At 46.8% G+C, this 60,948-nt stretch overlaps 2 protein-coding genes across 3 annotated transcripts in view; both read left to right on the top strand.

Annotated features, from left to right (window-relative positions):
- The window catches only part of MXRA8 (matrix remodeling associated 8), a 16,550-nt gene extending 14,492 nt beyond the window's left edge, over window positions 1-2,058 (top strand). The window contains exon 10 of the mRNA XM_065738008.1: window positions 832-2,058. Within this exon, the coding sequence (XP_065594080.1) occupies window positions 832-857 (26 nt within the window). The 3' untranslated portion in view covers window positions 858-2,058. The remainder of the gene's footprint in view (window positions 1-831) is intronic.
- A 7,331-nt stretch (window positions 2,059-9,389) lies between these two features.
- On the top strand, window positions 9,390-60,664 carry DVL1 (dishevelled segment polarity protein 1). 2 transcript variants are annotated; one of them, XM_065738000.1, is made up of 15 exons: window positions 9,390-9,573; window positions 31,789-31,858; window positions 37,167-37,288; window positions 41,245-41,357; window positions 46,598-46,736; window positions 50,409-50,502; window positions 50,709-50,778; window positions 51,557-51,696; window positions 51,969-52,045; window positions 52,451-52,518; window positions 53,348-53,497; window positions 55,980-56,111; window positions 56,565-56,732; window positions 57,236-57,442; window positions 60,159-60,664. In XM_065738000.1, the coding sequence occupies exons 1-15, from the start codon at window positions 9,404-9,406 to the stop codon at window positions 60,572-60,574; spliced, it is 2,136 nt and encodes a 711-aa protein (XP_065594072.1). In that variant the 5' UTR covers window positions 9,390-9,403; the 3' UTR covers window positions 60,575-60,664. The 2 variants fall into 2 exon arrangements, with proteins under 2 accessions (XP_065594072.1, XP_065594073.1); XM_065738001.1 differs by having other exon boundaries at window positions 53,348-53,425.
- Window positions 60,665-60,948: the final 284 nt, after the last annotated feature.

Raw genomic sequence — 60,948 nt, forward strand, 5'->3', positions numbered from 1 at the left:
AGGAGCCTTCTGATGGGTTGGAGGAGGGAAAAGCACAGTACAGCAGTGAGCTGACCAAGCCACAGTCAAATGAAGAATGGTAAACATCATGACAAATGACAGCAGGAATGAGAAGGCAGTTCCCTTCCTATCCTTTCATCATGGAGCCACAAGATGCAAGTAGTGATTAGGCTTTTAAAAGCTTCTGACGTGACACGAATTTTTCTTCGTTGGAAAAAGAATGCCTAGCAGGGTTGGAATAGTGCATTCTATATTACAGCCTCAGAGAGATGCATCTCAAAAACGTACTGGCATGGTGTTTTAGAAGAAAATGCTGTGCAGAAGGGTGTTTTGAGTTGAATTAATTTACCAGCAGTAGGCAGTCACTGACTATCCAGCAAAACAGCTCCCTCCCTCCAGGGGCTGAATCTCCTTTCATTTGCTCAGACCTAACTCTGGGTACTATCTGTCAGTTTGCAGAGTTGCACTTATGACAAGTTTGTTTAGAATAAGGTTAGGTTCTGTGACTCCTTTCGTATGAATTTAGAACATATTAAATGTGTCTGAAATGGAATCAAGAAGGGAATGATCCAGAGAATCCATGGGTTGCCTTAGATCTGAAGGTCTTGATGCAGTTCTCATGATACTTTACATATGTTCTGCAGAGATGATCTGTGTAATAATTTATGTGCTATCATTCTCACTGTGAGATTTATGAAGAAGATACTAGAAACATGGCTGACTGCAAATGGTCACTTGTAACTGCACAGCTAATTCCATATCATTGTGTGTTTCTTTGGATGGTTTGAAGTTTCGGTCCAGATACTGATCTCCATTTCAATTTGCTTTCAGATTTCAGGAAGGAATATTGTAAATGAAGACATTCCCAAGCTGCTGGCTGGACCAGAAGCTTCAATCAAAGATAGATGGAAAAGAGATGCCTGTCATAATATCCCATCCCTCCAGTTACCACACTTTTTTCATGTAGAGTTTCTCCCCAGTAAGCATGAGGGTGTTTGCAAATGCTTTCTGAAAGAGTTATGCCATCTGTCTTGCGTGCATTTATGATGGGTTTGGGTTTACTTTTCTTCTCTTTTTCTCCCAGTCCTCCCTCCCTTTTTCTTTCTGATATTATTGTTGTTTTTATGCATCAATGATGTTTATGAGCTGAATCAGCAGACTTTTTGCTTTGATGTTACTGCTTTAAATAAACCAACCTGCAACACTAATCTTAGCCATCATTATATCAGGCATTTTTTTTCATGCAATGTATTCATTAGAAAAGTAATAGCAAAGCCTGATTGTGATCTCTCATATGCTGATGTACATTGAGAGGAACAGTACTGTCACTTAGCACTTTATACATTCCAGGTACAAAGAATTGCTTATTCAGCCCCTCACAAATAACAATATAAATACCTCATCTTACAAATGGGGAAATGTCAACATCCTCATTTTATGGGGGAAAGGGAGGCACATAGATCTAGTTGCCACCAAAGCAGTGCTGGGATCCAAAGAGCTCTGGATTCTAACTTTGTATTTCTCACTCTAAGCTTGTTTGTTGATTTGTTTTTGTTTCAGTGCAAACCAAATCAAATTTGTCAGGAGCAGATACTTTCAGCTGCAGTTGGAGGTGCAGTGCTGTAATGCCAGTGTCAGTTAGATCAGATCCAGAAAAATTATGGAGAGAGTTAAGCTCCTGTGTGGAATCTTGAGTATGATTTTCCTGCAGTCCTTGAGTGGATCCTCCCCACGCAGTTCTTATGAGCTCATCACAAAAAAAGGTATGATTACAGCACAGTTAGACTGACTGTTAAAAAGATGACTTCCACGAGCCAACCACGAGGAACAAGGCTAACACCATGTTCCACCAAATAGCCTGTCAGGCACTCTCATGGATCGTGGTCACCAAAGGGGAGCCAGGGAGGGATAGGAGTTTACTCTTGGAGGTTTTGATATTGTTCTCTGAGGAGTATACACCTGAGATAGCAGGGCTGTGGGCTGAAGGGGAGCTCTACATCTAATTCTACTGCTTCAGGTGGGGATGTTCAAAAGTTTGGAAGTCAATAAATGTTACAATACAAGCGAGGTGAAGTGTCGAGAAAGCCAGAGAATTTTAACAGCTCTATTCATGCTCTCTGACTGCTTGGGATATGCTGTGGCACCGTTCCCAAACCAGGACGCTTGTACAGAAGAGTTCAGAGTAGGGAGACTGAAAACTGGTGGTAAAGAGGGTGTGGGATTGAGCCTGGGTCCTTGTTTGCTTTCCCTTCTCCCAGAGTATTCAGCCATTCCTAGGTTGCCTTTGGCTGGATCTGACTGGAACCCAGGCTGCATTCCTGCAGGTGTGTAAGGCTGCTCTGGTTATTCCATCAGGGTGGCACAGTCTCGAATAATTGCCATTAATCTCTTTCTCCCTCCCTTTCATGTCTGTGAATCAAAGGTTGGAGATCTTTACTTGCCAGTTCAGATTGCTTAGCACAGCTCACACAGACATCGGCTCAGAGTGGGGTTACTCATAAACTCCAGAGGCATTTAAATATTTAATTTGACTTCTAGGCTGCAGAATAGCTTAAGGGGAAATAGATGTATTTGTTCTCTGAGATGAGTGCTAGGAAGAGCTTGTTGAGTTCCTCATCCTTGCTTTGATCACAAGTTTGAATTTGGATAATGGTCAGACAAAGCAGGGTAACCCTTGACTGAAATGGGAGACCAGGTTGTGATGATGGCCCTCTCTCATCAGGAGAGGCATGCGTTGTGTGATTGGGCTGAGGATCAGAACAGCGGTTTCTAAAAGCAGCCTGCCCCATCCAGCATGTAATTTACTAAGCCAAAATTCTGGCTGAAAGATCCGGGCAAGATTGCTCGCTATCGACTTGTCTGTTTTCAAACTGTTGAAAAAGCCAGAAAACAGCACAAAGTTGAAGAGGATTTTACTTTTATTTTGTTTCTCAGACCTTTTACTTGTTTCATGGTGAGACTTGATAGGTGAGGTTGATGGTTGGACTAGACGACCCTGAAGGTCTTCTCCAGCCTAAATGTTTCTGTGATCTTGCACACAGAAATTAGGAGTCTGGACTTGTAGGTAACCACTGGCTGAGGGGCAGGACTGTGTTCTGCTCCCACTCTGCTGGAGGCTCGGGGTGGTTCTATTCAGGTTGGCTTTTTCTTTCTCCCACCTCTCATCTCAGCCTTTCTCCCTGAGAAATGATCAACGATTTTGCCTGAGTTACTCCAAGCAGCATTACCACTGTGCTGGTGGGATGCTGCATCTCGATAAGCTCCTTTTCCTGTTGCTTTGCAGGCTCTCAGCAGGCTTTACCTCATTATGGTCTCCTCAGCTTCCCAAGACACATGTTTTGTGCTCAGTTAGTTGAAGTGACCATAACACCCAGTAATTTTTTATACCGTTTACTTCTCAGTGAGTTCTCTGGCTCAGAGAAGGCAGAGAAATTCTCTTTTAGAGTATGTGGATTTAAGGTACTGTAAGCCCTTGTTGTGGACCAAGGCAAGGGTGTACAGCAGTGAGCTTAGAAGGGGTTGTACTAAAGGTCAGCTGTTCTCAGACTGACTCCGTTCTTTGGAAGGAAGAAATTTCAAAAAGCTTTTTTATATACAAAAAGTTCCTTTTCTTTTAGGCTTTACTTCAGTTTCTGGCATTGCTGTTTTTTTGATCCTTGTACTTTTGTCTTTGGAGCAATTAAGATGTTATAGTTTCTCTTACGACTTCAGCTGTCTCCATAGGAAAACTGCAGTGCAGGTGGGTTTTTCTTTTTTCCACCGATCATGCTTGTCTTGGCTTTGTTACTCTGTAAACTCATTCATAAGCAACTAAGTATGTTTTTTAGTCACTAAGAGTGCTGTAACCTGTAATATATGCTTCCCCTCTTTTTATCATTACATGATAACTTGCAGGAGAGAGTACGTGTGCAAATTGTAGGCTTAGATTAGTGAAGATGACATAGTCACGATCTTAATTGGACATAAATAGAAGAGATGCTTATCAAGAGGAAGGAAAATAAGTACAGATGAAAGAATAAAAGCACCTGCATGGAGCCAGTGACTTGTAAAAAGGAGAAGAAAGTGAAAGAGCTCATTTCAGAGAGTCTGGGGGAAAAATTTTTCTTTCCATGAGCTGGTGAGCTCTTAATTGAAGAGTAAAGGAGCTCAATTTGAATGGAAGCTGATGCAGTTGTGTAGGCAAAGAGTATGTGTTTCAGGTGGGAAATGTTGGTTGTGACTTCTGCCAGTCTGATCCTCTGGACTGAAAGCATCAGTAGCTGGAGCGTGCTGTGTAAGTTTAATTATCTTTTGAAATACAGCTAGTGCATCTTAAGGCTGTTTCCTAATGCAAACCAAAGGGTGTTACGTGGGAACACTGAGGTTTGTTCTGAGACAGTTCTGATACAAATTGCTGCAGCAGATGAACCCTTTGAGTTCATTTGGCTGATGGAAATGAAGTTCCAGTGCAGTTTTGTATCTCTGCTACTTGGTGATGTGGAAGCAGAGGAGAGCTGAAGTGAGGAAACGGTCTCACAATGTGATATTTGTTTGCCAGAAGATACAGGAGGCCACTGGCAGAACAGGCTGCAAATAGAGCTCTTTCTTTTCTGCTCTGTGCCTCTCTGCCTCTCAACTCTGAGAGGAAGAGCTGGTCCATACATCTTGTTTCGTTCTTTGTGGTCGCAGAATTAATTTTCATCATCATTGTTACTTAACTTCTACCATTTGTCCTTGTTGTGTAACTCCCCTAGCATGTAAGAAATAAAGGAGAACGTAACAGAGTTTCAAGTTGAGGTTGATTTTATGTCTTTGCTTTTTGGAGATCCTGCCCAAGCTATCACCAGCATTAGCTAAATCTTCCCAGTAGCACGTTCAATCTCAGAGCATCCTAAAGTGCTCGACAGGGTGCAGTTCTGATGCAGTGGGTTATTCCAGTGGTTTCAGTTGTGACATTCAGTGATTTCCACGTGGGACATCATCACTTGTCTCGGACGTGGGGCTCACAGACAAATTCGTTCTCTCCAGAAGTGTGTGATGAACACTTCTGTGGCTGCACATGGAGTTTGAACCATTTATCACAGAGATGAAAGCTGGCAGCTCTTTCGGAGTACATAATTTTGCAGGACCAGAAGGGAAGATAACATATCCTGCTGGAATAGTTAATGGCACAGTTTTATAGTTCTCTTCCAGCCCAAATTCCTTCCTTGCTCAACTAACACCTTGCAAAGTTCCTGCTGTGCATTCTGTTCTTGGAGGGCTGCCACCCACTGAGTAGTATCACAGCTGGTGACAGAGTTCTTTCAGGGACACGGATGGAGGCAGCTTGCATTGCTGCTTGGGTGGAAAGAGCAGGGTGCAGATGCACCTGGCTCACAGCAAATGACGATTGTTCTTGAGCAGGTGAAGCCAGGGACCACATAAAATAAAGGTCTCATCCAAACTACCCTTCCTGGGACTGTCGTGGGACTTTACTGGTCGTGCTTCTAACCTGTAAGTTGGATTTCTCGTTGTTAGGTGAAGACAAATGAGAACTCTTAAAAAAAAGATACTTTGGGCAGAGTGAGATCATCCTGGAGCTGGTGCCAGCCCCACTGGGAACATCTGACTCAACAGCATTTTTCTGAGATTTAAATTTAATTTTTTTTTTTTTTTTATTCTTCTCAAGCACCACAGACAAAGTAGAACAGCATGCCACACAAAAAAGTTCACGTTATTCTTTTGATGCTGGGAGCCAGAGATGCCAGCATTCTGCTGGACTGAGGTGACACGTACTGGGTTGGATTTCAGTATTTGTTCTTTGCTGGGGGAATGTGGAGCTTAAGTGGCGTTCTTTGGAGGGCTTCAAGGATACAGGTACAGTGTTTGCAGACCTGTTTCCCTGTACTTGCCTAGCACTGTGTGTGTACAAACTGCCAGGTTCCTTCCTGAGCCCAGCATGGTTTTTTTTTTTTTTAATTTTAATGTAATCTATATTGACTGAAGAGCCAGCAAAAAAAAAGGTGCCACAGTCATGCAATTGAGATCTTACTGCATAGCCTTGGCTAGTCCTGGGTGTCTGGTGGCACACTGGGTCTCTGCTGGGTTATTTGTTGCTTGGGCATCCTGTTTCTTCTCTGTGTCTCTGTAGGCAATGGGTCTGATTCCAGGAAAGCAGCTGGGCACAAGCAAAAGCTAATTCAGCAACCACTGGGCCTGCTCTGCAGACCACTGAAATGAAATATTTTCATTGTCTTCAAACTGTCCGAAATGAAATCCAGATTGTCCCCATTTCCTTTCTGCTTTCCAGTCTGGGGAGAGCCATGCCAGTGGAGAGGGACATGCTTGTCCTTAGCAGAACAGATTTCCGAGGGGAAGAAGAAATACTGGGGAGCTGAAAGAAGCAGGATAAGGGTCTGAATAGACATTCCTAAGCAAAAAGCTCCATTGTTCCCTAGAGGTCAAGTTTCTAAACATATGTGGCCCTCTGCGCATCAGTTGCTCTGAAGACAATTGCTGCAGGGAAATTTTCCAAGCATGGCTCTTCTCTTTAGGGAAAAAAATAATAATAAAATGCTGCAGCTGCTAAGAGGTAGGAGAACCAGAAAATGGTCGAGGAAAGATTGAGGGCTTTACTTGTGTTTGAATCCAGTGGCGATGAATGCCTGCGGAGCTTGCTGAACTGCAGGTCTCTTGCCTCCCTCTAGCGGTCCACGTCTTTATTTTCTTTCTACTTCTATTTAAGGATCCTTTCCACGTTTAGTCCTCATGCTGCATTGGTGCTAATCTCGCTGATGTGAGTGGGGACAGCGAGATGAAAAGCAGCTGCATGTCTCCAGACCACTGCGATTGCAATCTGGAAGGAGTCTTCCCCAGCTCATCAGTTTAGTTCCAGGCAGCCCACCCTGCTGGCCTCCTCACGTGGCCCAGCAGCCCTACGAGGGGATGGGGAGCACAAAGCGATGCTCTCTGCACTGATTGAGCTGAAACAAACAAAAACAAAAGTCAGAACAGTGACTGACTCTCAAGAAGAAATAATCCTCCCAAGTGAAAGATGGTTTTGTTCTTCTACAGACACTTTCTTGCAGGTCATTAAAAAATACAAAATCTCAGTGCGGGTTCAGCTCACAGAATTGGAGAGTGCCAGAATGCACAGGGCTTTTCTTTTCCTCATATCTGTTTAAACAAATAGGTATTAGCTAAGCACGCAGAGCAAGATGAGCTTCTCAAGTTCACTGAGACAAGCAGCCACCATCGCTCTAATTCAAAGGACCCCTTTTAAAAAGGCTTGGCTCTTCTCTGCGTGGTAATGAAGTGCACTGCTGTATAAATGAAGCAAAGGGTGAGCAGCTTTCATGCCTCAGGACACTATCCTCTCCCTGCAGGGGTCAGTGAGACTATTTGCTCTGTCACGGAGAGCACGGCACTAATAGCGAGAGATTTTATGCCTTATATTTATTTTCCACTGAAGTGTTAAGCACTGAGCTCTGCAAGAAACGAGATATTAGCCCTGGTGGGCCAGTGGTTTGCTAAGGTGGCACGTTCTGCATTCCCATGTACTCTCTTTAATTGGATTAGCTTGTGGTTTGCCTGTAACATGAAAGCGGGTTATCTCTTTGGTGCTTTATGGGGACGCAGAAGGCTTTTTGTGAGTCATAGATCCAGCCTCATCGTATCTGTTCCAAGGTAGTATGCTGACAATTACACGACTCATTATATTTTCAGTTGTCAAAAGTGAAAGCAAAGCCAATAGAACAAAAGCAGAGGGTTTTTGTTGGGGTTTTTTTTTTTCAGGTTTAATCTTTGTGCATGCACCACCTGCTCCTCTGAGGAATTCAGGAGGTCATTAAGTGTGAACAGAAGAGACCAAAGGGCCAGGTGGTAATACTTCGCCTGGGTCCTGTCCTGAGAATACTCTGTAAGGCTCAGGATCTCAGAGCATATAGCTTGTACCAGGGCTGTCGTGTAGTCCCACCAGAGAGCCTTTCCCATTCTTGCCTGGAGTCTCTGACTGGTCAGTATTGAGGGATTTTTGTCTTGACAATCAGCAGTGTCACCACCCTGTTTCTTCCTTTCCCCCTCCTTTATTATCCTCATCATATATTCTTACAGCTTCATTTACAAATGCTTTATGTTAAATGGTTTGGTGCTCTCCAGCTTGTTTCCCTCTCCCCCATTAGTTCAGGTAACAGAGCTGACAGCACACAGAGCAGCAGTGATGAACTGATTATTTGAACCCAAGCACCATGTTCGTTTTTTATTATTATAATGTAATTCTGCTTAAAATAGGGGCACAGGAAATTGAGATATGTCTCTGCTGATCTCCAAACCTTTAAGAGCATTGACACATTCATTCCAGTGCCACAGGTAATCTGGTCACTAAGCCATGATTTACTCCTTCACAGAAAGCAGAGGAATATTCTGAGAAGAGGATCTCCTCTTGATTTGAGAGTGGGAAAGAGGCTGAAATAAGCTTGGGATTTTCCTGAAAGGGCGTTTTTTTTTTGTTGAGCAGGTTGAACCCAACCCTGCTGTTCTGAGATCTTCACTTTCTGGCTGGCAGCGAGGGGGGTTTGTAGAAAGAAACGTGGCCTCGTCCCAGAAGCACATCTACCTCACCTGGCAGCAGTGCCAGGAAATTTCGGAGACGAATGGCCCGAAGCTCACTCGGTGCCAGCAAGCTTCTGCCAGAGCAGCTACTAACGGAGCTAAGACAGATGCGGCAGCACAATAGACACGTGCTAGCGCATGCAGCTTTTCCTGCTGCTATGGCTCTACTGTCACCGACCACCTCGGTACGGCGGCTGTACGCGGAAAGCGTTCAGCAGCTCCTAGAGGCACAAAGCGCTCTGACAGCAGTCTGTGCGCCTTGTCCCACCGAGCACAAGCGGCTCTCTTTATTTCCCCCCCCCCCCCCCCCCTCGCAACGATGGCTCCGCTCCCGGCCCCTCCCCGCTGCAGTGCCGCCGTGCCGGCGGGGGGCGGCGGGCGAGAGCCGGGCTGTCCAAGGGCCGAGCGGCGGCTGCGAGAGGAGGAGGAGGAGGAGAAGAGGAGAGGAGAAGCGCAGAGGAGGAGGGCGGCTCTCCCGCTGCTCCCCCCCCCCCCCCCCGCTGCCCGCCGGCCCCGGGGCTGTGTGCCGCGGCGGCCCCGCTGCCCAGCGCGGCGGCGAGCGGCGGCGGGAGGATGTGCGCGGGGCGGGAGGCGGCGGCGAAGGGCTGCCGTTCCCGGGTCGGGCAGCTAGAGAGCAGTGCAGGGAGCGAAATCCCGGCCGAGGAACCCCCGCGCGGCGGCGGCCGGGCGCTGCGAGCTGCCTTCCTGTGCGGGGCGGCCGCGGGCTGGAGGTGCTGAGCGGAGCCCCGGGCCGCGTCCCCGCAGCGCTCTGCTCGTCCCAACCTCCCCCCCCCCCCCCCCTCCCCTTCTCCCTTCCCCGCCCTGCCCCGGTCCCATGGCGGAGACTAAAATCATCTATCACATCGACGAAGAGGAAACCCCTTATCTGGTGAAGCTGCCCGTCCCTCCGGAAAAAGTCACTTTGGCCGATTTTAAAAATGTCCTCAGCAACCGGCCCGTGCACAGCTACAAATTCTTCTTCAAATCCATGGACCAGGATTTCGGGTGAGCTCACCGCCCCGAGCGGCACCGGCGCCTAACCCCCTAACCCTAACCCCCCTCCCCCCTCCCCCCCCGGTCCCCGCTGACAGCCGCGGGCCGCTCTCTGCTGCCCGGCCCCGGGTGTGGGGGAGCACCTGCTCTGGGGAGCGCGGTCCGGGCACTGCGGCACCCGCCGGGCGTTAGGCCCCGCCGGCACCGGCGGAGCGGCGGCCGCTAACATGGCGGCCCCGGCGCTGACAGCTCCCCGCCCGGCCCCGGCCGATCGGAGCCGGGCTGCGGGTTGGTAATCCTCCTCCCGAGGTGCCGGGGTTGTGCTGCCGTCCCCGTTCACCGGCGGCTGTCAGAGCCCCGGTGCCGCTCGGGCGGTGTTTGTGGCCGCCGGCCTTATGTACGATAAAGGAAACCAATAAAAAGCCGGCTGACAGCTCGCCAGACGGTAACTTTCAAAACGGATGAATCCTTTCGCTGCGTATCTCTTTGTACTCGTGTCCGTCGTCGTCAGCGCGGCCGTTTTTACACACTTAAAACGCCTCGCCAGCAGGAGAGAGCGGGGCTGCGGATTACTAACACAGCCCTGACCCCGAATAACAGTGGGATTGGGGGTGACAGTGTTGTGTGGCGAAGCACGTCACCCTCAGCGCCCCATTACAGGCTTATTCTTATCCCCGAGACCCGAAGATAGCGCTGCTCTGTTTGACAAGCGATGGAGTGTGGATGTTGTTTGTTGACACGTCTTTTCTGATGTGGCAGTTCGTTAAGCTAGCTGACTTGCTGCTGTTCCGGATTGTGAAAACACGTTTTTGGGAAACAACAATACGAGCTGTTTGTTTTCAAAATACGGCCTTTGAAAATGCCTATTCGTAATCTTTTCTCCTTCACCCCCCCCCCCCCAACCCTCAAGTGATGGGGATGTATCCTCTGTAGCGGGCTTAGGAAGCCTGGCTCTGCGTGTTTGTGGTGCAGCCTCTTGTTCTCCTTGCCTTGCCCTAGAAATGGGGTTGGTGGAGGATGAAGAGCTGTGAAGGGGTGGTTAGGCTCAGCACGTGTAAATTCTGCTTCTGTCCTTTGAACGGTGGTCTCAAACGCAACCAGCCCTGTGTAGAGGAAATGCTCAGTCACAGCCTGAAGCAGGGATGGAGCACCTGGTGGGAAGGCAGGGCCAGCCCAGGGGAGCTCAGGAGCATGCAATGTAGCTGAGTGCCCTGAAGGACTGGAGCCGGGATGCAGCCCTTCCCAGCCCTCATTTAAAGGCTGGCAGTGGAGGCAAGGGGATTTCTTGTAGGCATCAGGAACATAGAGGTTTCCTTCTGGAGTTAAGCAGCTCCTTTCCTTCATTTCTGTGGCTGCAGTGTTTGTGCTCATTCTTGTTTGCTGTAGCCAAAGACTTTGCCTCCCCACTGTTATCGTGGTGCTTTCCATCTCATAGCATTACACCGTGCAATACAGGGACTTGTTTGCGAGGAATCGTGTAATTATTAAGGCTGGAAATGAACACTAAAATCATCAAATCCAACTCCAACCCACTGCCCACTGAACTTTGTCCATCAGTGCCATGTCCAGGGACAGTGGGGAGGAGGATGACTGTGGACTGCGATGTGGTCAGGTAGTGTGAAACTGCACGTGAACCAGTTCAGCAGCAAATAGAGATTTGCAACTGTTGGGCTAAGAAGGGTTGGAGGACCCCCATAAGATGCTGGCAGCTGGATGTGTGCCTGAGGGGTACATCCCTGAGGTCTGTGCTGGACCTCGTGGCTCATACAGGAGTATGGGCTTCCAAAGAACCCGTGTGTGACCTTATATTACTAATTCCTAATTGTAGAATGTAGAAGTAAGTTGTACTTTAGTTGTCTACATTAGCATGGATTCTCTGGAGGTAGAGGTGCACACAAGGCCTGGGTTGGGACGGTGTGTGGACCTGACTGATGTACCCACTGACATCTCCAGCTGCCTTTTGGCTTCCAGCAGAATTCTTACAGCTGAGCTATGAACCAAAGGAGAATTGGATTTGTAATAAAAAAAGCTGATGCACTGTTTCACAACCACAGCACAGCTCTGTCTCCTTCTGTGGCTGTTGGATGTATTCAGGGTTTAGGATATCCTAAGAGCGAGCAGCACTTTCTTTTTCTTCTTCCTGCTGCTTGTCACCTTTTCAGTACCTTAGAGCATCATCTTATGATGAGCTCATCTCTAATCCCTGTGAAAACTGGCTGCTCTGCCCTCAGGATGACCAAGGCTGATGTGATCCTGTCTTTGTGAGTATTCCAGTACACGGCAGTGTGGGTTAAGGCTCTGTGGGGCAGGAGGCAGGAACCCATCATCTCCAGCAGCTGGAGGTAACCCGTGCCTCTGAAAGCTGTTGGTCACATTTTGGTCTCAGTTTCACTTGTCAGCCAAACTCCTGTTGCTCTGATAATTGTAATTACCTGTGGAAATTAGAGAATTAGGAGAAATCTAGTATCAGTCTCAGCAAGTGTTAATGGCAAGTTTGGGCTTTCCTCTTGATCTTATCTGCAAGCCGACTTTCTTATTGTTGTGAGTGGGTAATTATAGCTGCAGCCACCACTAACCATAAGAGCACTGTATATCTAATTTCTGCCTTATGTGCTCTCAGACGCCCTCCGAAGAAGCTTTTTTCAGTGTGTTCTGTAAGTGGCACTTAAGCTCCAGTGACATTTTGGTTTTCAGTGCTCTCGTCGCCTGTCCCTCGTGTCACCATGCACTGTTTGCACAGAGATTTGGCACAGGGAGATCCCAATATGGAGCGAAAAGTCATCCCTGTGTTAGGGAAGCAAATGTTTTCCTGGAGAAGCAGAGCCTCCTTGAGAAGCCAGTGATTGGGAAGCAACGCTGCACATGTTGTTGTAATTAAAGCCTGGCCTTTCCTGGATCCTGAAATAATGCAATAAATAACTGTGTTCAGAAACAGTGGATTGTGATGAATTGTTTCCAGTGGTGGGAGGTAGTGTTGCTGGATGTGGAGCCATGTCAGGCTGTGCTGTGACAGCAAAGCAGCGGTGAGTACCCGTGCTGGGCTGCTTCCAGTTCCCCTCCTTGGAAGGTGCAGAGGGGAAAGCTGCAGGAGTGGCAGATTTCCTCCTGACTTCAGTTGCTCTGTGCCTTGCAGCCTTAATGTTGCATGGTAAAGCTGTAGAAAATAGATCTCGTGTGCAACTTTTCTCTTGACTTTCTTGGTGGTGTTTCTTTGGTAGGAAGACATCTTCCCATCCCGTTTCATTTTCTGTTCTGATTCCTGTGCTTCCTCTTGAGGGGATGGACCTGTCTGTGTTCTGCAAGCCCAGGCTTCCCCGTGCACTCTATCCATAATGTCCCACTTGAGATGCAGGGTGGTTAGCTGTGTTCTCACTTGGACTTGACCCCTGGAAGTGCTTTGTAGTTTCTATTTTTGCTCTCATGAGTGGGAAGCTCAGCTGGGATGTCACAGGATTGGACTCGTTGATGTGGCAGTATCTACCAAGAGGGAAATTCAGAGAAGGGGCTATTTGTGATCTGTGTTTATGGGCAGGGAGTGCTGCTGTCGGCTGCTTTTGGTGCTCCCTTTCTTCCAGGGAAGGAGATCAGAGGTCACTTCCTACCACTGAAACTGTTGATTCTGAGGTTACTGCTGTGTGTCCTTGTAATGATGTATAATGCAATTGGGTTGATTCTTTGATGATTGAAAAATGGCAGATAATGGATGCATCTGGAAAGAAGGCTATGGTTTGTGGCACCGGGGCTGCTGTGACTGCAGCTCTGACAGCTGCATAAACTGTGTAGGATCCAAGTGATTCATGATGAATCCGTGTGACAGATCCCATAATAGAAATGCTGATCTGCCTTGCTCGTAAATATTTGGCATTTTCAGAGCTTTTCTTAATAGTGCTGTTATACGCCATCATTAACTTCCAGAAATACGAATCTATAAGTGCATATTATTCAAGCCTTCCCATGAGTTTTAATTCTGCGTGCTCGGAGGCTTCATCCTGCTGTCCCATCCGTAGTCAGTGTGGGATGCTGTGCTGTGAGTGTGACCCTGGTGCTGCTGGGCAGAGCGAGCTGCTCCAGCACTCTGCAATCTCCATCCATCAGATTCCAGGGGAAGTGTGTGCTGCCATCCTCCTGGGTGAGGTTCAAGTCCTCATTCTTTCCATTGTGTGAACTAATATTCTTTTCGTTGTGCTTCTTCAGGGAGCACTTTGAGGAGTGGCTTTTTAGGCACTCCTTTGGCATCAGCAAAAGAACTTCCTTTCGAAGTGTGCTTTTAGGTGCAGCTGTTTCTTGTGCAGAAATTGCTTTTCTTGGTGCTCGGTGCCTTGAAAACTAGCAAGTGGTTGTGATTGAAAGCAGTAGGAATCCAGCCTGGGTTGGGACTGAAATCTGTTTTTACCTTGCCCTTAAGGGAGTCCTGACTGAGAAACAGGAGTCTCAAGTGAGAGCTGTCTGACGGCATAGATCTAGAATAATTTAATCATTGGGAAAGCTTCTTGAGACAAGACACTGGAAAAAAAAATCCTATATATACTCTGCACTCATGAAACATAACCAGGAAAGCAAAGGAGCATTGGGCACAGGTGTGATGTTCTGTGGCCATCAGCTGCTGCAGCCCTGAGCCGCACTCCTGAGGGCTTTGGGGCTGAGCTGTGAGCTTGGACAACTGTTTTCCCCACTGGTTCAGGTTCAGAAGTGCCTCACAGGTCGGGTTTTGCCTTTTAGGTGCACTCTTGCAATGGAGGTTTTAATGAGGAATTTTTGCTAGTGTTTTTAAAGGGATCCTCTGAAGACCAAAGAACAGCATGGAGAGGTGTGTGCCTGTGTTGGAAGAGTGAGCGAGCTGGTGACAGGCTGTATTACAGGTCAGCTGCAGGTAGGAGATTATCTTGTTTGAAACAGGATGAAAAGAAGGCAAGCAGTGCACGTTTGCATTAGAAAATACGGAGCTGATGGACTCGTGCTAAAAATAACAGGCTGGGAAAGTGATCTTTGCAGCTCAGTGACAGAAGGATTTGCTGCCCAGTTGAAGGCCATGGCCAGGTTACCAACCTGAGTGATGTGAGGGTGGATGAGCAGGTGAGAGGTGCTGTGCTGTGCCATGGACGTTTGGTCTTGAGATACAAGTAAGGATGTCTTTACAACACAGCCATGTAGCATCTCCATCTGTGTGCTTGATTTCCCACGTGCACCTCTGTCTTCTGAGCCTCTTTTACCCTCAGTGTTATCGAGGGAAGAGGGGGGGTTAGTAAGGAGGCAGCTCTGTGGAGGTAGAGCTAACAAAACCAGGTTTCGTGATGATATCTGTCCTTTCAGGGTTAACCCTCTGCGTTTTGTCCCCTTATCTCACACTGTTTTATCAGTAGATGCTTGGGGACATCTGAGGTACAGTCAGACTGGAAAAAAAGCACAGCAGTTTACTGGGACACAGTTAAGAAGGGTTGGGGCTTCCACTGGCAGCGCAGTCACATAATTTACCGTATATGACTTTGCACGTGCCTGTGGCATATCTACTGAGAATATCTTTTGGATGGCAAATGTGTTTGAACAGATGGAGCAGCAAATGGCATCCTTTGAGGGATTTTTTTTCTTCCCTGTCCCCTTTTTGGCCACGTTTACTGATCTGTGGGCTAGGAGGGAGGAGAAGGTCTGTAGGAGGAAGGAGGGGTTGCATAATAGTGCAAGTTGTTTAAGGTCACACTCGGGCAGCTGCTGTGTGTGATGTAGTCAGGGCAGCTTTGCTGTTTGCTGGCATCAGAAAGCACTATTGTAGTACAGGTAAGAAAGATGTGTATGAATACCATGCTAACAGACCCCAAAGGCCATGGTTTTTAACCACACTAGGTTAGCTTACGTGTATTTCGCCGAGCTGATGCTGATAGCCGTCTACAGTACAAACCACTGCTTATTTTAAAGTCCCAGCTGTAATGTAATCTAAATTCTTCAAGCAGCCACTCTTTCTGCTGGGACCTGAGGACTGCTCTGCTCTGAGGGTGGAGTGTGTTACATTTATTAAAAGCTAATGCTATGAAAAAGAGAGTTGCATCAGGTTTGGTCTGCTTCCTGTGGCTAGTGATCAGCAGCGGGACAAGTGAGAAAAACAAGTTTACTACTGTTCATTTAATGAACACCTCCCCAAAGAGAGTGCACAGCTCTTTTTTTCCAGAGCTCAGGCTTCAGTGTGTGCACAGAGACTGCACTGCTGCTGGAAGCATCAAGCAGCTCTATAGGACACGGGTTTGGCACCTTATCTATGAGCTTGCTAATGGGAATGTGTCTGTGAAGTGGGTTGAATTAAATGGGATTTATTAAGTAGTGTTTGTTTTAATTGATTATCATTGCTGTAGTCAGCACCGGGAGGAGACCCATGTTCAGAGTGGAGGGATTAACCATAAAGAGCAATAGGTGCAAATGCACAGTCCAGTTTGAACATCTTCAGGGGAAACGTGTAGGAGAAGTGCTTGCAATGGCAGCAGGAGTTGTGCTTACAGCCCGGTCACCTGCCTTGGGAAAGGGGGAAACTGCAGCTTACATTCAGAAGATGGCACCTCCAAAAGGGTGTTTGCAAAAGGGCGAGCTTGTTATGATTTGAAGTGCTTACAAGTTGAGCAGCACAGAGGTGGGTCTTTTCTCTCTGTGTTTAAGGGAAGCTGGAAAGGAGCAGCGTTATCCTTGAAATGTGGAGTGGTGTAGGAGGTGCTGATATCCAGTCCTGCTTGAAGCCAGTGAAGGCCAAGTGTCTTAAAGCCACGAAACCCTGATCCCCTTTCTTAGCAGGTGTTTATGTGGCCTTACTGTGTATTGCTGCAGCTTAGTGTCTGGCTTTTGTTTGCTTAAAATGCTGAGATTTCAGGGTTTCCTTTGGGAAGAAAGGAAGAGCGGGAAGCGAAGGTATGGGTGTTAAACTTCTTGAGTGAAGCCAAGGGTTTTGTTTCTGTCTTCATGGGAGGAGGAGCAGCACGGAGCTGCAAGGACCCAAAGAGAACTCGAATTCGTGTTATTTCCTAAAGCCACGCTGTGCCAAGCAGCAATCTTTTCTGGTGCAGTTTATCAGGTAATTACTTGCCGTATCGAGGAGCATATCTTTTCTTTGGTTGTGTTACATGTAAAGGAAGCAGCCTCGTGTTCTGCTAAATGTCTGCTTTCTGTGCTTTGATTGTGATATTATGGAATACCATGGGGGTGAGTAATTAAGCTGGTGTTGATCTGTAAATGAATCCTCTGCTCTGGCTGCCTGGAGTAAATGTCAGTACTGAGCCTTCCATCGCCAGCAGTTTGAGATCTCTATGTGTAGCTAATGAGAAAAACACACTTAGGTCTAGTTTAAGCACAGCTGTTTGCTTAGAGTTTTGCAGGGTTGCAGCCCCAGATCCAAAGTACCAACTGCTTTCAGATAAGATAAACTGGGTGGGTGGGTGGGGAAAATGAGAAGGGGGAGCAGAGCGTTCTCAACAATCTCTGATATCACTTCTAGTGTTTGTTTAATCTGTATCTGCTTTCATTCACTTGGCTGTGGTAGTGGCTCTGGGCAGATGATTCAACTTGCTGTTTTTCCTGTCCCAGCAAAACGTGTTGTTTTTTCATAATCACTCAGGGTAGGTCTGATTCTCTTTTCAGGGATGTTAGAGGAGAACCATTCCCAAACATCTCACCATTCACGAACAGGGTCTTGGTTGGAAGTCTCAAGACAGGTGGTTGGTTTTTTTTGGCCTCATTTTTCTTTTTGTTCAAAGGTTGAGCAGTGAATGCTGGCAGTGCTGCTTTTAAATTGGCCTGCATTGTTAGCTGAGCTCACGGAGACAATGGTAAGCTGAACATTAATTGAATCAACTATCCACTGAAGGGCATGGTGTTGATAACGAAATATTTGGAAGTGTCCTTCCCGATAGAGCAGCACTCAGTCTCTGTCTTCAGTTCTCCAAGATGAAGTGTGTGTTGTTCAGGGTGCAGATTGCAGCCCTGTGGATCAGGCCTTTCCTGGGCACAGCAGACCTGGTGAGAAAGCAGAACTGAGAAGGCACAAAGGAGGGAGCATCTGTTGGTAGTAACGTGATTTCTCTGAGTTCATGGCAGCTCCTACTGCTTCCTGACCTCCTTTTACTTGCAGATTGTACAAGAACAAACATTCCTCTCCTTACACACCCTCCAAAAATTGGCAGATGGGTGAACCTCTCCCGGAGCAAAATATGAAGAGGTCAGGTCTGCTGTCCAGATAGCTGGATGCAGCTCTTGGACTCACAAGTCATCTCCTGAGGAGACCCTTTTGGGTATTAATTTTTTCTTTCTTGTCCAAAAATGAGAATAACCCTGAGGTGGAATGTTTGGACTGAAATTTTCATCAGTTTCTGGAAGGAAACTGTCTTTCCTAGTGGAAGTACAGTGCAGTGAGAAAACACATAAGCCACATTAGTCATCCTTGCTGCTTCTATCTGTAACCATCTTTATTTTGCAGGATATTATTTTCCAGTTGCTTTGTCCTCTGTGTGCGTGTCTGGGGATGTAGTGTAGTGAAAAAATACTCCTTTCTGAATTGCAAAATGCCAAATGGTGTCAGGAATATCACTGCTGAGGTAGAGAGCAGGGAGAGATGGTATAGGCATGCAGCTCTGGATTTTCCTCTGGCCTTCAGCTCCCTTCATTGTCAGAGCTGAGAGAAGTTTTTAACTGTATGTCACACAGAAAACCTTTGATGTATAGCTGTGCTTTTTCCACCTACTTACTGCTTGCCTTTTAGCAAAGGGCATTTGGGTTGGGCTGCCAGCAGAATGGCATTTTCTAAATTAATTAAGCACCAACTGATGGTTTAATGAGTATGTTGGGGAAGGGCATGACTGGTGATTTTTGCTGATGCTGCTTTGGGGTCCCAGCTCTCAGTGCAGGCTGCTGGAACTTGGTCCTCCCATGTCTGCTGTGGAGTTTAATTGCCTGAGACAAGCTGCTGAGCAAACACAGAGGAATTTACAGTGCTTCAGGAAGGAATGACCTAAATATCTGCCCCATGGTTCTGTTGTGGGTTATCTCCATGTTGAGTGTAAGCCACTGAAATGAGGGTTACTTCAGGAAATAATGATGGGTTTTGGTTATTTCTCTGGCCTTGGTTAGATGATATGCTGTGGAAATCTTTTGCAAAGACATTCTGGCATGTAGATATCTAAAATATCGCAAAGGGAGCGATAAGAAGTGCTTACCATAGGTGGTTTTGACTGTATTTCTATTTCCATCACACTAAAACACCTCAGCTTTTCTCACTGTCTCAAGAACTTTCAGGCTGTGATGTCTGCCACTTAAATAGAGGCGAGCACAAGCCCCAGCAGCTGCTTATGTCTGTGCACATCGATGGATTTCATGGGAGCAAGAGGCTCATTCATTCAAGGCATTATGTGCCAGGGATGAAAATCCATTGATCCAGAAGATTGCAGTGCTGAGTCACTTGGGGGGGCTCACAGCTCAGCCCTCTGTGAGGAGGGGCTTCTGAGGATGCTGAGTTCTGCACATAGTTTGCTGTGAGCTGCCTGGGGAGAGCGTGGCTGTCAGGGTCATTCATTGCCTCCTGCCTGCCCAGGGAAACAGCATTTGGCTGCAGCTTTTCGTACACTGAAGGGCAGTTAGCAAGTGCAGAGCATAGCTGCTCACACCCAGCCTCGTTCATGGGTGGGGTGGGGGGAGAAGTGATGTTTTGTTTTCTCTTGTCTCTCCCACTTTGCTTTTTCTCTTCACAGTCGCTGGTTCTGAGGTCTGAGCTGTGTGTGCTTTGTTTGTGTATTGCTTGAACCTGGGGGAACGTTACTCATAACAAAAGTGTGGGTTGCTGTTAGGTACCTTACTGGCATTATAGCATTCCCCCATGGTAGCAAAATAGGCAATCATCTTCCATCCTAATAAGCATCCTGTGGCAGTCCTTACCCACAGAACAATGAAGTATTATGTTATTCCATAACTGGATGCTCAAAATACTCCGTTAATTATCAGAATGTCTGCAGAGGGGCACTGATCATCACTGGTGGGTTGCCTCGTGGCCTGCTGCAAAACAAAATGTTAGCTTTGGTTTGCTTTTAAAGCACAGAAGGCCTTCTTGCTGCTGGTTCCCCGCCTGCAGTTGGCAGGAGGTGATCATAAAGGGATGGAGCTGCTATTTCTTTCTTTCTTCCAATGAAACCTTGGAGCTGTAGTTAAAAAGTACAAAGTGATGGGGAAAAATGCTTTGATTCAATGTGTCCACTGATTCTTACTTGTTGGTTTCAATAGTAGGGATACAGATGATTAGAAAGGGAGACAAAGCAGACGTGTCTCTGCTCTGCTGCTGCTCTAAATTAGTGTCCCAGCCCTCTGGGTGTGGGTTGTGTGACCCATGGATGCTGCTGTCTGCCTCTGCCAGCGTTGTGTGTCCAGGAGCTGCCATCTGCTCTGCAAGGAGAGCAAGCCAACTGCACCACAGCATATGGGAACGTGTACTCGGAAAGCCCTCATCCCCCAGCAGAATGCACACGTTCATCACGTTTCCCTTTGCAGCTGGTGGTGCAGTGGGAGATGTCTCAGTGGTGAGTACCATGTGCTGCTTTGGTGGGTTTCCATGGAAGTTCCTGCAGTGCAGATGAGCATTGCTGCAGACGGTGGAGTACTGCATGCTGATAGCACCCAGCAGCATTTCTGGGTGGGCAGTGGAGTGAGGAATCTCTGCATGTGCCAGCCTGGGGCTGCAGGACCTCCCTTTGTTGAGCCCAGGATATCTTTCAGTGCTTGCTTCCATAAGCATTTCTAACCAGAGGAGGTGATTGCATTTCTTTACACTCTACAGGACTGAAGAGAAGGAAAACTCGGAAGGCTGTTGTATCAGAATTGATATACTGCAGGTATCCTAGCCAAGGAGGGAATCTAGAAGGCTAAACTGTGCATACTGGGAAACAGCTTGTGCATTGTTTTTGTTCCTGGTTAGCACCATGAACCAGCAGTAAACCTGTTTGGACAGTTGTGAATCTCCCTTCAGAAACTGCGTTGACTCTTCGCAGTGGAGCTGTGAAGTTTTTCCAGGACAGTAATTCACCATCTATTCTTATGCAGCTGTTTCCATGACTTAAGATAGCTCTTTTGGAAATACCAAGCTGACCTTAATGCTCGAGTTCCTTCTTCTGTGCCCTGCCTGCACCCTAAACTGGCAGGTTAAGAGCCCAGTCATTTCTATAGGGTCTGTCACCAGCCTGGTGTGGCTGCAGCTGAAACTTTCACAAGCTTCTGTCCATAGAGTGTGCTTTGTTCCTGTGAACAAACCACCTTGTCTCCTTCCTTTCTTCTTCCCTTTGCGATGTGAAGAGAGGAATGGCTTCATGGACTGCAGCCCTGGTTTGGGATTTGAGGTCTGACTTCCTTTTTCTCACTTATTTTCTCACTTCCATTTTTTTCTCTTCCAACTCCTCTGAATTTGACCTTGAGCCCCTGATATTGCAACCCGTTAAACTTGTGCCTCATGTAATTTATGCACAAGTTGTACCTCTGGAGGAGACTTCAAACACATTACGATTACGTGCCTGGGAAATTGTAAATACAAAGTTTTACCTTTTGAGTTTCAGTTCCCATTTGTAAGACCTTCTCAGTAAGCTGAATCTTGCTGCCAACAGACCCAAGCACTGAGAGTTTGCATGCACAGAAGCATACAGTACAACTCAAGGTACTTTATCAGATTTCTTTCCTTTTGTTTTGCTGGGTGGCAGGGGCTCTCCCTCCCATCCCCACCCATTACTTTGCAGTGAGCAGCTCCATGATCCTTCCACCTCTATTTGGGTAATACCCTCTGCTGAATTTACTGTTGTGTTGGAATCCTTAAAATTATAGGAAAGAGGGTAATAATTTGCCAACGCAGAGACTTTTGGGGCTGCTGTCGATGTGTTTATTTCTCGTTGCTGTATCTGACCTATTTTGGTTATAGAGCCAAACTGACAAAAACTGAATAAAAGATAACGGTAAATGGAACAAAACTAAATGAGCCTGGAGACTGCTGAGTGCAGGGCGGAGGAGGCAGAGAGGATGTATGACAACATTTGTCCTTATTAGGAGAGGGAGATGCAAAGAAGCGTCTGACACTAATTACATCTTGCTCTTAGCAGGAGAAGGAGCTGCACAGTGGCAGCAGGTGATGGCAGGATGCAGGTGCTGCAGGAAGCAGAGAAAACATGAATATGGAGGAGGCTGTGCTGCTTTAAGTGGAGATGCAGAGCTGCTCATCCAAGGGAGAGGCAGGATCCCTAATGGCATAGGGAAAGGTGGTGGGGGTGTGTGGTTGTTATGGGTTGTCACACAAGTGTGATGCTTGTAGACGTGCTCGACAAGTTCCTTGTTTAGACAGTGCAAAAACCCTCATTGACTTTGGTGGGACTAGAAAGCAAAGCCCAAATGGTGCAGAGTGTGACTTCCAGAGAGCTTTGAGTGTTTGGAATAAAGGTAAACTAAATAGTGGGCCTATAGCTTGTGCTGGACTTCTGACAGTGGGCGCCTGGTTTGCTCTGCAGTATCTCATGCAGCTTGTCCTCATCAGCTCTGAATCAATGGTTTCCAAAGCAGAGTGATTCTTATTTGTTGTTCTCAGTGCTATTTCAGGTCTTGAGCTCACAAGAGTGATCCGTAGGGTGGCTGGGAGTCCTGCTCCCCATGTGATATTGGATAGATGCCTCCGAAGTAGAGCAATCAAATAGTTAATGCAGAAAAGCCTGCCTCTTCTGTCTTTCAGGTTGTCCCAGCAGGGGTTGCGTTTCGTGGTTGACATTAGCTGTGTTATTCCAGCTCCTGCTTCTTTCACATCCCGCTTTTCATCCCCCCCTCCCTCCTTATGATTTTTTTTCTTTTTTACATACATCTCTTAATCAATGTGGTTAATGAGCATATTTGTCATCTGCTTATTTTTGTCTTTGTTAACACACTTTTCCCCCCCTCTCCCCCCCGCTCAGTCCAAATTAACAGTAAGCCAGCGAATTGAAGATAATGCTTCTGTGAATTATCCTGTGCTGCAGGGCAGCTTTGCATTTTCAATGCCAGACTGGCTGCAGTTTGTGCTTCCCAAACCAGGCAGTGCTGATGGGCCTTTCCCCATGGCTTAGGGTGGCTGCTCCTCGGTGGGCTCTTATTGGGAGCATCCCCAGCTGCTCATGGCCTCAGCCTGCAGGATCCCCAGGAGCAGACAAGTGCTCCCTTCTTAGGGTGGAAAGCAAAGAGTTGAATGTTACTCTTATCCTGCTGCTGTTGCCCTCAGCCCTGTGAGCTTCCTTTAGGAGAATTGCTTCTGTGGTGGCACTGCCATCCCTGAACACAGTGGACCTTCTGGCTGTGTGCTCTTCATTTGGGTTATGCACGTGAAACCTCGGCCCTGCGAGGCTCTGCATCTCAACTGAGATGCTGGGAAGGCCCTGTTCCCTGGGCTGGGCTCTTAATTGGCTCCTATTTGCTGCTAGCTTTTTCAGACTGCTGTAATGACGGCGGTGACACTGATGTGATAGGTGTGAGCGTGTAATGAAGCTGTTGGAGGCAGTTGACACGCCAGGTTTTTCAGCTGGTGGCTAAAGAAGTTGCACTGTGCTGTTGTTTGCAGTAGGAAAGCTTTTCAGCTGGGTGAGGGCAGTCTTGGGAATTGAGATTGAAGTACAGCTTGGTGTGTTTGGGAGCAGGATCATTGTGTTGCTCTGTTCCCCAGAGCTAGTACAGACATCTCTTGGGAACTGTAAAGTTTTTGTTGATGCACTAAATAGGAATCCATTGACACAGGGTGGCAAAATGGCAGAGAGAGGAGAAATCCATGGAGGCGTAGCAGTAATCTTTTTAAAATAAAGGTCTTGGTTTTTGTCATTCAATAAAAGAGAAATTAATGGGAAATGAGCAAGTAGAAATCATAATCACGGACAGGGTGACTGTGCCCAAATGTGTCCTCTGGACACGACTGGCTCTGACAACCTTGGGTCTGTCACTCACCTTCCAAGAAAATGTACTGCTTCCAATTAAGCAAAATCTGTCCTTTTTAGCTGTCAGAAACTTGCTGCTCTGATTGTTTTCTCCCATTACCGTGGTGGCTTCTGGAAGTGATGGCAGCAGGGATTTATCTGACTTCCAAGCTGATGCCAATGCTCCCTGCCTGCTGTCCTTTGGTGAGTGGGACACTGTGAGCTCCCAGCAGCAGATTGAGTTGGATTTCTTTGGAGCAATGCCATACAGATCAGGAATTGGCTTTGTAATGGCACACAAATAGACCATGTACAAACACTCATGGCATTACGTGAATGTAGCTTATAATGGATCCTTCTTTTCCCTTTAAGCTCTGTGTTACCACATGAACCGTTGTCAGACATCTGTACTTTGAGGTGTGTTTTGCACTGACCACTTTACTGATCTTTTTAATAACTACACAGAGCTAACAGCAGAGCTGAGGAGTTAGAGAAGTCTGCCCTTGAGAGCCACAGCTTTGATACTTGCTGACAGCAAGGTGAGCATGCTATGGAAGGAAGAGAGATATGAAGATGTTTCAACTGTATTGACTTGTGTAAAGCTCTGAACAATTAATTGCATTTTATTACGAGTTATTTGTCCAGAATTGCCAGCTTAAAGATATTTATAGGCACAGTGATAGTTTGACAGATTACATGAGTGACTCCATGGGGCTCTCCAATGAACATGGGATGCTTGGACAGATCCAGTAAGCTCAGTGTTCCATGTCATAATCGGATGGATGTGCCAAAATGAGGACTGCATGAAGGTGGCTCTTGTTCCAAAGTGTCTTGGAGCTCTTGGTGGGTCATGGGCAATGGCTGATCCTCCCCTATGGCGTTGAGCGAAGGGATTGTTGAGTGGTGCATGATCACTTGGGTCTAAAAATGAAGAGCCTTTGGTTAAACTGCAATGAATGACATTGATTTTGTGAAGAGGCACAAGGTGGATTCCTTTCAGCTTGTAGTGGGGACCTGTAGCTCCTCTGCTGGTTGGTGACTGCTGGTGAGGGTAGCAGTGATAGGACTTTGCCACAGCAGAGTGGATCCCAGCACTGCAGGGACCAGGGCTGCCCTTATCTGGCTCAGCTAAACTGTGCTGTGCTCAGAATGCAGGAATGGCCAAGTGGAGCTTTACTCTGAGGGATGCTGCCTGTATCCTTGTGCAGAAATAGCAGCTGGACAGCTCAAGAAGCTTTTCAAGTTTAATGGTGTGGGTTGGCAGAGTTGGAGCTGTTCAGCGACTTCTTATGGGTTTGTAGCAAAAGCTGCAGCAGGATCAGACTCAGCACTTCACCTAACACCACGTTCCTGTTCATGTTGAGCCCACTGGAAGTCTGACCTGTGAAAAACTGCTGTGAGCTGCAGGTTGTGGCTCAGCTGGCAAATGGGATTTTGGTGCTTGCGAGTGCTGCAATAGGAATCTGGGCTCTTCTCATTAGTTTCAACCTGATATGGCAGCAGCTTTTTTTTCTTCTCAAATGGGATTTGGAGGAGATGTTTTGTTGTTCTGCTTTGTGTCTGAGGGTTGGGCACGTCCTCTAGCCTGGAGAAATGAGCCACTCCATCCACAAGCTGACAGACAGGCACTTCCAAATGCCCTAGCAGTCTTCTTGGCGGAGCTTTTATATTTAAATTCTTAATTGAAATCAAGACAATAAAGGCAAGAGGGTCTTCTGGCTACAAACTGAAATGGTGGACTTCCCCTGGGTGAATTATTTCTTGCTTTTCTTTTTTCTTCTCATTCAGTTCCTGATGAAATTCCTCTCTGGAGCTGCAGTGCTAACCCAGCTCAGAAGGACCCGGCGTCGTCAGTGCTGCAGTGCTCTGCCACGTCCTGCAGCTGCTCTGAGCCTTTCATCTTGCCTTTTAGATGCTAGTTTTCCCTGCAGAAGGCTTATCTCATTCTGGATGGTGCCAGGATAATGAGAGCCTACTTTTTGTTTCAGAGGGCTTTAAATAAATAAAGTAATTGGCCCTGTGTTTTCCTCCCCTCTCTTCCATACTAATGCTCCAAGCTTTATTTACTGGTAAATTAAAGCAGAGGTTCTATCACATTCTATGTTTAAACCTACAAATACTCATTTAGACGTCAAATGTACTGAGGCTTGGGCAGGTTTGGAATGGGAAGCTTTGCATTTTGCTCGCTGTCCCTTCTGCATATGGAAGAGGTTCAGTTCCCTCCCTGTGATGCATGAAATCTGAACAGCTTTTATCTCGCTGCTTTTCTCAGCAGTCTCTGAGAGAGCAGCTCCTGCATTGGGTGCTCTGCCAGCTGCTGGGCACTCCTTCATGTGAGCACGGAGTCAGATATCCATTCCTGTTTTGGGGTGCTTGCTCGTCTCATCCTAACTTAGAAGGCCGTAGCTTATCACCATCCCGTATGGGCACACCTCTAAAGACTTAAATTATGTGACAAACTGCAGCTCTCTTTTTCAATTCCTGACCAAACTCGTAGGCACAGTTCTGCTTTGAAGTTGAGGTGTAGGTGGAATTTTGAATGGAAGAGGTCTGATCCAGCTTCTCATTATGCTCCGAGCTCGTCTCACAGCGTTGCAGTCCCACCTAAATGTTAGAGGCTGTATTTGCTCCTAAGGGGAAAGGGGCTCAGGAGGGGGTACTGACAAGGACAACTTTATCTTGTGATCTGCAATCCTAAAATGCTTTGGCCATGGAGACCATCCAGGCCACGTGCTGCATATTGCAACAGCCACAAAGCAGATTTACACTGTACCATTCCTGGGCTGCCTCGGGGGCTCAGTGGGATGTCATGCATTGGATTGATCCTTGTGTTAGGGCTGCACAGGGACCAGCAGCTCTAGCAAAGCCTTCTGTGTAATGCTGTGGGAGGTCTGTCCCTTTGCACGTGGTGTGGAGGTGAGCACAGAGCTGGGAACCTCTGCCTTGCTGCCCCTGTGCAGCTCTGCAGGCAGCAGGTGCTCCTCACAACACAGCTCACACCAAAGGACCCGATGAGAATAAATGCAATGATTTTCACCACTCAATGACCAGAATTATGCCATTTCATTAAAGCATGTCTAGACAAATAACCTAGGGGAGGGAGATATTATCTCTAATAAGTGTTTGAGGTTTCTGCACGGGGACCATGCTAAATAAACTCATGAATAGCTGCTTTTCTCTCCCAAGTATCAGGAGCCTGGGAGTGCTGGAGCCACATATGGATAACGTGATTGGCATTAACTCCTCATTAGCAGTTATGCCTGTAAGTTGCTGCTCTGTGAGGTATTGATTAGCACTTGTGGATATATATATTTTTTTGGTTTAGCTTTATTATTATAATGAGCTGCTTTCAGGAGCTCACAAAAGGAGCATGTCACAGATGAATAAGGGTTGGTTCTTATCTTGACTCGCTCTGGTGTGTGTTTAGCATTTCTTGGTTTTGTGTCAGTTGACAGCTGACACCACAAGTGCACTTTGATTGAAAATGAATGGAATAGTTGTAATGAGAGGTCTGGAGCTGCTGGCATGCCCCGTGGTGACACAGAACAGTTGATATAACACACGTTACCAAAATCTGTTTCCTTTATACGAGAATATTGTATTGGTTTTTATCTGGTAGTGGAGCAGCCAAGAGCCTTAAGTGCCCCGCAGTCTCCTGCTGCCCACCAGTGGGGCTAGAAGCTGTTGATGGTAAGCCAGAAGCTTTCATGAGCCTCACCTTTCAGCTCTCAGCTTCAGGATTGGGCATCTGGGTTGGAAACTGCAGCACCACAATGAATTGGGATGTGGCTCTCCACGTGCAGGATGGTGGGCTGGCTTCAGCTGCAGAGCTTTGCAGCAGGCTGCATCCCTGCCTGGGCACTGAGTGAGTGTTGTCCACTGTTCAGAGAGCATTCTGCTCTGCAGTTTTGAAGATAATTGCACCCTGGGGAAAGCAAAATGCAAGCCAACTGTTTCCAATGGGCATTCCACAACCAGCTTTCTGCTGGCAGTAGGCTCTCTTTAACAGTGTTTTTCCTAGGTTGTTTTCAAGACCTGTTTAACCTTATGGGGGGATGGTTAAATTACTGTGTTTTGTTTGTAACTAAGGGGGTGGACTGAGACTTGGAAATCTGGATTTGCTTTGTAATTTTGCTGACTTATCCCTTTGTATTGTGACTTCCTTGTCTTAGTGGCAGAGCTGGAGATATGTGTCTGTCATTTGGGGCAGTTGCAAGAATAGATTCATGATCACTGGTGAGACAGAATACAGTCATGCAAATAACATAGTGAATAATGTGACTTTCCATCCAAGTTGTGATGCACTTTGTGCCCATACTTGCACTGAACACAGCCCAGTCACAGCCTTGGGGTTATTGCATGAGGACCTCAGTCTCAGTGAAGGCGGTGATTGTTGATATGTTTTATATCACTTCTCATTATGTCGTGTGCCTTCAGATCAGCCCTTTTGGAATGGAATGAGTAGCAAAAGACAAATTGTGTGGTCGTGTTTGATGAGGCTCAAAAGATGTTGCAGTGCATCTTCTATTTAGGCTGTGCCAGAACAGTTGGCTTCAGGACTGTGAGGTTGCTTTCTCTTTTTATTTACAAGCTTTTTCTGTAGATAGACTTATCATCCCCAGTTAACTCTGCTGCTGAGTTTATGCATTTTTGCATTAGGTGCCAATGCACATTTTTCTTTCTTAATATACTTTCAAAGATATCCATATATGGTTAATATACTTGGAGGCTAACAGATAGGGCTGTATTTTTTTTTTTTACATACACAAAGTGATGTTTTACAATTGTAAAACTGCTGCCAGGCAGAACAGAGGGGTTGATTTGACACAACTTCAGAAAGAGCTTCTTCCAAAAGAGCTTTAACAACACTTCCTTATGGCTGCTGAAGTCAGCAGAGCTGCTGCAAAGCCACCAGCTAGCACTGGTGGAGTCCTCCTGCTGTAGCTCTGGCTGCTGGTCCATGTGCAGGCATCCATCAAACTGCATGAGAAGCCAGGAGCTTCAAAGGAAAGGTTGCTTTGGAGTGGGCTTAGCTTGCAGGGCTGCCAAAGCAGTTAGCAGAATCTTACAAGTAACTTCCCTTCCTATTAGCTCATTGCAGATGTGGACTTAGGATTTTTAAGCACCTCCTTTGGAGAAATGCTGCTTTGTACATCAAGTTGCCCAAAGAGACTGAGTCTCCATACCTGGAGATGCTCTGAACTTGAAGGGATGTGGCACTGGGTGATCTCTGGATTTCTCTTCTGACCTCTGTGAGTCCATGATGCTAAGAGCTGACGTCTGAATGATCTCTTACCTTCGTTGTGGTCATTGGAGAGAGAGAGGGAACGAGACAGGACAAATGGCTTAATTACTTCACCTGCTCTCTGAGGGTCTCCTAGCAAGAAATATCAAACAGTGAACGAAGCTGCTTTCCTCCATCTCCCATCAATAAAGGACAGATAGAAAGAGTTAGGGAAATACTTGATGAGTGGCAGAACGAGATTAATCTGCTGCTGAGGCCTATTAGATGTGGCATGGTACTTATTAACCCGGAGTGATAAATGACACTGTGGTTTTATGCAGTGCTTCTGGCAAAGGAAAGCAAAAGCTGCTCTGCAGAGCTCAGCTGTCTGTGCTTGCAGTGCTCTGTGTCCCACCCTGCTCCCCCTGCACGTGGTGTGCAGTGAGCAGAGGGCAGCTGCCTTGTCAGCCCCACTGTTGTGAGTGGGCAGCAAAAATCTGCTAGCTGAGTGAGTCTCAGTAAGTCAGTAGGTGTGTGTGATGCAGTGCAGGTGTCTGCAGTGCTGTCAAACCAAATCGATAGCTGATTGTCTGTGGGGTTTGGTTGGGGCTCTTACGAAGGAGTCGGCGTATTTTTGGAGGCAGCAAACAGCTTGGCAGAGGGATGAGAGCAAGGTTAAGCCTGAACAAGCCTCGGTCCTTGGGCTGAAATCTTTTTTACAGGGAGGGAGGCAGCAGGGAGGTGATGCTGTGAGCCTGTTGCTGAGGCAGGTGAGGTGTGGGGAGGTGGTGAAGGCTGGGTTTGAAGGCACAAGCACCTATTAGTGCAGGGAGGCTGGGAGCAGTGCCAGAGGATCCAGACACAATTCCAGGAAGCACGAGGAAGGAGGGGCTGTTACCAGCAGTGATTGTTTCGTTTAGTAATTAGTTCTGAGTTCTCCTCTAAGGCAAATAAAAGCAGAGGATGTGAGCTTCTGAGAGCTCCCCCCTCCTCTTCCCTGCACATCCACACCCTTTCTTGCACGTTTTCTTTCTTGAGGCTGTGTTCACTGAGATTGGATGGTAAGGAGCTCTGGATAGTGTTTGTTGCTCTCTTTGCTCTGACTCCGAGTAGCTTCTAACCTGAGATGAGCTGAAGATTTTATGTGCTAGAGCAAGGACACGTGCATCCAGCCTTGCCAGCAGGAAACAAGCATCCCCTCTTCTTCAGGGAAGCTTTAGCTGTATGTGAGCAGGGGATGTGCTTAGTGCCGTTGCATAATTCTTGCTGGGAGATCAGGTGCATTGCTTCATCTCCCTTGTGCTGCTTGTTTGGGTGTTTCCAGAAGCGTTCTTAATCCTCAATTACAAAGTTCTGCTCAGACTGAAGCACATGGCTCCCTCCATTCAGACCCCTTTCCTCCCTGAGAGCTGGGAGGGGCTGCCACCTCAGTGCAAGTCACCATTTGCAGTACAGTGATATTTGAAATTAGTGGCTGCTGCTGCATTGGATGTTCTTGGCACTGCTCATTGCTACCCAAAGCAAGCTGGGATTACAGCCTGTCCTCCTCTTGCCTCGTAGCTCCAGGCTATATTTAGCAGTTCGAGTTGCAGCAGATCTGAAGTTGTTCCCCTTAGCTGCAGTGGAAAGCTGATGCCGTGGCAGTGTGTTGAGGGGTGGGTGCCTTTCCATCAGGACAGCTGGACCAGCCTGCTGCAGGGACATCCCAAGAGCTGCTGCACATGCCAGGCCTTAAAGGACCCCCAGGACATCACAGCCAGCATCTTCCCAGTCCTTTTTCTTTGTGACTTACAGCTTGGAGCAGACCTTCTGCTCGTGGCTGTGGGTTGAGGGAGGTGGTGTGTCCTTACCTTTATTTCTTTTAAAAGAAGATGCTGTCATTCCAAACACGCAGCTGTCAAGATAAAATAACTGCAGCATCTTTTTCTCCAGTCCCATTACTGGGTCTCCAGGACTCTGAAACACAAAAAGTAATGTCTGAATTCGAGTCTGGGGCTGGAGATCTGTGCGAAGCCAAAATCCTCTGTCTGCACACAGCTTGCAGCTCTGGATTTACGGGTGTGAGAGCTTCACTGAATCTCAGGGCTGATGAAAACAGTGTCTTCCGATTTCAGTGGGGTTACTCTTAATTGCCTCTGTGGAGTGTAGTTACAGATGGCTAAAAACAGCACTGAAATATCCTGATCTGTTGCCAAAAGGTGGAGGGATGGAGGACAGATGCTGTAGGGGTTAAATGAATATCTTAAAGCGTTGTTGTGCAGTAGTAAAAGTGGGGTGAAGCCTGCTTGATATTGAACTGCTAGCCATTGCAAACACCCACAGAGAGAGAAAGGAATGTTAGGAAGAAAAAATAAAGTGAAAGTGAAGGAATTAGCAGTGATCTTGATCCCTGATTTTTTCCAAAAACGCATCGAAGAGAAACCCTGTTGCTCTGATCTCCTCTCTCCTCCTTTCCCCTTTGTTTTCTTTCTTCTCCCTTTCTCATAATCTGACCCCATTCCATGCGTCCTCAGTTACTTTGTGGCCCTCGTGGTTTTACTCCTCAGCAACAAGAAAGACACAAACATAAATAAAGGAAAACGTGGTCTGGGAACCGCAGCATTGAGTCGGAGGAGAATTCAGGTTGGCTTCTTCAGAGCTGAGAGATTGTCAGAAGGGAATGATTGTCGTTAGCCCGAGGTGGGCTGGGGAACTGCAGAAAGGCTCCCATAGCCCTCCTGGAGAACTGGTGTCCAACATTTGCTGTTGTTTTCATAAGCCGCTGTAAAAGTGGCAATAAAACAGCACGCAAATCAACTTTTGGTGGGGTTTTCTTCCACCCGAGGGAGGCTGAGCTCTGGCCAAGCTGGAGTCTGTGGTGTAGCAAACGAATGCATTCTCTTAATGCCTCGTTAGTGACTGTGTGCACCTTCTGCCTTGGCTGGCCTGGCAGCTCTCTCTGTGGGTAGTGGGCCCTGAGGTCCCCTGCTGTTGCCTTCATGACAGATACCAATGTTTAGTCACTGTCTTTTTCACGAGCCATTCCAGAAACCCTTCTGATGTCGTTTCAACCTCTTGACTTTCCTTCTGTTGCTGTTGTTTTTCTTTCAGGGTGGTGAAGGAGGAGATCTCAGATGACAACGCCAAGCTGCCTTGCTTCAATGGAAGAGTGGTGTCCTGGGTACGTCGGCCGTGTCTGTGTGTGTGCTGTCTGATGGTGGGCATGGCAGTGGGGTGGGGGTTGGTGGCAAGGGCTTCCCTTCCCTCTGCTGAAGGATCAGCTGAAGCATCCTGGCCTGCATTACCAATTGTGCATTACTTTTTATGCTCACATCTATCAAACTGTGGTGCTTATCTGCCTCTATTCGCTGCTAATTGTTGGAGAAATAACGTGTCAATCTTACTGGGAGTTAATTGTTCACAGTTTTGGAGCCCTTTAATTATTCACTGGGGCTGCTGTTAATTGCATTCACGTGTTTTAGGACGAGCAAAGTTGGGTTTTACCTTGTGGAAGAAGCATGTTTGGGGCAGGGCTGTTGCCTCATTTGGTTTCCAGCATCATGGATCTGACTCTTCCTCATCAGAACACGTGCCTCAGCTAGTGGCAGATGGTTTGTGAAAGAACCCCAAGCTATCTGATAATTGTCATCCTCACTATAAATTCCTGCAGTGTATAGTTGTGTATTTCTCATCCAGACAATGTACTTGAACTCTTAAGTGCACCCGATACTGCTTAGCAGACTCCTCCCAGCTCCTCTCTTCACTGATGCAGTGACTGCTTTGAAGTTCTCAAGATGACTGATGTGGAGAAATTCAGGTTTCATCTCTTTTAATAACATTTGAATCCTTCTATTTGTCATAGGTGGGCACTTTGATCTTAGTGTCATATGCAGGACTGATTTCCATAGAGGAGAGCGTTCAAGGGAGGATCTGCAAGTCTTTAGTTGCTGCTTACTTCTGCTGCCCTGGGAACTCAGTGCACAATTAGTGTAGCATTGAATTGGAATCAGTGCTCCTCCTTGGGTGTTTGGACCTCCTCTTGTTCTCCTCCACATCTCATCCTTTTGATTTTGGAATGGGTTATTTTGATTGAATAAATTATACAGGACAGAGGGCTGCTGCTTCCTCGATTTATAGGTTGCCTTTTATTTGGTTTTTATCTTCCTTTTTTTTCTCAGAATTTTAGAGATTGCCATTAGTTATATGGCGGAGTCCTTCATCTAATACTTACTACAGTAAACACAAACATCCTATTTCCTGCCGTGTTCAGAGAAGACAAAAGGGAAGAGTTAGTAACCATCCTTGCAGTGTTTGAGGTTTTCCTTGTCCCCCAGATTGCGGAAGTGCACAAACAAATATGTGATTATTTGGTCTCAGAGAAGGCTTGCACCTCTTGTGATTGATGTCTCGTTGTTGTGCCATGCTATTTGTGCTGGAAATCTCATGCAGTTTGTTCTGGAGTTAGGGCAGTGTAGGCGTTTCTGTGCCAAAATAACAGCTCATATCTGGGGCTGCCATCAATCTCTGGCCTGATGAATCTGCTTTCACTTCTGCAGTAGCAGAGGATGAAGCTTGTTGTTGATACAGATCTTCCCTTCTCGTTAGCACAGTGTTTTAATTTTGCTGCATGCAGCATTAGACATAGCACCCTAACTTCCCCTCCCTGCTTCCTTTCCCTTTGGCCAAGTGTGTTAAATCAGAGTGCCCTTGAGCAGCAACACAGGCCCTCAGCAGCTTTTTCCACTGCCTGCTTTGCTCGTTTTGCCCTCCTGCCCTCTTCCTCATTTCCTTGCACGTGTTGCCACAGCCTGCCCTCCTGATGAACTTCATCTCCAAAGACCTTCAGCGCTCTCCTGTCCACAGTTTGGGTTCTGCACCCTGTGAATGTGAGGTGGGAACCTCCAGTTCCAATTGCAGCTGACTTGCAAACCACTTTGTTTTACACTTGATGCATCCGATCAGATGTTACAAAAAGGCTGTGAAGAGCTCTTGAGGATTCAGGGCAAAGTGGTGAAAACCAAAACCAAACTGCGTGTGTGATGGAGCACAGTTGCTGCAATGCTCTGTGGCTGTTAGGAGCTGCTTCCTCCCGTTCTTTGTAGTTACTGGCACACGTGCAGGTGGTGTGTGACACCAGTGTGGGCTCGTGCAGCTTGTGGCTGGAGGTGGAACCAGGTCTGGGGAGAGGACGAAGAGGTGAGAAGGTAAAAAGAAAAATTCAAGCATACAGTGTTTTTCCCTTCTCCTTGCACAGGGCAGGGCCAGCTCGCAGTGGAAGCTGGGATTGAGGAAGGAGTTGGCTGGTGACCACAGCCAGGTCTGAGCTGGCTGCCTCCCCCCCCCCCCAGCCCCTATTGCTCAGTGCTGGCACTTCACCACGTTTTTTAGGAAGGCTTTGTGACATCTGGGAGCGGTTCCCTGACTGGCTGCTGGGGATGTGCACCATCCTATTGGCTGACAGTGATGTCAGAGCCTTCTTGCTTTCTTTTTCTTTTTTTTCCCCTTCTCTATTAGCTAGGTGCCAACAGATAATGCTCGTCCTGTTTGTATATAAGTTTTTAGGCACTGTGTTTGCCATTGGGGGGGGGGTAGAAATGTTTCTCCTCCCGTGCAAGGAACTCAGGAGTGGTAGGAGGTCTAAGTGCATTGCTAAGTGCATTGCTGCCTTTTGGCACATAACTGAGGCCATGAATGAAAATTGACATGAGCAGATTCTTGTTGGTATCTGATGTTTAAAAGGAAGGGGTTTCAGGGCCTCATCTTCACAGGTCATATCATAGAATGGCTTGGGTTGAAAAGGACCTCCAAAGGTCATCTCTTTTCAACCCCCCTGCGCTGGGAAGGATCACCAAGCACTAGAGCAGGCTGCCCAGAGCCACATCCAGCCTTGCCTTGAATGCCTGCAGGGATGGGACATCCACAACCTCTCTGAGCAGCCTGTTCCAGCACGTCACCACCCTCTGAGTGAAAACCTTCCTTCTGTACGTACCCACATTCATCTTCTCACGGGCTGGAGTGGAGTGTTAGGACCTCTGGGGGAAAGAGGAGGCAGGGAAGGAGCAGGCAGGTTGGCGAGAAGGCAGGGGACTTGAAGGGAAATGGAAAGAGCGTGCCAGGTGAGGGGGAACTGCAGATCCTCAGGTTGTGAGAGCCCTTCTCTTTGCAGAATTAGGGTTGGGTGGTTCTGCTCTGCTATGCATGAGAGTTCTGAAGTTGGATTGAGAAATCTGTGATTTTATAGGAAACGCTTTCAACCCGTAGCTGAGCACAGCACTGTGAAGTCACTGTCACAGATCCCAGTGGCTCTTCTCAGCTATTCCTTCAGCCCCTGCTATCAGTCCCTCACTTCCCTCTGTGTGAGAGGAATACTGAGAGCTGCTGCTATTCCCAGTAGCGGTGGCAGTTGAAATAATGTGATCCCCACACTGGTGGACTGCTTGGTGTATAGGCAGATGAGGTGTGAGAGCAGGGCACACCAGTGTTTGCTCCTTCCCCTTCCCAGACTGGTTCTCTTTTGACATATTCAGCCGTGAGTGTTGACCAGGCTGGTTCCTTGAGCTGCCTTCATGCCTGAGCAGGTTTGTTGTGCTGTGTGGCTGCTATAAAAGGCAGTCTTCTCCATAATTAAGTGAAAAGCATAATGCAAATATGGTGTGGGGGTGAAAAAGGGAAATCAAGAGAGGTGAAGCAAGTCGGTTCAAGGACTCAGTGCAGCAATAAGAACCTGACACTGTGAGCACTCCCTGGCTTGGTGGCACTGCTCAGCTCCAGCAGGGGAGTGCCGATTTGTTTGCATTTCAGAGTCCTTAGAGGTGGGATGACATTGGCTGCAGAGCAAACAGCACTCAGTGTGATGGAATGAACTGAATCAACAGTTGCAATTAGCTGCTCTCTTCTCTGTTAGCTTCCTCCATGTGAACCACACAGAAGTCATCCACGTTTCCCAGTGAAACTGTGTTTCAGTGCCACTGTGTGGCAGTCTCATGGCACATCTTCCTTGTTCAAGACAGTATGGTAGTGGAGCATTTTATTCCTTCTGTGGCATGCCAAAGAGAAGGACACAGTTTAGCATGCTGTAAATGATTTACGGAGCACTCCATTTGCTAGAGGAGGAAATGAAGAACTCCTGGGAGCAGTGAGTGTTTGATAGTTATTCTGGAGTTAATCTTTGATAAATTAACCAGTTCTTGTCAGAATCACTTGCATAGGGCTAGATCTACACAGCAAAAAAACAAAGCAGAGACCTTGCTGCCTCTTAGCGGAGGGTTGTTATTCGAGCATTTACTTAATTAAAGACCTTATATTGTTTAAAGTGGTTCAGCAGAGGGATTAGATGATTCAGGGGATTGGTAATTGGATATAGGCCTTTCCACTTTCAGGTCAGTAGTTCAAGTCCAGCCTCTGTTGGTGGTGGACAGCAAGTGGTGTGTGGTCAGCGGGCTGTTGAGATAAATAAGCAAATCAGTTTTAGCTTCTTTTCTAGCACCTCCTTTGACACAATCAATGTAGAAAACCTCTTTCATCTAGGTGTGTGAAAGGTGCCTGTCACACAAAGCATCTGTCCTCTTCTTGAAAAGTACACAGGAGAGACACCAGGCTGTGGATAGGCGAAGTGGGGGGAGTTGGTCTTACTGAAATGTAGCATCTGCTGTCCGTTGGTACATTGTTAGAAGCTACAAACGAGGAGGGTGGGGAGAGGAAGGCCGACTTGTTCTCCTTTCTCCTATTTATCTGCTAATTAAAGATGTCAGAGCAGCTATGCTGAATGGAGGTGGTCTTTCTGTCCTGAATTTATTGGAAACGAGATTGAAAGGATCTGCTGTGACATGTCCATCTCTGTGACCTTTTATTCCACAGCCTCCCTCGTAGTAATTGAGGATGTTGGTAGGAAAAAGAAATTATATCTCCAGCACTGGTCTTTATGGGGAGAATTTACAGCCTGCCTCGTAGTGGGAGCAGAGCATGTAGTAATCCCAAGCACACCGGGCTGCGTATGGAGACAGCTCTGAGATACAGTGCTTGGTCCAGACTGGATTTTGGATTTCCCTTTACTGGAGGGACTTTAGAAGCTGTAGTATCTTCAGCATCATGGTGTCAGGTTTCAGCTTTTGCTTTTTTATTTTGTCATCACAAAACCAAGCTGAACTTGCAGTCCTGCAGTATGTGTGCCTTTTGCAAGGAATGCTGACAAGTTGCTTGGGGAACAAAAGCACTCTCCCTGCCCACGAGATCATTTGTTCTGAGGTGAGTAGAGCTTCTGTGGTGTTCACAGGAGCTTTGTGTACCCTAGCTGATGATGATCTCATGTTGAGGCTGAATGGTAATATGATTTTATGAACCAGTAGAAGGAATTTGTGCAAGCAGACACTAAGCACTTCCTCTCATGTCTCCCGTGGATACTCAGAGTATGTAGCAAAGCAGCATCTGAGCACGTGTCAGAGTGGAGGAACCTGTGCAGATCTGTGTAATTCTCTTCTTTCTTTTGACAGCTGGTCCTGGCTGAGAGCTCCCACTCCGACACAGGCTCACAGTGCACCGAGAGCCATGCAGACCTTCCACCTCCCATCGAGAGGACAGGTGGCATCGGAGACTCCCGGCCTCCATCGTTCCAGTAAGAGCCACTTGGCTTTTTATTCCTGCTTTAAACCAAAAACACGGTTTCTTTGTGTCTGTTCCCTGCATTTCTCCCTGCTGCTGCAAGCTGGCATCTGTTGTTACTGCTAGAAAAATAATAGGCTTGTTAGAACTGGGGAGAGCTGGCACTGTCTTGCTCTTGAGCATTACTTACACAAAACCTGAACTATGCTAAACTTCAAAGAGCTGAAGTGGTGGATTTCATCACTTTTCATTACCATAAATGTGGTGTATGTGCACTGAAGCTTGGAACTGTTAATCAAGAGGCAGTGAATTTACTCCAGTTGCTGCACAGTGAACAGGAGCAATTGACAGACAAGCTTTCATGGGGGTTAGAACAGCACTGGAGAGCCCACATCAGAGCTGAAGCCTGTGTTCCTGTCTTCTCCTGCACTAGCTGCCAGAATTCTCTGCTTTTTCTTTTCTCTGTGGATAACCAGATGGTGGTATTCCCCAAGCCTTTCATGCATCTGTTGTGAATTTGGTGTTAATGTCCAGAAGCCCTCTTTCTCTATGTATGGGAAATCTGCCCCATCTGTCTTGAGGCGTGAGAAGTGTCATTTGCTAACTGAATTGAGCTGTCAGGGCCTCTCATGTCTGCAATTTGGCAGAGCTTCTCCTGCTCATCACATCTGTGAGTACTGACGTTCTCTTTTTGAGCCCCTTTTGCTGCAGGGACCAGAGTGTCAAGCAGCCCTCGGATGCAGGGGTTAATGTTGGTTTCATTTTCTGCTCTTGACTGGCACCTTGCGTTGTGCTCTGAATTGCTGACATGAACAAATAGCCAGAAGGACGGGCTAGGGAGCCAGTGGTTCGTTGGTTTTGCAAGGGAAACCCAGCCTTGACGTGCCCATTGTTACGTTCCCTCTGCTGTTTGTGATATGTGTTGCCTGGAAGAGCCCTGGGTGTTCTGCATGAGCCTTTTACAGACAAATGTGTTTTAGAGGGGACAAGAAATCTTAAGAAATAACGATCCCTGCCTGTCACTGTGGTTTTTTTTTGCAAGGGTTTTACTGCCCTCATGCGTCTGTGAATTGCTTTGTGCTGACCAGGGGAGGTTAGTATGAATACAGTCACATGGCTTGCAAGCATAAGTAGTTCTTTGTCTTCCTGCCCTATACCTAAATGTAATAACTGCAAGATTCTTTTCCAGGAAGTAATTACATTGCAAGTTAGGCACAAGACTGTGTTTTTGGAACCATGCTGCTGATAACTGTATGCATTCAGACAGGTTAAAACTGTGATCTGCTTGCTAGTGTACCTGCTGCACTCTGGGGTCCAAAGAATCCTGCCTGTGACTTTCTATTTCCACAGCACACACAGGACAGAGGAACTCACTTGGTTACTTGCCCCTTCCCTTCTGTTGAGCTATCTGCTTGTAAAAAGACAACCCATCAACATCCATCCTAGATATAAAGATTCTGAGTGATGAAGTATTTTGAAATGGATTGTTTCTCTTGGACTAGCAAAATAAGTTGAGTTGCTCAATCTCTAATTGCAAAGCATGACTTCCAGAACTTGAATTGTGACTCTTAGCTCCTATCCTTCTTTGAAATGACAGATCTTGAGATTTTGGTTTATGGTTCTACAGAAGTGTGCTTGGTGCTGTTGTTGCAATACTCTTTCCTTCTAAGAATGATTAGTGCAATCCTGTGTCTTGCACAGCCCTAACTTCACTATCTCTTTGTACTCACCTATCACGTCCCTTTCTGTGACTGTCTTATCTTCTTGACTCCTAAGTCCCTGAGTTTTTATTTGCTCAATTAAAACTAACAAGAGATCTGTCATCTCCTGTCTTCCTTCTGCACTGCTGATAGAGGCCTTATTTATCCAAGAAGCCCCAACCAAGCTAGGTGTTGGGTAATTGTGCAAATAAAAATGTTTCCTGGTCTACAAAGAATACAAGAAATGGATGGAGCAGAAAGGCAAGCAACGCCTTCCAAGGGAACAAGATAATTATCAGAGGTGAAGTGATAATTCATCAAAGCTGTCTGACAGTACTGACATCTTGCTCCAATCACTGATTTCAACCCGAAGAAAATTTCCTTTTTCCTCTTTGCTGAAGGTCCTGAAGCTCAGCCTGTGTTTCATGCTCCACTGCTTCAGCTCACCCCTTGCCAAATCCACGTCCATCTGAATGGGTGAGGCTGCTCCTGGGTTAGTGGTGGAGGTGCATGTGTGACCTCTGCTCTTCCTTGCTGACGTTTGCCCACAGCTCTTGGGTATGTACGTCAGAAATTGAATTGAATTTGCTCAGCGATGGGAGAGGAAACAGGCCAGCTGGAAGCCTGGAAAATGCTTTAGGACTGAGTAAGTAACAGCAGTAGTCACGAGATGGTGCTGCTGAGATGTCTGGGTGCCTCGCAGGGCTGGCTGGCTGAGCTCTGTGCCCTTCTTTGTGTGTGACAAAGGCAGAGGATGCTGCCTTAGGAAAAGTTGTTACCCCCTTTCAACTCTATTGGGCTGACCTGAGGAATGCAGGTGTACTTGTGTCAGTGCTTAAATGCATGCTTCCATGTTGGTAGCTTCGTTAGGGCTTGGGCAGTGCATTCAGATGTTTTCTCGAATAACAGCCTCTTTCCTAATTTGTGTGGTGGGCATGTCAGTACATTTCACTCGTGCAAAGCAAGTGTGTGGGTGTGCCGTTGCAGAAAGCTTTCAGCAGTCCTCTTCAGTGGAGCTGTAGAGATGTGCTTGCCGTGCCAGCTGTTTGCTCAGGCTCCTGCTGCTGCACAGCAGTCTCCATGCACTGAGTGCCCATCCATCAGGCTGAGCAGATGCCCAGGTTTCACCATCAGTGACAGAGAAAAGAGCATCCCCGTGGTGCCCTCTGCTCCGACCAGCTCTGCTTTGAGTGGCTGATCTCTTTCTTCAGCACTGACCTTGGAACAGATGGTTGCAAGGAGGTGGTCTTACTCATTCAGTGTGCTACGTTACAGCTACTGCTGTTGGTTTGCAGACATGTCTGCTGGAATTAGAAGAAAAAAGCAGGCTTGTTTATGTGAATCGAGAAATGGCCCTTTCTCAGTGCTTGAAGTTCAAGAATAAGGAGCTGGAGTTGGTTGTTTAGATTCATCCCAGAGAGTGGCCCTACGCCACAGGGCAGAATTCTCTGCTGCCTCTTCGAAACCTTTTGTTCTGACTAATTAGTTGTAGGAACAAGAAACTGGCTCTCAGTGGAGCCCTCACAAAAGGATAATGGAAGAAATGTGGCCACGGAGGTGGTCGTTGGGATCTTTCTGCTTTTTGCCCAAAGCTTGTTTGCTCCTAATGGCCCTTCACAGCGACTCACTGGATGGGGTGCTGTGCTGCTCTACCATAGCTGTGTAGCTTTCAGATGGTTGAGAAGATGAGGAAAGGACCTGGGGTCTGTCTCAGTGTTACACTTAATTGTCTCAAGCTTTGCTGTGACTTGCAGGACTTGGGCTTTCAAGGTCAGCACTTTTAAAGCAAAGTGGCTGCAGCTTCTGCCCCTTTAGCTGGCTGCTGTCAGGGAAGCAAGACTGTCTGGAGAGGAACAAGCACTTGAGGACGTGTGCCAAAGCACAGAGTTTGGATTGTATAGATTTAGAGAAATTGTAGGAAAGGCAGTTTTGTTCCCAGTTGGACTACTTCTTGAGCATGAGCCCCTGCTAGGGCATGTGCTGTGCTGGTATTAGAGGAGGAGCTTCCCATGTGTATCGTGATCTAATATGATCCCTTCTCTGTGTCTCAGGGCATGGCTGTTGAGCTGTCTTTTCCCTCTTCAGGTGGTTTTAAGGTGAATAGAGCATTCTGGGGGAGCTTGCTCTGCAGCTGCCAGCTCTGCAGCTCATCTGTGTAGTAGTTTCAGGATTCTAAACCAACTTGCTCACTGATCCAACCATTCTTACCCAGAAATAAAAACAAAAAGAAGATGACTTCACTGTTTCTTCCTTGTGTGTTTTCTAACAGCCCAAATGCTGCCAGCAGCCGGGATGGACTGGACAATGAAACAGGAACAGAGTCAGTTATCAGCCACCGTCGGGACAGACATCGGCGGAGAAACAGAGAAGGGCACGAGGATGGTGAGTCTGGATCACACTGCCCCTTTTTCACTTAGAAAAAAGATTCTTCTGTTGTGCAGAGCAACAACTGATGTTGCATGAGTACTGCAGAAGAGAAGTGCCTACGTTCCTGCATGCTGTGAGGGACTGTTATTACTTTAATAGAGGAATTTGGTAATTGCTTTGAGACGCTTTGAAGCTCAGCGTTTTTGAAGAGCTCTAGGTTACCTACAGCAAAGTGGCAGGGAGATACTTTGGGATGATAGACAGAACTTTCTGTAGTAGTAGAAGACAATTATCCTTCCCCAGGTTAACAACATAGCCAGCACTGAGTTCTGAACCATCGTGGCAAGACTGCCTTGCTCAGGTTTGCCCACTTAAAGGGAGACCACATTATCTGTATGAAGTATTGGGAGTTTGCACTGTAGGCCGTTGGAAAGCCTTGTTATTTTAGCATTGCAGGATCTGAGCCAAAATCCTCTGTAATGATTTCTGCTGATTTCTCTCTGCTTGGACCCACGGTGGTGTTGTGTGCTGGTACAGCTGCAGCACACTGGCTCTGAAGATCCCTGTTTTTAAGCACGCATATAATGCAGAACATAATCTCTTGCCTCTAGTCTGTACATCAAAGTGAACTTTCTTTTTCATTTGTTGCCAGGCAAGAATTTCCAGGCTTAATTAAGAATTAATAGGTGCCAACCTTTGAGTCTGAAATGGACCAGAATATGGAATACTTGGGCACAAGAGATGCCATCACAGGCTTTATTCACAGCTCCACCCACTGAAGTATTAGAAAAGCACAAGTTGCATGTAGTGTGTATTAAAAGCAGGTGTCTTCTGTTCATTTTGCCCTTCCAACTTGTAAGTGACTCAGTGGATGAAAATTGCTCAAATAGTGGGTGGAGCACAGAGCTGCCTTTGCATGCTATTGCCTCCAGATCCCCGTGGGGAATCACAGAAACAGGGAGAATCTTTGAATAAGTGTCGTGGTGAAAACTTTGTACTGGAAGAATGTTGAAAGGTGATTTGTTTTTCACATTCACGTGTCGCCTGCCTCCTTTGTTGCTTCCTCTTCCTCTTTTTAGAAGCTTTGTGAGCCTGATGAAAGGTGAAGCATAGGCAGACAGACTTTATGGTCTCATTTTTAATTCCCTCTACCCCAGCTTTTGCTCTTCTTTGTGTTACATTCCATAAGAAGGGAAAGGGAAGTGCTGGGACCCTCCCTAAGTTGTCTGCCCCCTCTTTTTTCTTCTTCCCCTAGTGTCTGAAAGTGCCAGGTCTTTTGTATGGATTCTGGTTATGTTCCTTTACACTGATCTCTTAGGGCTACTCCTGTAACTCGTTGGGCTGTAAAGAAAGCTGCTCAGCAAAGTGTCCCTGTGCAGGGATGTTGTTGTCTTTACCTTCAGTGCATTATGATTCCTCTGTGTCATGTTAAGATTCCAGGCTTGAACTGAGCAGGGAAATATGTCAAAGCCTACACAGAATGCACTTCCCTTGTAGAATCAGATTGTGCCAGTTTACCTGAGGGACATTGGCTGTGTTTACTGTAGGCTGTCTCTTTGCCAGATGATTTCTTGTATATTACAAGCTCTCTGTATGGGTTTTCTTTTCGTTAGAGGCTTAATGCTTTAACTTGCTGAGTTAACACTTGACATAGCTGAATGCCCTTCATTTCTGCTGTGTCTCTTCTCTGCTCATTTACTGTATGGCAGCATTAAGCCCTGAGGGTTGTGCACCAAAGAGCTAAAAATACCATCTTCACATTTCCCTGCCTGTCTTAAGTGCATGTTATCCTTTGTACTCATATGTGTCCCTCCCTTCCTGCCTGGTTTAGTGTGACCAGAGCACGTGCTGTAGGCTGCCTTTGGCTTCAGTGAATGGGTCTGTATTAGTTCAGCTGAAACTGGCTTCAGCTTCAGGAAAGCCAGCTGAGGGATCATGTGTTAAATGGGGGAAGAGTCACAGGAGAAGGGGGAGAGTGGTGGGGAGAGGCAGCAGGGTCATGACTCCTGCTTCACAGCCGGTTTTGGGGGCATTGGGAGGGAGTGGTAAATCCTCTTTTCCTTACAGAAAGAAGGAAATGCAGCTAGTGCGTTTCACTTGGTCCTGTAGAGACTTGTTTAACTAATACCAAAATTATAGCTCTAGTAATTCATAGAGAGGCAGGAAGTGTGATCCTCACTGGAGCTCTGCTTTGCCCGCAGGTTGTTCCACAGGTATTGGTTATGCAAGTAGCCAGGACCCGAGCACGGTACTGTCAGCTCACTGAGCTGTACCATAACACATACCACAATGTGTCTGTCACTGCTGGAGCTCGTTACTGGTGTGAAGTGAGTGTCAAAGAGTTACCCACCCTAACCATGAGGATATCCCTGGCTGTTGCATGAAGTTCCACCTGTTTCTCAAGAAGAATTGAATGGTTTATTATGGACTTCATTTCAAACAAGGCTAAGTGAAAAACAGTGCTGCTGAGCCATTTGGGATCTGCTTAGGCATAAACACTTTGAACTAGAACCTGTGCAGGTCAGGGAAACTTGCACTGACCCCTGACTGCAGTGCAGTTGAGTTCAAGGGGTTGAGGTTCCTATTCTGACTTGGAGAACCCATAGGGGCAGGGAAGAGGAGGGGGGAGCACAACAGAGATGTGCTGCAGGTGGAGTTAAACAAAAATCACCCAAAGGCAATGCAAGCAGGAGGGCAGGACCCTACTGTGAGCTGTGCAGAATGATGTGTCCTGTCAGCCTGGTGTTTAGGAACCAGTTTTTGCTGCGTGGCTGGAGCTTCCTTCTGAGTTTGCCACTGCATTTCACTGAGTTCTCCCCAGCTGCTCTCTGCACAGCTCCCCAAGTTACCTTTGTGTGTGCTTTTATAGACGTATACATTTTAAGACCTAATAGTGGATATATAATATATAGTATGATATAATAATATGTGGATATATAATAATAGTGGATATATAATAACTGTGGAGGCTGCACGTGCAGAGAAGTGATTTTTTTTTGGAGAGGTTTTGTATCCAGAGGAGCTTTTGTCCGAGTTGGGAATACAACTTTTCCTGAACACCTTTAGCATCAGTAGGAAAACAGTTGTTGGCATTAGCTTCAAACAAAACTAATCCAAAAGGGCTGAGCTGTCAGGATGTCAGAGCTCCACTTTCTCTCTTAAAGCAACAGAAGTCCACATTGCTTTGGAAAGTTGACAAAGTCTTATTAAGAGAAAGTAGAGTGAGGATCTTAATTAGGAATGTGAGTGGTCTGCTTGGCACATGTCCTTGGGACCCCTGGGTGAGTGGAACAAAGCTCTCCATCCCTTTTGGGAAATGGGACAGTGGAAGTTCTAATCAGGGAGATAATTAAGGGACAAGTTTTCTTTGGCATTGGAGGATGTTTTATAGCTACTGCTTGTTTTCCTGGCAAATCTGCAGCCATCATGTGTTGATGCTGGTGTTTCAGCACCGAGTTAGTGGTGCAGTGAACATAACTGTGGTGCAGCCAGCTCACGGGTTGGGCAGGGGCTGTGCTCTGCACTCGTGAGTCCCCAAATGTTTGCAAAGAGCAGCTCTGGATTTTCAGTCGTCGTAGCCCCTGCGTGCAACCGCGAGCTGCACCAATGGGGTGGCAAGTCTCCAGTAATAAAGAGGTAATGGATTTTGTGTCAGTAATTGGTGAAGACTTTCTGAAGTTGGAAGCTCAGTTGTGTGTTCCTCCCGAACTGCTCTCACCTTTGTTCTTTGCAGGGTTACAGAGTGCTCTTTACAAGCTCTTCGAGCAGATGCTCCTCTGCTGCTTTCTGCTTTCAAGGCCTGTTTGATTTTGCACTTTGTGCCTTTGTCCCTCAGGCAGGACCAGCTCTGCTGTTGATAAAAGCCAAGGAGGACGTACTTTAACCTCTGAGGCCACACTTTATTCTGATCTCTGCATCGTGGAAAAGCCTTTGTCAGTCAGTCTCAATGAGCCCTGTCATCTCCTAATGAAGAAACAGGAGCAGAGGGTCAATGGGGCAGGAAGTCCCTGGTTATTAGTGGGACAGGCATCGAACCAGAGCAGGGGCTGGGTTGCACTGAGGGTGGAATACCTGTGTGCTTTGTGAATGGCATTGCAGTCATGGCTTGTGAAAGTATTTCTTCAGCGTGGCAGTGGCTGCCTACCCATACCCCAAGACAGTTCTGGCTTAATTAGAAAAACCTTAGAAAAAGGAGGAGTCACCTCAGCACCCGACCCAGGCTGTGCTGGGATAGAGAGAGAGGGTGCTGAGGGGCTGAGTGGGGCTGCTGCTGCCCGAGGGATGGAGGGGGATGGCAGGAGGGGTGGTGGCCTTTGGAGGTACTCACTGGCTTCAGGAAAAGCAGGGGAAAGAAGATGGCTTCAATGTGTGGTGGTGTTTTTTCCCAGGAGCAGAGGTATGCTTTTTCAGGTGCTGTTTGCTGTGCAACTCTTAAACTTCACTGAGAGTTAAGAAGCACTGCTGTGTTCTTCCACAAATAGGGAAATGATCTGGGAGAGTCTGGTGGTGGGGTGAAGGGCCCAGGCCATGTCAGCCAGTGCTTTCTGAGGGCCATGGGTCAAAATCTGGGGATAATACTGTAACTGTTCTAAGTGGCACTGAAAGCAGGCACTAATTTACTCTGGTTATCGTTATCTTGTGTGTCCAAATTCTTTCTGCTTGTGATAAGGGCAGGCAGAAGGAGCCTGAAGAGAGGGGAGCTGGAAAAAAACGTGTGAAAACTAGTGATAGCACTTGGAAGAATTGTCCTTTTCAGTATCCTTTATTAGCCAAATAATGCCATGCTGCATCTGTTCTGCTTGTCCCAAAGACTCCATCAAAGAATGTGACACTTGTGTATTGTACTGTGTTTGCATGGCTGAGCCTCGGGAGCAGGTGAGCTATTGCAGTCCTTCCTAAATGGCACAGAAGCTGTAAATATTCTTCTGAGCTTTTTGTCCTTCTGTAGGAAGTTAATAATTCAGCAAACAGCACTGTTGTGCTGCTCTGTTGGAGAGCACAGTGCTAAGGGTATGCAGTTTGAGATACCTTGGCAAGTGAAAATGTTAGGGAAAAGGTAGATGGGCAGGCCAGGGCACGAGGTTTTCCAGCTGTTGTATGAAACCAGGTTGTGCAGAGAGCTTGGTTTCTGTACATGGATCCTGCAGAGTTGGCTGCAAGTCTCAGTGTGGAAGCAGTGCTCCTCCTCACCTTGTGCCATCTCTTCCCTGCTCTTCCTCTTTGCCCAGTACTACTCATTTCTTTTCTTCTTATAGTTCCTCGGATCAATGGCCATCCCAAACTGGACAGACATCGTGAGCACCCTCCTGGCTACGACAGCTCTTCTACCATGATGAGCAGTGAGCTGGAATCCAGCAGCTTCATCGACTCAGATGACGATGACAACACCAGCAGGTAGGCCATTGCCATAATGGCTGAGCTGTTAAATCCTGTTTGCATCTGTTTCCCAGCTTCTTGATCATGTATCTGGGCTTTCCTGAAACGTGCTGGCTGCTGAGATCAGAAGGTTCATGCACTTCTTCCTCTTATTTGCTTTTTCATGCTCGATATGGTTTGAGGACAGGTAATGTATGAGTGTTGTGTTAAGTCACTGCTCCAGGAGCAGAGCTAACTTGTTGGGGTCCCTATCCAAAGTGCTCCCAATTAAGTTCTGTTCCTGTTTTTCCCTTTTAATAGCAGGAATGGTTACATTTTAAAATCCAGGCAGTGCTCAGCTCTCCTTATTTGTTAAACAGTGGTGTGTAAATGAAGCCCTGGTCCATTCCTAACAAGAAAACTGTAAAGGAATTCCCATGCATGGTCTGAGACCTATGGGCAGTAGAGGAATTCATCCCTAGGGGGATACTTTAGTTCTTAAGATGTTTGTAAGCCAGTGCATTTCTCGGATTCAAAATATCAAGTTTGAAATGGGCAAAATCAATCAAGGCCTTTGTGGTTCATTTTCCTGTCTTCAGTGCCAGCGTTCACCTCTAGAGCTGTTTAAAGCACTCAGCCAAATGGACCATGAAAACCCATTAGAGATCAGTGAGAGCTGGCAGAGGACAAACAGATTGCAGCTCCTGTGGCAATGAAGAAGGAAAGGTGCAGCATGTCATTTGCAAATTTTGGGTAGAGGGGGAACAGCAGAGATCCACTGATACTGGAGAGCTTTACACGTTGGCTGTGTTTATACGTTAGTTTATTGAACTCTGTCTATCTGTTTGGTCTGGGGGTTAATTGTGGCTTAAATACCTGTTGAAGAGCAGCAGCTCCTTCAAGTTCTGGTTCAAGGCTGGGTGTTTCTGAAGGGCTGTAAGGGTAACTCAATGAATGCTGAAGGCTGGGTTCTGAATTAGGTTTAAGAGCTGCTTCTGCAGTTTCATTTCAGAATCCAAAACCAAAACCAACAACAGCAGGAAACCGACAACAAAAACCCACAAACAACAACAGCCCTGCAGCTGATTGTGTTTCTTGTACATGAATTAATCATTTCCGGGGCAGGAAGAAATGCAGTAGGGCAGGATCTGCACAGTCAGGGTGGCCACTGTGGCACACTAGACCCAGCTAAATCTTTCTGTATTAATAATGTAAAGCTTCCCATGTCTGACCTGCAAAGAAAGTGACTCTTCGAAGCTGCAGCCGAGGCCTTTTCCTTTCTAGGCTGGGGCAGAAGCTGTTGGCACACAGAATAGCTGCCAGGCCAGCTAGTCAGGAAGAGCAACTGAATGGAATGCTCCGAGGTATGCTGTTGTGTTACAGCGATGATGCTCTCGAGCAGATGAGAGATGGTGCTGGCAGGGAGAAGTTTCCTTTAGAGGCAAAAACAGCCGAGCAGAAAATCGAGCATGCTCCAGATCTGCTGGGTACAGAGACCTGGGAAGACAAGGTTGAAGGGGGTAAGTTGTTAATTACAGCTGCTGAGCTTGTAGGGTCAGAGCCTGCCTTACAAGGGAGGCTGCACGTAGGGGAGGTCACTGAGGAAGGCAGCTGTAAGGGATGATGCTGCCTTCCAAGTGGAGAGCTCGAGGATGGTTTCCTAACAGTGCATGTGTGTCACTGCTTTATTGATTTTAACTCAGAGTAGTTAAGATTTGTTTGACACTTTGCTGGTGTGGCACAAAACATTGTATTTATAGTGCAGGCAGATCTCTGTGAGAAGTCTAACAGCAGCAGTTCAATTGACTTTTGTAATTGTGGGAATAGAAGCTTAGTGTTGTGATGGGTCTTTTATTTTTGGATGTCAGAAAAGAGAAGTTCTTCGTTTCGTGATGAACCATCCAACTAATGACTGCAATAGCTTTCTTTCCTTTGTCTTCAAAATATGATACAACTGAATGCTAATGGTAGCAGTATTTTGGATATGGGTTGATGTTGGCTATGGTAATTTTTTCTGTCTTCTGTTAAGTGAATAAGTATCTAACAAATGTTTGTTAGAGTGCAGAGTGTGTTTGCAGATTGGAGCATCAGATGTATCTGTAATTGGTGGTGGGCAGGCACTCACATCTCCCTTACCACATATGAGGGCATCTTGTTGCTTGGTTTGTGTTCAGGCAGAAGAGCTCCCTTGTTTCTTTGTGTTGCCTTTCTGCAGGAGCAGGCAGATTTGCTGTGATGGCAGCAGCATGCTTTGCCTTTCTGCACATTCTCCCTGACTGTTGTGTGCTGGGAAGTTTGAGCTGAATCCTACAAAGGAGACAATGTGGGGGAGAGGAGGAGCAGAGTGAAATCAGAAGGGGGATAGAAAGGGAGAGAGCACTGATAGTAAAATGCAAGAGGGTTCTGTGTCAGTCCTTACCACTACTTAGAAAAACAGTGGTAAATATTGAGCAGGTCGAATCTTGGGAGCTCAGCATCTGAGAAACCTCTTTATCTTCCCTGTGGAGAAGGGGAGAGCTCAGAAATGCAGGTGCTGTGAGCTGCTTCCACGGATGGAGAGTTATCAGACCTTGGATCTCTTTGGAAAACACCGCCTCTTGGCTCTTAAATTAATATGCCTTGTTGGGAGGGGAAAAAGGAGTGTTAACATACCTGAAATAGTTATGTGAGCTTAAGGAGAACATGAAGAGCTTCACGACCTCTGAGCTCCATCATTGCTAATGCTCAGCTGAGCATTCTCAGCTCCAACAAACCTGGGTTTCCCAGCGTGGTGGGTTGTAACCTCATGGCAGCAAGCTCTGTTTTGGGGTTGCCAGTATCAGATTTTGCTTGAGGTATACTAGCATTCCTGTGTGCAGGTAGGACTTTGAAGATAGGGATGTGGAAATGGGGGGGGGGGGGAAGCTGGCACCGTTTTCTTTATGCCAGTGCCAGTTACTTGTGTTGTGTTGGGCTGGATTGATTTTGATCTTAGTTAATAGCAGAGCATTACTCTGTCTCTTTTGCCATTCTTAACATCCTAAGTAGAGGAGAGGAATCTCTGTGGTGTTGCCCTGGTATCTCTGAAACCCAGACTTTGTTCCAGGCTTCTGAAATGAATTTGGACAAAACCATTTCAATCTTTCTGTACCTCAGTCTACTCTCTGTAAAGTGAGAATCCTCTCCCTTCCGAAGGTAGGAGAGCCTAGGTGTGTAGGATGTGATGCATTTAGGGTGTACAAGTTTGAAAAACAGAATATGCAGAAGTGAATGATGCTCACTGTTCCTCTGCTGCCAGTTGGCAGTTATCAAGTGCCACTTCATTCCAGTGAATTCCAGTCCCTGTTTGCAGAGTGGTTAGCAGAAGAAGAAAGTAATAATACTAAGAGACTGAAATCGTTGTTTAACGTGCAGCTGTTCTTCCAGAGTTGGTACATGCCTGTTGCAAGGCACGTTGCTTTCAGCAAGCTGGTAAAACTGTTCTCCCTAATCCATGCTGTAGAGGAGCTGGTAACTTCTCTGTGCTCCTAGGAGGAGGTGAAGATCCAGCACGTGCTGGGATTGAGCAGCAGTTCAGCAGCAAGCAGAGCAATGCTTTGTCAGCTCTCTGCTGGTGCCTGAACGATGGCCGCCTTTGGGGTTTGTGGGAATCAGCCTTGTTTTTGGCAGGGTGCAGACAACTGTGAGTGGCTCAGCTTTATGGGATTGACATCTGCTCTGAATTTCCCTCAGGTTGAGCAGCTCCACTGAGCAGAGCACTTCGTCACGGCTCATACGGAAGCATAAGCGCAGGAGGAGGAAACAAAGGATGCGGCAGATTGACAGGGTAAGGCTGCATCACGACTTCCCATGAGGGTGAACTGTGATTGGGAGTGTAGCATGCGAATCAGGAAGGGGTTCAGAGGCCATAGAGGTTTCTGGATACCTTCCAGATGGAAACCTGTTAACGAGTTCCTGAAGAGATCAGTATTATTTGTCCTGTCTTATTTGGAGCCGTTTCAAACCGTGAGAATATTCTGTTGTGTTTTGCAGTCGTCCTCGTTCAGCAGCATCACTGATTCTACCATGTCCCTAAATATCATCACTGTCACACTCAACATGGGTAAGAGGATGAGCAATGTTTGTGGTGTATTTTGTCATGGCGTAGTGGCCCTTGGAATCAGTAGGAAGTTCATTGATTTGAAAGAACTTTAGGACTGAAGGGAATGGCAGCTGGGATGGCAGCTCTGTCAGTGCCTGTGTTCCTAGTCCAGCACTGGCTAATAGGCAGCACCAGCAGCTCAGTGTTCTGCCTGAGAAGCCTGGGGAAGGAGCTGGAGCTCTGGACTCAGAGTATGCAGTTGTGCTCCTATTTCTAGGGATGGTAACGAGTCAGACATTGTCCTTCTGTTCTTGTTCCTAACACTGAAGGTTAGTGTTTCTGCAGTGCATGTGTTTCCTTGTTTAGCCTGATAGAAGTAGAACTGTCGCTTCAGTGCCTTTCAGCAGCACCACGTTTCTCCTCCCTCTCTGAAGCCTGGGAAAGCATTGCCTAGTGCTGGTGAGCTGCCTGATTTCTAGGTGTAGATGCATCTTTTCTATGCTGTTCCTTTTGCTGATTTTTTTAACATAACTTTTCAGTGTCTTATATGAAAAAATGATGCATTTAGCAACATTTCCCTGCTGTCTGTCCCTGAACATGCCAGGCAGACTTACCAGGGTAGGGTAAACTGAGATGCTGGGGTAACTGGGAATCAAATGCAACCCACTGATGTGTTGTGAGAAAGCAATGAACTGAATGTTCAGGGCTGAAGCTGCCAGCTGTTAGCTCTTCACTCTCATTTCAATCACTGTTTGCTTTTTTTTTTTCCCTCCCCACCCTCCACTTTGTGCCTGTATAGAAAAATATAACTTCCTGGGAATCAGCATTGTAGGACAAAGCAATGACCGGGGTGATGGTGGCATATACATTGGCTCTATTATGAAAGGAGGGGCTGTGGCAGCAGATGGAAGAATTGAACCAGGAGACATGCTTCTGCAGGTTGGTCCACGTCCAGACACATGCACTGCTCTCTTTCACACTGATGGCTTCAGCTCAGTCATCCCACCAGATCCATGGAGTCAGTAAACGACCAGCAGAATTCATCCATGCTCAGAGTGTCACAAAAACGGTTATCACTTAAGTCTGTAAATCCTCTTGCACTCTGCTGGGCAGTTGGTGTGTCCTGAGAAGCAGTACTTCTGTCTAAAGACCCAAAATGTCCTTACTGCTCCTATTGCTGAGCCTGATTGCAGCTTCTCGTATCATTTCAGGTGAACGATGTCAATTTTGAGAACATGAGCAATGATGATGCAGTACGGGTTTTACGGGAAATAGTCTCCAAGCCAGGGTGAGCACCTTACAAAATCTGCTGCTTATCCTCTGCACTCGTTGTTGTGTTGAGCAAACCTCCCAGAAATCAACATTTTGATCTCAATAAGCAGCCAACATGACTGCTGATTTCAACTCGGCGCTTCTCGGTGTGAGTGATGGATAGATGGGACTGGTTTCAGTGTACCAGCCAAAGCCAACACAAACTGGGAGTTGCCTGGTTTCAGCAGCACCATCTGTTTATGGGAAGAGAGTTTCACCAGTAGGGCCATGGTATATGAGAAAACAGAAACTGGTCTTCTACTGGTCTGTACTGAAAATGCTTTAACAAGCATCAATAAACCTTCTTGGAATGGACTTGAATAAGTTATGTCTTCTGTGGGGGAAGCTGAGTGTCACCTTTGCCTGTTTTCTTTCTTCCTAGACCTATTAGCCTAACGGTAGCCAAATGCTGGGACCCCACTCCCAGGAGTTATTTCACCATCCCCAGGGGTGAGTACATATTGATGATGCTCCTTGCTGAGTTCCTGCGAAGCCATTGAGGTCCAGAACATTTTCAGCTAGCTTGGCCTCTGATTTCCTTTCCCTGCAATTTCCATGCTTCTAATTTCAAGTTTGAATGTATTGTTTTAGAGGTTTAAGGTGCTCTTTTTGAGACTGTGGTGCCCACTGAATCCATGGGAATTTCTCTTTTCTTTCCCATGGCTTTGGGTTAAGCTCTTCGCCTTCTGCTGGCTATGTTCTTCTGAACTTAACCTCTTAATCGATAGAATTTTGGGGGAAAACTATGCTGAAGTGTTAAAAAGCCTCTTATTACCACATATGTGCTTGTTAGAAAGGATTTAAATGGGTTGGTTTTAAAACTTGAGGCAAACCACCTCGTTGAATATGCACAAACACTGTTGAAAATGATGTAGGTTAACAATACTGTTTCAATAAATGGTTCAGTAGCTATAAAAGGTTCATGTGACAAACACAACTGCCTCCTGCTGGTGAGAGCTATGCTTGAGATATTGAAGCCAGCATGTTACCAGTCCTTCTAAGCGTGATAACTTCTTTCCCACAAGTGAGAACATTTCCCAGATGGAAAAATATCACAGCTGCAGGAGCAGGGCCAGCATGGTTATGTCCTGTGAGGCTGGTGTAGCAGCTCCTAGATTAAACCAAATACTGCTGGCAGGGTGCTTTCTGTTCCCTTCTGCTGGGGCTGAGTGGAAGGACCTGCACATGATGTGTGCTCTTGCTTAGATCCTACAGCTTCCTGCAAATGTGATTCCATTCAGCTTTTAATTTTTTTTCTCCCTTTCTGGTTGCTTTGCAGCTGAACCAGTGAGGCCAATTGACCCTGCAGCGTGGATCTCTCATACCACAGCCATGACGGGAGCGTACCCCCGTTACGGTATGAGCCCCTCCATGAGCATCACCACATCTACCAGCTCCTCACTAACAAGCTCAATTCCTGATTCAGAAAGTAAGTCACACTGCGGCCAGCACAGGGCAGGCGTCTTCTGCTCGGGGCCAGCAGTGCAGAGCTGTGTGCAAAGCCAACCCCAACCACAAGCACGATGGAAACGACAGCCATCACAGAGCTCTTGAATGTTTCCTTACCTCTGTAATTCCCAAGGGGAGCATAAAGCCCTTTTCTGAAGGCCAGAAGTCCATGGCAGCAGTGCTTTGCCAGGGTTCACGTGCAGGAAGAAGTGGTTTCTGGTCCCTTCTGAAGTCACAAGGCAGGCCCCCAGCTTTATCCCTGCAGGTGAATGTGAGGGCTCCCTCTTTGAATTCTGCTGTTTGCTTTTTTTTTTTCCCCTAAAACTTAAGTCATTTCCTTCAGATAAATATCACTGGGTACTAAGGAATCATTTGGGAAGTGTTCACTGATAGTTAGGTAGCCTTCTTTTATACTTTTTTTTACCCTTTTAGAATGCACTGAACTGGGAAAAAAAGCCAGGGCAGATGTCCCATGTGAAATTCGGGTTAGAGTTCAGCCTGCCTTCCTGGTTTGTCTGTCTGTGGCAGTCTCCAGTATCACTATATCTGCGTACCCAACAAGTTGTCCTACTTAAAAAATCCCAAATGTCTGAATCAACCCTTTGAGGGCTTTAAAGATCAACGTGCTATCAGTGATTAGTGACAAATCTTTCCTGGGCAAAGGCTGAAGCACAGAAGCTGCCTTTGCGAGGCCCATCTCAGTCCTATCAGACTACATATGTCTGCCTCTTTTTCTCATACCCTCTCTCTGATTTTACAAGTGGATTGTTCCTGGAATTACACCTCACCTTGTATTGAAAAGGAGGGTTGTTCTTGTTGTAGGTGTAGCTCAGTGCCTCTTTAGACAGTGGGCAGTACCACTGAAGGGACATCTGCAGTAGAAAGCAAGTGGACCACTTATGGGATGCTTTATCTTGAGATGTGTTTTCAGCTTTCCAAGTGCTAAAGATTGCTGGGTGTATCTGATGATTGCTGTCCAACCAGAGTCGTTGCTCTTCTTTCATTCCTCTTGAAATGTTCATGTATCATGTGCCTTGACATACAGTGATGTGATTGGGAAGCGTGGAATGCAGACACCTTCTCAATCATAGTTTTAAAATAAAGGTTATTTGGGAGCAGAACCATGTTTCTGGAGACAGCTTCTCATTTCTATACCAGGTGACTTTCCTGGACACAAAAGGGCTTTCCTGTGACCTTCTGTTTAGCACTGCTTCCCTCGGGTCAGCCCTATGAACCTGAGCACAGCAGGCAGCACCACAGGGCCCTAAGGGCAGAGAGCACCTGTCCTGTGGGCCTCCTTGCCAGGAAAGACAAAGCTGGGGAGAAAGGGAAGATGAGAGAAGAAGCAGGAGAGAAACAGTGCATTTACATCTGAAACAGACTTGCACACCATGGGGCTTTCAGGTTTTCCCATGGCTGTGCAGGTGCTCAGGCCCACAGCTGACAAAGCTGAGACCCACGTGGGTGCATTTTAAGATGCACCACCTGAGAAATGTTCACGTTTGCATAGCAGCTGGCAGAGCAGAAAATACTGCTGATGGATTGGTGGTGGTGTTCTTTGCATGCAGGTTGCAGGTCTCCAAACAAAAGAGTGATTTGTTTCTCCCCACATACTGAGTTGAATATTGATTTATTTTTTTAAATATGGATTTTTTTTTCCAAATGAAGATGTTGCTTTTTGCCACTAACCAAACTAACTTCAAGCAAAAGCAAAATGTTAGTGTTTATTCACTTGATAAGTATTGAAATTGCATGCATGGATGGCGTTGGATATTTTCACGAGTTGTTAGCAGTGCGTGCACTGAAAGAAGCATTCTCAGCTTTCATTGTTTCATGCTTGTTGTACCTTATATCAACGTTCTGAGTTGCTGGAAAAGAGCAAACGTGGTTCCCATGTGCTTTGGAAAGGTGGGTGATGCTGGGAGAAGGGAGGGGAGGGTTCAAAATTCATGTGCTGGACGTGAGGTTTCTAGGATTGAGAAGATGGGAGCAAGAAGTTGGGTTGAGTGCCCTTCCAGTCCTAGTGTCTAGAGACAGGATGACTGGGATTCTGCATGGTTAGGACGAGGCAGAGGTTAAAGAATAAGCTGAAAAAACCTCTACAGAGGTTTGTGTTGAAGTGCAGGTGGGCACTGTTTGTGGTGAGTTGAAATGAAAAGCTGTGACTGTAGAGCTCCTTGTGGTTTTACCCCGGACAGATCTCACTGAGATGTGGGTTGGAACAGCACAGAGCTGATCCGTAGCTGGGTGGTGAACTGAAGGCACGTGGGGACTTGGCATCTCAGTGACTCATCTGATTGCACTGAGCACAAAGAACTGGTGTCATTTATGCCACTGATAGGGGTGAACTTTTTACGTCTGGTTTTGCATCTATGGGTGAAGCTGTATCTTGAAGTGCTTCATCCAATCCTTTTGAGACACTGTTCATTTCAAAGAAGCACGTAACCTTCTTTTGCTTTTAGAATTAGAAGAATCTCCCTTAACTGTGAAGAGTGACATGGCTACTATTGTCAAGGTCATGCAGCTGCCAGACTCAGGCCTTGAAATCCGGGACAGGATGTGGTTAAAAATTACCATCTCCAATGCAGTAATAGGTAAGCACAACTGGTCCTCAACCACTGCCTGTTGTATCCTGGCTTTTTCAAGTCACTGCGTGCAGTTGTGGCTATCTGCTGAGTCTCTTGATAAGGAAATTCTCCTCGCTGCTTCTGTTCTGTAAATCCCATGCCATTTTCATCAGTCCACCTCAGGAAGATTTAAACAGTACAGCAATAAAACTTCTGTGAACGTATTTGGTATCACTCAGCGGTGCTGGGGTTAAACTGGTGCAAGATGATGCTTTGCTGTCTTAATAAATGTTTGGTGGTAACTAATTCAGCATGGGCTGAATGACCTGCAGAGTCATCAAAGTAACATTACATGCTCTTTGCATCAAAACTGCTGCATATTCACCTTTGTGTTCAGTGCGATAACGCGAGGATTAGAATTGCAAACAAGATTAACTCGGTTTGGATACTCCTGAGTCTCCTATTCCTGCCTCATTTTAGGAGCAGATGTGGTTGACTGGCTTTACACACACGTGGAAGGCTTCAAAGACCGACGGGAGGCTCGGAAGTACGCCAGCAGCATGTTAAAACACGGCTACCTCAGGCACACTGTGAACAAAATCACCTTCTCAGAGCAGTGCTATTATGTCTTTGGAGACCTCTGTGGCAGTAAGTTCTGCATCTGTGAAGGGCAAAGCTGCACGTGTGGTGTCTCTGCTGTGCTCACAGGATGCACAGAGGAGAGCCCTGCAGAGTTTGACAAGTGAGCATTTCGGAGCAGGCTGCTATGCTGGAGTTGCACGACAGATGGTTAATATTTCCTGCTACAGCAGCAGTCAGACCCTTTGGATTGGGCTGTTTGAATAGCACGTTGCACTGGGGCTCAAGGAAGTAGGATTAATTTCTGGAGGTGCCAAGGACTTCCTGCTTGTCACTCACTCTGTTTCTAGTCTGTAAAGTGAGAGTTGTTTCTCCCTGACTTGGAGAAATACTGCAGAGGTACCTCGGTGCTCAGTGGTAAATATTGCTGCCTGCCTTCCATGTGTGATATTTGGAGTAAACTGTCAGGACTGAGTCCCTCACAGGCACACCAAGTGCTGCGTGAGCCATTGCTGGTACTCAGGAGTCACCTGTACAAGGGAAGAGTTCAGTCTTTTTCCATTCCTTTCCAGATATGGCTGCACTGAACCTCAACAATGGTTCAAGCGGAGCCTCCGATCAAGATACCCTTGCTCCACTTCCACATCCTGCTGCTCCCTGGCCCTTAGGCCAAGGATACCCCTATCAGTATCCTCTGCCCCCTCCGTGTTTTCCACCAGCATACCAAGATCCAGGCTTTAGCTATGGTAGTGGCAGTGCAGGGAGCCAGCAAAGTGAAGGTAAGCTGGTTAATCTGGTATGTATTCCTACAGCTGCCATAACCCCTGACCATTTGCTTGAGTTCCTTCGTACTGTTTGTGCTCCTGTCTTGTGGTTTCCTGTGCTACTTGCATGGATTTGGTGTGACTGCACGTAATAAAACCGTTTTGGTATGTGGTGGAGTGGGTTAGCCTTTCAGCTCTGTATTGAAACTGCCAGCAATGTTTGATCTGAGTCAGTGCTCTGTACTGTTTGTGGCTGTGCTGTAGTTCTGTTCCAAATGCAGAATGCTAATGTGGAACTAGAGCCAAGCTGTTTGTGGCACGGGCATCTGTCCTTTACCTACCAGACAGCACCGCATAGTAAACAACTGCTTGAATAACTTCTATCAGGCCAACGTTAACAACTCAGTTGTCCATGCTGTTAAAACAGATTAAAAAGTATTGACCCTTCTCAGAGGTCAGAGCCATTACCAACAGCAGGGGCTGCAGTTGCTTGATAGTGCTGAAATGAGGCCATTGTGTTGCTGATGGAACAGGGATTTAGGACCAAGGTATCTGAAATGATCAGTGTCATCACTCTTCTTGCTTGTGTGAGGTGACCAGCCAGGAGGTTACAGGGCTGAAACACTGCTCACAGGGAGGAGAGCCTGTTTGGTGTTACATGACAGGGAAAAAAAGATAGCACTGCATGGATTGAAAACCTGACCTCTTCCTCTCCTGCTGTAGGATCGTTTTGCCATTCATTTTTAAATCTCAAGAAGTAAAAATGACATATTTTATGGTGGTACAGACAAGGTCCCACTGCTTTCTGTTTGGATGGGGTTTTGCATTAGATTGTGCAAAATGTCAAAAAGGATTTCATAACGGGAACTTGCTCGTAAGATCCCAGCATTGCTGCTTCTCACCTGTCTGTAAGTAACAGGTGTCTGTGAGGAGGCTCACAGCTGTGCCTGGAGATGTTAGGAGTGCAAGCTGATGATGTTGGGGAGAACTGATGGGTTTTTTTTTTTGGCAGCTGCTTAGATCTCTGCTGCTGGAACAGGAAAGGTATGGTATTTCATCCATGCACCTGTGTTAGTGGCTAAGAGAGCCCCATGGAAGGCACTAAGAGTGTTTAAATTAAAGGAGTTTCAACTCTTGTTCTTCATTTGGAAACTACACTGCTGTGTTGTTTCTTACTTTATAACTGTTATTCCCTTGTTTTGTTCTGAGCAAGCGTTAGACTGAAGGATTCATAGAGGAATGGCTGACTCTAGGGGATTGGTAAGCTTCAAATGCCTCCATGATAACAATGACTTCACAAGCATGATCATTTAGACTCCTGTGACCCAAATGTTTAGCTGTGTTTCTTTCTTATTTTGTCTCAACGCACGGTAGTCCAGTAGTGTGACGTGAGCATATCAAGCTGTTTTCCCCTCCTTGTGATTGTGCTGCAGCAGCCACGTGAGAATGGCATCAGGTAGCTTGCTGCCAGCTCAAATGGGAAAACCCTATCGCCAGTTTCTTCCCCACCCTTCATAAAAAATAAAGAAACCCCAGCTTTTCATTCAGAAATTGACATTGTCCATCAGGATTTTATTTATCTACCAGTGCCCTTCAGGAGCTGAGTGGCAGAAAGATGTTTGAGCAGATGTTTCAGGCAGCTGTGAGAGTGTTGGGCCACAAGATTGCACTAGTCACTCTGTATATACGGATAAAATTGGGTTTCTTGTGTTCTCTGTTTATGTGTCATGTTAGTTCATGGCTGGTAAATGTCACATTGCATCAAGAGACAGAAGGAGGTGTCATTCAGGGTGACAAGCTGATCCCTATTCCTCTGGCTGGATCCTTCCTAGCAGGAAGACAATCTTGCACTAGGGGGTTTGGCTTAAGTCATAATACCTCTAAATTGCAGTAACTTAATGAAATACCATGTGGGTTTCTCGTTATTGTTTATTTGCTTTATATTTTTTAAGACTAATTTAGAAATGTCTCCTGACAGCCATCCTAATGGTAATGGTGGTAGTTCCCTTTAAAATCAGTTCCAGAGCTTAGCAAAGCTTGTATGTAGGGACAGCTCAGCTTATGTCCCAGCAGTAGCCCTGAGCTGATTTAGTGGCCTCTGCTGGGGCTGTCCTGCATGTTACTGATTCCTTGTAGAGCAGCTCAATAATGAACTGTTGCTTTAAAGAGTTCTTGAACAACAAAAGGCTGCAGAGATGAATTTTAGAAGAGTTTACCTAGTGAAGGCAGCAGGCCTTGAGTTAACCTCAGGAGGTTTAGCCTTGAGCAACAGCCTGCCCGGATGATACAGAAGTCAAACCAGTTCCCTTTTGCAAAATGTTGGGCCAACAGAAGACAGCAGAGGCAGTCAGGATTCAGCTGAACCTCATTTGCTTGTGGGTTAAAACCCAAATGCCTGCTTCTTCCTTTGGTTCTCGCTGCTCCCCTCCCCGGGCAGCGAGGTGGTGGTGGAGCAGCAGGCCTCCAGCCCTGCTTGTGAGCTAGCTGCTGCTTTCACTGTGCGAGCTCTGTAGGTGTCTCCACGTACCCGTGCATGGCACAGCCTCGTCAGCTTCATTCTGCTAAATCCCATAAGCCACCGATGGCACGCTCAGGCCTTGTCATCACTGTCACCAACACAACGGTCAGAGCTGGAGACCTGTGGGTTTGGTGGGAGCAGGTGTAGGAGGCAGCGGTGGAACCGAGCTAATCTCTGCTTTTCTGCGTGTCCTTTCTCACTCGTGGGCTTTAGGAAGCAAAAGCAGCGGCTCGAACCGAAGCAACAGCGAGAACAGCAGGAGGGCTCTTGGCAGAGAGAAGGACCGCAAGTCGGCGGGCAGTGGCAGCGAGTCTGACCACACTGCCTGCAGCAGCGGCACCAGCACGGTGCGGAGAGAGCGGCCCGTGAGCCAGCTCAGCCACCGCAGCCACGTCTCTGCCACCCACAGCGAGAGAAGCCACCACAGCCATCACTCTTACGGGCCTCCAGGAGTCCCACCCCTCTACAGTCTCCCCAAGCTGGGCTCGAAAGTCTACGGGACGAGCGGACCCCCTGGGGGACCCCCAGTGAGAGAACTGAGCTCCGTTCCTCCGGAGCTGACGGGGAGCCGGCAGTCCTTCCAGAAGGCCATGGGCAACCCTTGTGAATTCTTTGTCGACATCATGTGAGAGGAAGTGCCTTCAGACTCTGCTTTGGGGAGGGCCGGGGCGGATGGTTTTGGGGCTGGGTGGGCAGTCGGATCATTGGCAAACACTTGACAGAAGAAGCTTGTGTGTTTTGCATGTCACGCCTTCTCGGTTTGCAATGGCGTGTTGCAGAAAAAGCAAGAAAACGAAACAGAAAAATAACCAACACACACAAAAAACCCAAACAAAACCCACCCCGCAAACGCCTGGGGTTGTTAAATATCAGCAAGTCGATGGCGTCTTCTCTTTATCCTCCCGTTTTTCTTTCTTCCCCTCTTGTTTTTGATTGTGGTTGGCTGGTGTATATTCACATCTTAATGAGCTTTGGTAATCGTGGCACCTACTCTCAGTGCAAT

Source organism: Cyrtonyx montezumae, unplaced genomic scaffold (genome assembly GCF_038088225.1).
Source record: "Cyrtonyx montezumae isolate F1298 unplaced genomic scaffold, pur_monq_1.0 scaffold_21, whole genome shotgun sequence".
NCBI lineage: Eukaryota > Metazoa > Chordata > Aves > Galliformes > Odontophoridae > Cyrtonyx > Cyrtonyx montezumae.

Coding starts and splice junctions, on each gene's coding strand:
- DVL1 (XM_065738000.1), top strand. CDS start 9,404: ATGGCGGAGACTAAAATCATCTATCACATCGACGAAGAGGAAACCCCT. Junction 51,697..51,968: donor CAGGAGACATGCTTCTGCAG/GTTGGTCCACGT, acceptor GTATCATTTCAG/GTGAACGATGTCAATTTTGA. Junction 56,733..57,235: donor CTTTGGAGACCTCTGTGGCA/GTAAGTTCTGCA, acceptor ATTCCTTTCCAG/ATATGGCTGCACTGAACCTC.